This window comes from Paramormyrops kingsleyae, chromosome 9 (genome assembly GCF_048594095.1).
Source record: "Paramormyrops kingsleyae isolate MSU_618 chromosome 9, PKINGS_0.4, whole genome shotgun sequence".
In the NCBI taxonomy this organism is placed as follows: Eukaryota; Metazoa; Chordata; class Actinopteri; order Osteoglossiformes; family Mormyridae; genus Paramormyrops; species Paramormyrops kingsleyae.
The window spans coordinates 23,907,279-23,979,367 of NC_132805.1; the positions used below are offsets into that span (position 1 = coordinate 23,907,279).

Below are 72,089 nucleotides of genomic sequence, written 5' to 3' on the forward strand. Positions count from 1 at the left end.
TGATGATGATCACAAGCTGTGTGCTACAATGTCCCAGCGGAGGAACCATCCCGCCATGCTGACTGACGACCCAGAGTTTGAAAAGATTAACAAGCCAGAGGAACTACTTGAACCTTGCAAGTAACCCAATGTTATGACCTTGGCTCAAAAGAAAACATAAACCTGGATATATGACATCCAGACCCAAAAGATCTTCACTTCCTTTTCCTTATATCTTCTAGCACCCCCCCCCCCTGTACAGGCAGATAGGGCAATAGCACCATCCACAGGCCCTGGGGGGGGGAGAGAGAGAGAGACGGCATACAAGGTGCATACACAGAAGCTGTCACAGCCAACATAACATAAAAATTTGAAATCATTTTACTACCCTACATAGATGTACTTTGGAGTCAAGTTCACTGTTTTAGTTTTGTTTCACACTCTCCACTCTCCATGCACCTTGGCCTTAATATCTCTGGCAGGCTGAGTTTGACATGAAGCCCTTTACTTATCCTCATGAAAGTCTGCAAGCAGCTTCACTTCCTGAGATGGCTAAGGAAGTGAGAGATGAGGGGACAACACTTTTGGAGATCTCCACACTAACAATATTACAGTACATATGGTGGAGCCAGTAAAGGAGACCCATACAGAGAATTGTGAGGTCAGCTCAAAAGATCGTAGCAATCTAACTACACTATTTGGACAAAAGTATAGAGACACAATTCCTAATCACTGATTTCAAGTGTTTTATTCAGTCCCACGCCACAGGTATATAAAATCAAGCAACTAGCCATGCAGTCAGGTTTACAAATATTTGTGAAAGAATAGGTCGATCTGAAGAGCTCGGTGAATTCAAGCGTGGTACTGTCATAGGGTGCAACCTTTGCAATATGCCAATTTATAAAATTTCTTCCCTGGGCAACTGTAAGTGGTGGAAGACCACGTAAAGTAATAGAGAGGGTTACAGAGCAGCATAGCGTTCTGCCAACAGAATCACAATTAAACCAGGATTTATTTTATATGCAATTTTGTTTTAAAATATAGAGTGGTCTCTTAATTTTTTGCTTAGCCCGACAACTTGTCAGATTTAAGGTACCTCGATCAGTTTAAATGGTCTTTATCTTCTTTCACTTGCAATTAGCCCAAACTACCGTAAATCCGACAAATAATCCGACTAATCATAAAATCCAATTTTAGCCTGGTTAATTGCCATTGTTAGCAATATCACTTGATAACACATTACGCGCGGTGCTTTACGTATAAAACTCCGTAGCAACACGTCCACAGATAAGTTGGACGGTATAGTGTTTGCGACCGATTTAATGAGCCACAAATGAGAAGTAGTGCTTAAACAGTATAAAACTACAACTTTCCCTTCTGTTGATAAAGGGCGCAGCCATCTTGGATTCTGAACTTGGGATCTTCTGTGCTGCTCCAAGATATTTCTCGGATCTCCGAGAAACGGGAGCGCGCATGTCGTCACCTCTGGCTTCAAAACTCGGAATCTGACTTGGAATACGAGTTCCGAGGGCAAATGGAACGCACCAAAAGTGCCCGAAATGGGTTGACAGAGACATTTCAGGGATTTTAAGTCATTCTACGCTGCAGATGGGTTAATTGCGTAAATTTTTTTAATCAGATTAATCATGATGATGGATTAATCCACGTTAACCCGTTAATTTTGACACCCCTAATATATATATTTATATATATTGTAAAGGTGGGTTGCTGAGCCATGTTGTTCTCAATAATCATACAAGACAGGTTTGGCTATTAACTACAAGGTGGCTTTTATTGCATGCGTATCAATCATACTGACAACACACTCACACAGCCCACAGTGCCTGTCACCTGCTTACTCCTAACACACACGGTGGGCATACACACACACACACACACTATGACACCAATTAACATTTAACACTATACATGACATTACAATACAGCACAGTGACATATAAAGTATGGTGATTATACAGCACTATTTACAAAGTTGGCACCAGTCCAACCTAGAGTTTAGATTCTCTGCCCGAGCCCGAGCCCAGACCCGACCCGACCCGACCCGTGGGCCGGGTCGGGCCGATATTTCCTGCCACTATCTTCGGGCCGGGCCGGGCCGGGCCGGCCTGGGCGGGGCCATGATCAAGCATTTGTGTGTGTTTTTTTTTTTTTTTAAATCATTACTTAATTAGCCTAATTGGGTGGAGAGCTATGCCATAATTATAAATGTAGCTCCCTCCCGTAAGACACGAGCACAAGAGTCCTTTGCATTTAACTGAGCCGACGGTTTATTCGAAAGACAGTGGCTTCGTTATTATCACCATCATGGCAGACGTGAGAACTAAATACAGATACGGAAACACAAAATCAAGCACATTTACTTACAATATTAGCTAACAAACATTGAAATTCAAATGAAATATAAACATAAATAACAATAAAGACAGCTTAGAGAATTCATATACAGTTAACACGAACCTCAGTTAGCATTTACATTTACATGGCTAAATACAACAAACTTAACTAAAACTTAATTAACACATACCTCGTTGGCTGCTTACGGAAGGATTTAACCTTTTTCTTAACCCTTTACTTAAAGTTCGATGCCGAGCACACAAACTGGTTCCAGCAGCAAGCGAACTGGATAAGTGAAAACGTGCTTTTCTTCTAAACGTGTCTCAAAAATCCATTCTGAATAAACAAACAATGCAGTTTACATGCTTCGTCCTTGTTGCATTTTTCATTAAGATAAATCTAAACTAATTTCTGTAGTTCAAACAACTTAGAATTGTAGTTGAGAACGTCTGTTACAACGGCTCACGTATTAAAAAATAGTCGGGTTTAAATCGGGCTCGGGCTCATAATTACAGTTAATGTGTCGGACCGGGTCGGGCTCGGACACAAGGTGCACGGGCTCGGGTAGGGTCGGGTTTAATTTTTTGGGCCCGATCTAAGCTCTAGTCCAACCCACCGCACTGCCTGACAGTACCTCCAGCATTACATTGCCCCCCTCCTAGGCAACCACACGCTGTACACCACTTTGGAGATTGACTCCAGGACCTCCCCAGGACCCCTCCAATGGCTGTTGAGCTTGGGTGACTAACCCTTCTTCTGGATGAGGCAGGACACCCAAACAGGGTCCCTGAGCTGCAAGGCTTGTTCCCGACAGCAGGTGTCATCTGTCTGGCCGTGGCCACATCCAGATGATCCCTGGTCAGCTCTTGCATGGTGCGTACATGCTCCTGGAGCTGGAGCAGGTAGTCCAGTCCCGGCATCGCTGCCAGCTCCCACTCAGGGTCAAGCCAAAGACCAGCTCCATTGGGGTCCACAGCTCACGACCAAACATGAGGGCGGTGGGGGTGCAGCCAGTATTTTCCTGTACCATGGTACAGCACAGTGCCCAGTCCCTCATTACTAGTGTCAGTGTCCAGAATTAAAGGAAGGCATGGATCTGGGTAAATTAGTATGGGGGCATCGGCGAGCGCTGGCTAAAACTGATTAAAAGCACAGACATCTATCCAAGCAAAACCATTTCCCTTCTCTGTAACATTAATACACCAGTCTTCTAAAGAGGCCTTAATAATATGAAATTAACAATGCAAAAATGATTGAACTCACTATTCTACATTAATAAATCAGATTTACTGATGCAAATACAGTAGTTCATCTCAAATTGTATCCGGTACCCACTTTTTAATTGGGTCAGGTGCATCATCTACTTTTGTACTGGTGCACCGATGTGAACCGGTGAATTTTATCATCCCTAGTGTAGATTGTGTCAGTCAATATAGACCAGGGGTGGGGAATCTTATCCAGAAATGGCTGCTGTGTATGCGGTTTTCGCTGCAACTCCCAAATTAAATCACTAATTAGAGGACTTATTGGATATTATATAATAACAAGCAGTTCATACTTTTTATTGATCCCCATGGGGAAATTCTCTTTACACCTCCCCTCACTTGTTCTCTGTAGGTGAGAGCAAGCTGGCTGTTAAGGGCAGCCACCCATAGCAGCGCCCAGGGAGCTGAGGGTTAAGGGTCTTGGGCAAGGACCCGCAGATGTGCTGAGGCTGGGCTTGACCCGGTGACCTTCTGACAGGCATAGAGGTTGAGCCACATACTGCCCCCAAGAGTCCTCACACCTGGCTTTGAACAGCTGACCTAAATGTTATCCCAAAAACCTGCATACATACTGACCCTTTGCGGATAAGATTGACCACCCCTGGTATAGACCATACTATAGATCACAGTCTCATCAATTAGCATGATCCAGTTCCTTGATATTGAGTGCACAATCGAATACTGAGCACTAGTTGAAAGTCTGTTATGGAGATTCTTTGATTTAACTTTTTTTCTACTTTTCACAGCATGCCGTACCACTGTTTTCCACCAGAGGGAAGAGTTTTACGTGTCAATAACAGAAACGATAATTATATTAATTCTCTTAGATATAGGATTTCAGAAAAAAACTCAGTAGCGCAGCCTCACTATTATTTATTATAGTTTAGCAACTCTAACAAAAGACTGGGGAAAGTTGAGATTAAAGTGAAATAAAGATTAAACATAGAATGATTAGCCTATATTTGCATTAAGATTTGGTTTCCTTAATTCCGTGCATATACTGTGCATTTACCTGAAAGTTCACCTTTTAATACACTAAGGGAAACACAAAAAAGAAATCGGCTCAAAACCATTATGTGTGAGATGGTAACCCCAGATTTAAAGATGCATATTTTTGGCGCATTCCTTTAATTTTAGTTACTTTATTCATTTTTAATGGATAGACACCTGAATTAAGTTACGAATAATGACGTCATAATTTTTATTTCAATTTTTTTAATTCGTACGAAATTATTAGCTCTGTGGGGAAGAGCTTTATTTAAAAAAAAAAAACAAAAAAAAACGCTGTTGGTATTGTTGGGGTGTTTTGGGGAATTAAACAGTTAGTCTTACCTTATGTTTATCGTTGTAGATCTCAATACATATGTGGAAAGTCCCAAATTCACCCAGGTAACTAAAGCCCCCAGGGGGGAAGGCGGGGGGGTTGAGTAATACAGCTGCACAGAGAGTTAAGTGGATGTGTACAGTGAGTGATAAATTACAGTATGACCTCAGATCTCCGCTGATAACACTGCAGAAACATCTCCTCCTTGTCCGTGTGCTTGGTCGGTGCCCCGCATCCCTAACACAGAGACATGCCCTGCAGCAGACGGATTTTGGAGTCGCCTGTACATCAAGTATGAGGCATGAGTGATGATAAGATCAGTTGACCTATAAACACAGGCAAAGACGTAAGAAAAACTTGGATGCCGCTATGCCAAAAAAGGAAACGAGGGTGTGAGGGTCTCCCAGCTGAGAGACTGTTATGCCACAGAAATACTTGATTGTCACAAACGTAGACGAACTTATCTGATGACGCAGATATCTGACTGAGTGCCCCAATCTGTACAAAGAGAAGTCACCCAAAAGAAATGAGAACAATCAAACTGTAACTCTAGGTGCAGTGACACTCGTCGAACAGTAGGTGATGATAGGAGAGAATGAGTTGCGGGGCGTGTTTTATGTAAACTTTAACCAGATTAAGTGGTAGCGTCTACCGAAAACCAATAAAGTACGTTTTGCAACAAATGGCTGGGCATGCTATTGACATTTGCTCCTGCGCAAATCATCAGGGGGAGAATCAAGGTATTATATCAACGTTTCGTCATATTAGTAAATATGTAGCTCGATTCGACACGCAAGGCCAATTTAAAATGTCCAAGTATTGTAACGCTTTGACATTTACAAATTATGTGTGAAGAAATTCAGGGTTGCCAACTGTCACGCATCTGGCTTGACAGTCACGCTTTCAGACTCATGCAAGAAATCTTACAGCAAAACTATATTATTGCATTATGAACCTAAAATTAGCTACATTAAAAGTGCTGGGGCAGTTTGCAAACCCTACAGGTATTAAACTGTTACGTACACATATGGGCGTGTGCAGACTTGTCTCGAATTGAATATCTCACTCCAGCCAGCTGACCGAAGTTGGCGAACATGGAAATTACGTGTGTGAAGAAGTGCAGGAAGCAGTACACTACTACAAGCATTATTAATTCAGCAAAGTTTGGTAATTTGGCAATTCATGTTGACTAAAACTGTGTATTGGGTTCAGTTGCAGATGCACATATACTTTGTCTGCCATACAACCAGAGAGAAAAAAATGAATCATGAACTATTATTCAATATGACTGACCAGCAGAATAGTTTCCGCTTTCTCTCAACTTAAAAAATCCAACAAATAAGGATCGTTGTGGGAATTAGGATGACATGCTTTGTTCCCGATAAGAGCTCAAGGGGGATCCCCGTATTTCAACAGCCTTCTTACTTCAGACTTCGACTTGTAGAACAGAGATTAACCTATTTCACAACACAAAACAAACCATATCCACAAATACCCGATATAATGCAGTTTAAGAGGCATATAGGCTAGCGCAGATCCCATATGTAACACTGGTTTTCACACATTTTCGTTCGATTCGCTGTGAAAAGTTATTGAGAAGAACATGAAATCGAGACGACTTTTTAAAAAGTGTAATCTTATTATCACAATCTGTTATTAAAGGTGTAACGTAGACGCTGCACTACCAATACGTCAGCATACGACGCTTGAGGGAAAACCCCAGCGCAAACGTCGTCTGTGTGTGAATGAAGAGAGAGAGAGAGAGAGAGAGAGAGAGAGAGAGAGACTGTTTTAGACGTTTTCATTACACAGTATGAAAAAGCGATGGTCATTATCTCACACTTGCTGATGTGTATGGACTGATTATACCTGCTTGCAGTCACCGCATATCTGAAACGGCTAAATCGCAACGCATGCCAAAACGCTATTTTGATAGTATTCTGGGTTGAGTGAGAACTATGGAAGATTGTCGTTTAGTCTATTCTGCCTGCTTAAGGTTCAACTGATCTAAATTTTTATTTTGTATGTCTTTAACGGCTGGGGATTTTATTTGCAGTGCTAATGTGCATATTGCATTGGATGACACTATTTGCGATATTTACAGGTAGGTCAAGGCAATATAGGCCTAACTACAATTTTTTACTAATTATTGATGGGTGAATAAGTGGTAGAAAACAATTGTTGTTGAAAATAACTACTGGTTGCACTTAAACGGAATTGTGCTTAGTATATCTGAAAGTATGCTTTCCACGACTATTATGTATATTATGTATATTTCAGGTATGTTTGCCCTTCGAGTCACCCCCATGTCTATTATAAAACGATCGATGCTCAGCAAGCTCATTTGCTATTTATATTGTAATTTACTCTTGCTTTTATTTAACAGTCGGGTGATAACATCTCTGAAACGGCGACTATGACTATGAATGGGTCGCAGCCTCAGGTTATGCCAGCACCGCTGGACCTCACAATTAAAGACAGAGATCGCAAATGCAGGCTGGAAGATGGCCTCTCTGGTCCAGAAGGTGACGCTGCACGCCATACAGACTCAAAACAAACTGTGAAAATTAATCAAACAGACTCAAAGCCACTGGCAAGAGGGCATGCCTGTAATGATGCGGACTACTCAAGCTCAGTGCCTGGCGAGTCTCCTTGTACTGAACAAACAAGGGTAGTCATTTATCATTTTGTAAATAGACATACTCTTCCTGATCCCCCAAGTGATTCCTGCAGATCCTCCAGTGGGGAGTATTCAGTGAAATCTGAAGCTGAACCTTCGGAGGTCAATGCAATGGACAATGACCCCAAGTCCTCGAATGCCCAGCCTGTGTCCAGACTTCCCTTACGAAAACGGCCGTTTCCCGCTCCCGATAATAAAAAGGAAGCCCCGGCAAAGCGGACGAAGATCATTGCGAACCTACAGAACGACCCGCAACAAGGATCACCGCCTCCAAGCGCCGCCTCCAGTGAGCATCCGGATAAGATGCCTAGTGACTCTCGTCACACATTAGCAGACCTTGCACCCCCCTGTAAGTGAAGGAAGAAATCGCAAAATGCTCTGATTGATGTAACTGCTGTATAACCTAAAAATAAACTGTAGGCCTATTATAATATTATTTTTGCATATATGCAGGCGCGTGGGGCAGAACCAATATATGTGAAAATGCATAAGAATAATATAAGAAGTTCAGCCTGGGGGGTGAAAAATGACACCATTTTAATAATGGGAGAAGGATTCAGATGCTGCATGGCTTTGTGAAGTCTTCAGGCCCTGGTCTGTTGGAAATTGCACAGTCAGGGATAGTCCTGACTTTTGAACTTTTTAGTCATTGTGTAATGGTCCAAACATTGTATTACAAGCATGGGAATAAAGTCTGAGTTCAGTGGTTTATGCATGTTGCAACATGTTTAACGGTAAAAGTCCAGTTAGAGTCCAGTTACCGTTATTTTATTTTCGCTTCCTATAAAATTGTTATAAAACAACACGCCAGAGAGTGAAGGTTGCCTAAAATCATGCTCACTGCACTGTACGATTCGGCATGGGCGTAAAATACAGGGGAGATGGGGAGGTTGTAACCCCCCAACCCCCCCCCCCCCCAATAATCAAACCGGGCTAATACAACCCCAATAATCATGTCTCCCCCTAAATGGTAGGAAACCTCAACCCCCCCCAATGTTCAAACCAAAGTTACATCCTTGCGATTTGGTAAGGTCCATCATGCCCATCCAAGGCATTGGATAGTTTGTCTTATATGAACTCCATTTTAGTGAATAAGTGCACTTTTGTTTCACACTGAATAAATGATGACTTTATGGACTTTTACCTGATGCTTTTCCCCATATTCCATCTTCAGGTAGGCCTAATAGAATGGACTGTTGCCAGCTTGTCAATCTGCCCTTGGCCCCATTTCCTCTTCTTCCAGTGGAACGGATGGAGCCGTCACAGGTTACTATGGCGACCTGGCAGGACGATGATGGGGACACGTAAGTTGGTGATTCTCTTCCATGTACTGCCTTTATAACTTTTTATATACTTTATGTTTAATTCTGCTTTTGCTATCCAAAAAGGTAGAGATTTGAAGCACTGTAGAGCCACCATGATAACTTTAGCAATACATCATTTAGTAATTCATATAGAAAATCATAAACTTACTATACTTAATTTACCCCTTAAACTTCAGCTGAATCCACCCCCTTACCATTCAAAACATTGATTTAATTAGAACATCAAGTAAACTTGAATTTTAATACCTTTACTTATACCTGTCACATGATCCTGGTCACTATAAAGATGGATGTCTCATGGGGAGCAGCAACATGAGATTATGGGGTATCCAAGAGTATAGTCAACAAGAGAGCATAAAAAATACCTTAAAAAATAATGTATGTGACAGAATAAGGGATATTAAATAGCATGCTGGAGTAAAAACATTAGACTGTATCCCTTTGTTAAAATACCAGACTTCATAAACTGCTAAAACCACTAGCTGTTTTGTCCAAAAGTGGCATCTTGTATTTCTGGATATAATTTGGATGTTCAATTAAACTGTGAAAGAATCCAGCAAAATGTGCAAATTAATATGTTGGGTGGCACTAGGCCAGCATAACATTTTGGCTATTCATTAGGAGCCTGTTTCATTAGGAGCCTGTTCCATTTAATTTGGTCTCTTTGTTCAATGCTGACCTTTAACTCCATAGCAGATAGCTGTGGTTTCAAGGCCCTTGCTCATTTGTTTTGAAACTTAGGGACACTGGACTCACACGTCCCTCCTGAAGGCAAAAACAAGACAGTGGGTTCTTTTTAAGGTCCTATAGTAAGGCATTGTGATTGACATGTGTGTGTGTGTGTGTGTGTGTGGGGTGGGGGGTGGGGGGGGGGTTGGCGGGGGGTGGCTGATGTTTCCGTTTCTTTGTTGTTGTTTCACTTTTTTTTCTGTTTTGTTGTTCTCTTCATGAGTAAACAATTCTCTGGGTATGCATGTATTCATGTATGCACTATGTATTTGGAAACTGAAAAGATTCAACTAACAGGGTACACATTTCAAACTTATTTACTGGTTTACCTATATCTGACTGCAGCATGGTAATGTCCATTTTTATGTTCCTGTTAGGTCAGCAGCCATACACTAAACAATCTGGGGTTACCAGCCCTTGTGTCTCCTTCATCACCTCTGTCTTCTTGTATGTGATTTTCCTTAGAGAAGAAAGATAGAAATTTCCTCACTGTATTCTACCCAAGATCTTCCACATACAAATTCTTCAGGAGTCCGCCTAAATTTAAGTGTTTAAACAGTTGCATGAAGTCATCGTCAAGTTTGTTGGTCTCTGTGTGGTTACGAGTATCAGAATTATGCATAATTTTTGCATAATTACAATCAAAAACTACGCAGGTGTTCTTTTAATTACAGTACAAATTTCTGTTTGTTTCATGATGATTGCACAGACCTAAGAGAGCTTAGCTATTAGCAGTTAGCATTAATAGATGCTTCCTAAAGCTCTGAATACTTAATTTGTTGGGCTGTAAGTTGGTGAAGGTTCAAAATAACAGTTCTAGAGACTGAAAACAGGGTAGTAACTAGCCATCTTGGATGACTAAATTTGTTATAATTGCAATTCCACATCTGATTTATTTATATAAATGCATTCTGGTTGCACTCTCATGGTAAAGCCATCATGCGCATAAATCCAGGATAGAGTCTACAAAGGCTGTGTGGTTCCTTGTCTCTAAGACACCCATGGTTATTTGCAAATGTAACTTAAAAAAATTCCTCTACAGCTGATGATAATGAGAGAGACTAGGGACTTTTATATTAAAAACTGATAAATTAAATCTCCAGTTACCACTGGGACGACCCAAAATGCGGTTACAGTGCAGAACAGCGAGATGTCCATCGCCCTGCACCCCACCTCTTTCCGGCACTTCCTGTGTGTTGGCTCTTACGTCAAAGGAACGCCGGCAATGCCGGCCCGTCTCGTTCTCAGCGCCTCTAGCCCCTCAGTTTCGGGAAAACCTGCGAGAAAGCGCAATCGGAAGTGGGCCGGTGGTTTCCTCAGGTGCTTCTGTCTTCTCATTCTCTCCCTCTGCCTGAAGAACCGTCTTAGATGAATGAACTCATAAACCCAAACATCCGCCGCTCACTTCCTGGCTGAGCACTCCTCCAGCGAGCCTCTCGCCTGCCTCGGCATCCTCCCTTTGCTGCTTTCCTGCCAAGTCGGGTGGCACAGTAATCACTGCAGACAGACAGGTGAGCGCCAGAGGTGGGGGGGAGTGACACTGTCACATGTCCTGTTGACTGGCTGACTTCTGGTAAGCTCTCTTTAGGCTCTCATTACCATAGCAAGCAGGACTGTTTACATCATCTTCTCGCTGCTCAGCTCTGACCACATGGGATATCAGCCCCCTGCCCCAAAACAAAATATGCCATTTAATGGCATCATTGCGGTCTCCTCTCTCTCTCTCTCCTTCTCTCTCTGTAAACCTTGTCTGTGTCTACACCCGGGTTTCTGCGTCAGTCAGCTGAGGTTATCTGGGGCTGTGGTCAGCCCCTCTTCCAGGAACAGAAGAGCTAGGTGCAGTTTCGTCTTGAGAGCTGCAGCCGACAAAAAGGCAGCACTTACTTGGAGCACTATCAGATTTAACTTTGCTGTGTCTCGATCCGAGTTAAAGAATGTGTTTGTGGTGACATTAGGTGTACTCACCGGATATTTTCATGCTTCCATAACGAAGGTGAGCATCCTCTGTGTTCACCAGGTTTACTGCACACAGCAATTGTGTGGCACTTTTTTGTCACAGACTCTTATGCTCCCTAATTCATTTGATATGACTCTTTTGCTGTATTTAATTGGCAATTCCTGGTTCACCTTTACCCCAGAGTTTAAAATGAAATTGGGTTTCCGGGCAAATTAATATAGTAAATGATTACCAGGAATGGCTTCATATACTTCGTATGAAGGGTATAACCTCACTGTAAAGGCAGCTGTGAGAAAAAAATGTGAACAAGCACCACTTCTCTTTTTCAGAACCAACTTCTGACTTCATCCATTATTGTCATAACGATGTCACAGGTGCTCAGTGTTGGGGGGGAGGTCTTTCATTTCTATTTTTCATTTTTGTTAAGTCATTGTGTATATCTCCCATCTCCTATGCATTTTATATTTGTTTTATGCTTCATATTTATGTGCATACAGAAAGTGTCTGTTTAGAGCACTGAAAGCTTCCTACCCTATTTACAGCAAGCAAATTTTGGCTCAAAACAGCAATACAATCTCAATCCCGGTGTGAGCTATCAGCAGGACTGCATTTGCCTTTTTATTTAGGAGAAAGATCTGCTCTTTCACCTGGAATTACATTTACCATTCAAATATTTATGTGAATCTTGTCGTCTTTCTTTATAATAATTTTTTTGATTACTTCTGTTTGCATCGCTACTTTTGGTCTCTCATTCCCGAGTTTTCATTAAAAAAAAGAACAGTGAAAGACACTGAAACAACCCGCAGAAAGCCCCTGTAGAAGCAGTAATAATTATTATTCAAAAGAACCATCCGTTGTTCCTGAACACAGGAAATGACATCAAACAGGCTTTGCTGTTACTGGAAGAAGGTTAAGAAAAAAACTATTATGGTTTCTCAAGGGCCCCTCTTTTATCCCCTGTTCCTGCTAGAGCTGTGAAAAAAGAACTGTGAGATGCAGTGATAATGATTTCCCTTTACCATGTACTTTTTGCAAACATGATTGGTGAGTCATGTGGGAGTCAATCAGCTGAATAGGTCAGTCAGAGTCTTAATCAATCATTGTAAACCTTACACGTCAGATGGTGAGTCAGTGAGTTATCCGGTTTTAGGGGCCGCTCTAGCGGCATTCAATCTAATGAGCTTAAGTGCCTGTCTCTTGTGGACACGTGACATTTCCATGAAGGCAGCCTTTAACAGTGTGCCACACGCTGTCATTCTAGGGCTCTGCACATTGCAGTGGTGCAGGGGCTGGAAAGCCTGGTCCGGAGGCTGATTCAGATCCTGCTGCAGGCTGGCAAGGGCCTGGACATCTACAACAACCTGCTTCAGGTGAGGGGCAGGTCGGCAGCTCGGACTCGTGCAGCAGAGGATGCCAAGGTGACGCAGGGACAGCAACAGAGTGGCGGGGGGTGGCGTGATGTGAAGTTCACAGATGGGAGGGGGAATCTGTAGATGGTTAAAACGACTTTGTGATGACATCCTGAACATTCAGTCATTTTCAACATGCTTATCCTAGTATGTATACACACTCAGGCACAGTTTGGGGACGTCAGCAAGACATATATACACAGACACACGCAGTTTGGCGACGTCAGCAGGGCATATAGACACACTCAGGTGCAGTTTGGGGACGTCAGCAGGACATATATACACACACACACGCAGTTTGGCGACGTCAGCAGGGCATATACACTCACCTAAAGGATTATTAGGAACACCATAATAATACGGTGTTTGACCCCCTTTCGCCTTCAGAACTGCCTTAATTCTACGTGGCATTGATTCAACAAGGTGCTGAAAGCATTCTTTAGAAATGTTGGCCCATATTGATAGGATAGCATCTTGCAGTTGATGGAGATTTGTGGGATGCACATCCAGGGCACGAAGCTCCCGTTCCACCACATCCCAAAGATGCTCTATTGGGTTGAGATCTGGTGACTGTTGGGGCCATTTTAGTACAGTGAACTCATTGTCATATTCAAGAAACCAATTTGAAATGATTCGAGCTTTGTGACATGGTGCATTATCCTGCTGGAAGTAGCCATCAGAAGATGGGTACATGGTGGTCATAAAGGGATGGACATGGTCAGAAACAATGCTCAGGTAGGCCGTGGCATTTAAACGATGCCCAAAGCGATCTAAAGTGTGCCAGGAAAACATCCCCCACACCATTACACCACCACCACCAGCCTGCACAGTGGTAACAAGGCATGATGGATCCATGTTCTCATTCTGTTTACGCCAAATTCTGACTCTACCATTTGAATGTCTCAACATAAATCGAGACTCATTAGACCAGGCAACATTTTTCCAGTCTTCAACTGTCCAATTTTGGTGAGCTCGTGCAAATTGTAGCCTCTTTTTCCTATTTGTAGTGGAGATGAGTGGTACCCGGTGGGGTCTTCTGCTGTTGTAGCCCATCCGCCTCAAGGTTGTGCGTGTTGTGGCTTCACAAATGCTTTGCTGCCAACCTCGGTTGTAAAGAGTGGTTATTTTAGTCAAAGTTGCTCTTCTATCAGCTTGAATCAGTCGGCCCATTCTCCTCTGACCTCTAGCATCAACAAGGCATTTTCGCCCACAGGACTGCCGCATACTGGATGTTTTTCCCTTTGCACACCATTCTTTGTAAACCCTAGAAATGGTTGTGCGTGAAAATCCCAGTAACTGAGCAGATTGTGAAATACTCAGACCGGCCCGTCTGGCACCAACAACCATGCCACGCTCAAAATTGCTTAAATCACCTTTCTTTCCCATTCTGACATTCAGTTTGGAGTTCAGGAGATTGTCTTGACCAGGACCACACCCCTAAATGCATTGAAGCAACTGCCATGTGATTGGTTGATTAGATAATTGCATTAATGAGAAATTGAACAGGTGTTCCTAATAATCCTTTAGGTGAGTGTATACACACACTCAGGCGCAGTTTGGGTACCTCAGCAGGACATATAGACACACACTCAGGTGCAGTTTGGGTACCTCAGCAGGACATATAGACACACACTCAGGTGCAGTTTGGGTACCTCAGCAGGACATATAGACACACACTCAGGTGCAGTTTGGGGATGTCAGCAGGACATATAGACACACACTCAGGTGCAGTTTGGGTACCTCAGCAGGACATATAGACACACACTCAGGTGCAGTTTGGGTACCTCAGCAGGACATATAGACACACACACAGGTGTAGTTCGGGGAGGTCAGCAGGACATATAGACACACACTAAGGTGCAGTTTGGGGACGTCAGCAGGACATATAGACACACACTCAGGCGCAGTTTGGGGACGTCGGGAGGACATATAGACACACACTCAGGTGCAGCTTGGGTTCCTCAGCAGAACATATAGACACACTCAGGCGCAGTTTGATGATGTCAGCAGGTCATATATACACACATTCAGGCGCAGTTTTGGGACCTCAGCAGGACATATAGACACACACCCAGGCGCAGTTTGGGGACGTCAACAGGACATACACACACTCAGGTGCAGTTTGGGGATGTCAGCAGGACATATAGACACACACTCAGGCGCAGTTTGGGGACGTCGGCAGGACATATAGACACACACTCAGGTGCAGCTTGGGTTCCTCAGCAGAACATATAGACACACACTCAGGCGCAGTTTGATGATGTCAGCAGGTCATATATACACACATTCAGGCGCAGTTTGGGGACGTCAGCAGGGCATATATACACACACACTCAGGTGAAGTTTGGGGATGTCAGCAGGACATATAGACACACACCCAGGCGCAGTTTGGGGACGTCAACAGGACATACACACACTCAGGTGCAGTTTGAGGATGTCAGCAGGACATATAGACACACACCCAGGTGCAGTTTGGGGACGTCAACAGGACATATAGACACACACTCAGGTGCAGTTTGGGTACCTCAGCAGGACATATAGACACACACTCAGGTGCAGTTTGGGTACCTCAGCAGGACATATAGACACACACTCAGGTGCAGTTTGGGGATGTCAGCAGGACATATAGACACACACTCAGGTGCAGTTTGGGTACCTCAGCAGGACATATAGACACACACTCAGGTGCAGTTTGGGTACCTCAGCAGGACATATAGACACACACACAGGTGTAGTTCGGGGAGGTCAGCAGGACATATAGACACACACTAAGGTGCAGTTTGGGGACGTCGGGAGGACATATAGACACACACTCAGGTGCAGCTTGGGTTCCTCAGCAGAACATATAGACACACTCAGGCGCAGTTTGATGATGTCAGCAGGTCATATATACACACATTCAGGCGCAGTTTTGGGACCTCAGCAGGACATATAGACACACACCCAGGCGCAGTTTGGGGACGTCAACAGGACATACACACACTCAGGTGCAGTTTGGGGAATGTCAGCAGGACATATAGACACACACTCAGGCGCAGTTTGGGGACGTCGGCAGGACATATAGACACACACTCAGGTGCAGCTTGGGTTCCTCAGCAGAACATATAGACACACACTCAGGCGCAGTTTGATGATGTCAGCAGGTCATATATACACACATTCAGGCGCAGTTTGGGGACGTCAGCAGGGCATATATACACACACACTCAGGTGAAGTTTGGGGATGTCAGCAGGACATATAGACACACACCCAGGCGCAGTTTGGGGACGTCAACAGGACATATAGACACACACTCAGGTGCAGTTTGGGTACCTCAGCAGGACATATTGACACACACTCAGGCGCAGTTTGGGGACGTCAGCAGGTCATATATACACACACTCAGGCGCAGTTTGGGGACATCAGCAGGACATATAGGGAGGGAGAATGAAGAGCAGAGAGGTCGAGAGAGCTGGGTGACCGTAGGTCGTAGACGCAGGAAAAGGCGTACACACGTTACAGAGGCGGCATCACCTGAGGTGTCTGTGTCTAACAGGTTTCAGGTGCTTCCAGCTTTAGAGCCGGAAGGGACTGGGGAAGCAGGTGGGCCCTTGGGCACTGAGGAGCCCCCTCCCCCCAGAAAGAGGGAGGTTGTGGTAGTGGGGGATTCAATTATTAGGGGAGTAGACAGTTATGTGTGCACGCGTGATAGAGGGTCCCGTACGGTGTCTTGCCTGCCTGGTGCCCAGGTAGGAGACCTTCCAGATCGTGTGGACAAGCTTTTGGCCCCAGCTGGGGTGGATCCAGTTGTCGTGGTGCATGTTGGCACCAACGACATAGGCAAGGGTAGAAGGGCTGTTCTGCAGGATAAATTTATAGAAGTCGCCAATAAGCTTAGAAGCAGAACGTCCATGGTGGTATTTTCCGAAATACTCCCCGTGCCACGCGCAAGTGAGGCTAAGTTAGCTGAGATAAGGAGATTAAATGCGTGGCTAAAAGGATGGTGTAGGAAAGAGGGGTTTAGGTTTATGGGGCACTGGAGGACCTTCTGGAACAGGTGGGACCTGTTCAAGCCGGATGGGTTGCATCTGAACCGGAGGGGAACCAGTGTACTGGGAAGGCGTATTTGTAGAGTAGTTGAGGAATGTTTAAACTAGGGACTGGGGGGGCAGGGAGGTTAGTTAAGTATGTAACTGGGGGGAAACGGAAAGCCCAAAAAAATCATATTATAAGTAGGCACTGTAATAAGCCTACCCTTTGTTGTCTGTATTTAAACGCCAGGAGTATTAGGAATAAAATTCATGATTTAGAGGCTCTTATCTCATCGGACTCTTATGATATTATAGCAATAACTGAAACGTGGTTGAGTGATAAGGATGGACAAGAATATAATATGGATGGTTACACATTGTTCCGTAAAGACCGTATAGGTAAGAAGGGAGGTGGTGTTGCAGTATATGTAAAGGAAATCTTGCAGGCAAGGGAGCTTACTGATATAAGTAAAAGTACGGAAGCTATATGGGTAAAATTAGATGCTACAAACTCAAATAGCCTAATTGTCGGTGTTTGTTACAGAGCACCCAATGTAGCTGCTGAGGAAAGCAGATTGTTATACAGTGATATTAGGATTATGAGCAATAAAAATGATGTGGTAGTTATGGGTGATTTTAATCTACCGGGGATACAGTGGGACATTGTTGCTGGCTCTTCTGAAAATGAACTTGAGATGGTGGAATTAGTACAGGATTGTTTTTTTACTCAGTTTGTTAACACCCCTACCAGGGGAGATGCCATTCTTGATCTTGTTTTGTCTAATAACCAGGACAGGATTGGTAAATTAGATGTTTTAGAACCACTTGACAGTAGCGATCATAACATGGTTAAATTTGAGGTTAAGTTTAGTGCCCGAAGAGCAAAGTCCAAATCAAAAATATATAATGTTAGGAAGGCTAACTTCAATTGTATGAGATTAAAACTAGAAACCGTGAACTGGATGGAGTTAAATAACAAAACTGTTGAAGAGGCATGGGAATTTTTTAAAAGCACGTTATTGCAAGTACAAGAGGACTTCATACCTGTTTCTAGCAAAAATAAATCTAGGAAATTGCAACCTAGGTGGTTTAATAGGGACATAAAGTATAAAGTAAGGAGGAAAAGGGCTTTGTTCCAGAGATGGAAAATAACTGATGATGACATAATAAAGCAAGAGTATCTAAATCTACAGGCTGAATTAAAAAATGACATTAGACGAGCTAAAAGGAATGTCGAAAGGAAGATCGCATTGGAGGCTAAGGATGACGTTAAAAGTTTCTTCCAGTATTTTAACTCTAAAAGAGCTCTAAAAGCTGAAATTACTAATCTGCAGGATAGTAAGGGTCTTATAATTGAAAACGACATTGACATAGTAAATGAGTTCAATGATAGTTTTGCACGGGTATTCACTGTCGAGGACACTAGTAACTTACCAGTTCTTATTACTAATTCAACATCGTCTATAACTAATATATATATAACTGAAGCTGATGTTTTGCAAAGCCTAGCTAAGCTCAAAATAAATAAATCACAGGGCCCTGATGGCATCTTACCTATAGTGTTAAAAGAGATGAGGGATATTATTTGCCGACCCTTAACATTACTGTTTCAAAAATCCTTATCTGAAGGTGTGGTACCTTCTGATTGGAAGCATGCCAACATAACGCCCATTTTCAAAAAAGGGGATAGAAGTAATTTGTCAAACTATAGGCCAATCAGTCTAACTTGTATAACTGGTAAAGTTATGGAGGCTATAATCAAAGAGAAAATGGTAGATTACCTGGACTCAAATAACATTTTGAGGGATAGCCAGCATGGATTTAGGAGAGGTAGATCCTGTTTAACAAATCTGTTGGAGTTTTTTGAGGAAGCTACTCAGGAAGTTGATGATAAGAAGGCCTATGATGTCATCTATTTAGATTTCCAAAAGGCTTTTGATGTTGTTCCCCACAAGAGGCTCTCACTTAAACTCAAAGCGACAGGTATTTTAGGAACTGTAGCGACTTGGATTGATAACTGGTTAACGGATAGGAAGCAGCGAGTAGTTATAAGAGGCTCGATGTCACAGTGGGCCTGCGTTCATAGTGGGGTACCGCAGGGTTCAATTTTAGGACCACTTTTGTTCCTAATTTACATAAATGATATAGACACCAATATATACAGTAAACTGGTGAAATTTGCAGATGACACCAAGGTGGGTGGTGTAGCAGATACTGAACTAGCGGCTCAGCAGCTACAGCGGGATCTTAATTTAATTAGTGACTGGGCTGACACCTGGCAGATGAAATTTAACATAGACAAATGTAAGGTACTCCATGTAGGGAGCAGAAATATAAAGTACAGGTATTTTATGGGACCTACTGAAATAAAGGTAGCTGATTATGAGAAAGACCTTGGTGTGTATGTTGATGCTTCCATGTCTCATTCTCGCCAGTGTGGGGAAGCAATAAAAAAGGCCAATAGGATGTTGGGGTACATCTCCAGGTGTGTGGAGTTTAAGTCAAGGGAGGTAATGCTAAGATTATACAATTCCTTGGTGAGACCTCACCTAGAATATTGTGTACAGGTTTGGTCACCATATCTTAAAAAGGACATAGCGGCCTTAGAAAAGGTGCAGCGTAGGGCCACAAGAATGATTCCTGGTCTTAGAGGAATGTCATACGAGGAAAGGTTATTTGAGCTAAATCTGTTCAGCCTCAAGCAAAGGAGACTGAGGGGGGACATGATCCAGGTCTATAAGATTCTAACAGGTTTGGATGCTGTTCAACCGAATAGTTACTTCAGCATTAGTTCAAATACAAGAACTCGTGGCCATAGGTGGAAATTAGCGGGAGAACATTTCAAACTGGATTTAAGGAAGCACTTCTTTACACAGCGTGTAGTCAGAGTATGGAATAGTCTTCCTGATAACGTAGTGCAAGCTGAATCCTTGGGTTCCTTTAAATCAGGGCTAGATAAGATTTTAACAACTCTGAGCTATTAGTTAAGTTCTCCCCAAGCGAGCTCGATGGGCCGAATGGCCTCCTCTCGTTTGTATAGTTCTTATGTTCTTATGTTCTTATGTTCTTATATAGACACACACTCAGGCGCAGTTTGGGGACGTCAGCAGGTCATATATACACACACTCAGGTGCAGTTTGGGGACATCAGCAGGACATATAGACACACACTCAGGCGCAGTTTGGGGACGTCAGCAGGTCATATATACACACATTAAGGCACAGTTTGGGGATGTCAGCAGGGCATATAGACACACACTCAGGCGCAGTTTGGGGACGTCAACAGGACATACACACACCCAGGTGCAGTTTGGGGACGTCAACAGGACATATAGACACACACTCAGGCGCAGTTTGGGGATGTCAGCAGGACATATTGACACACACTCAGGCGCAGTTTGGGGACGTCAGCAGGACATATAGACACACACTCAGGCGCAGTTTGGGGACATCAGCAGGACATATAGACACACACTCAGGCGCAGTTTACTGACATCAGCAGGACATATAGACACACACTCAGGTGCAGCTTGGGTACCTCAGCAGAACATATAGACACACACCCAGGCGCAGTTTGGGGACGTCAACAGGACATACACACACCCAGGTGCAGTTTGGGGACGTCAACAGGACATATAGACACACACTCAGGTGCAGTTTGGGTACCTCAGCAGGACATATTGACACACACTCAGGCGCAGTTTGGGGACGTCAGCAGGTCATATATACACACATTAAGGCACAGTTTGGGGATGTCAGCAGGGCATATATACACACACTCAGGTGCAGTTTGGGGACATCAGCAGGACATATAGACACACTCAGGCGCAGTTTGGGGACGTCAGCACGACATATATACACACTCAGGCGCAGTTTGCTGACATCAGCAGGACATATAGACACACACTCAGGTGCAGTTTGGGTACCTCAGCAGGACATATAGACACACACTCAGGCACACTTTTGGGATGTCAGCACAACATATAGACATATAGCGCAGTTTGGGGATGTCAGCAGGACATATATACACACAGTCAGGCACAGTTTTGGGACACCAATCAGCCAGACTGCTTGTCATTTGACTAGCCCTGGGGGTGAGGGCCGGCAGTGCCATGCCACTCTCTGCAACTTTTCGGTCTTTTTTGCCATGGGAGTCAATGAAGCAGGCAAACTCCTTGTGACATGAATTGCTCTGTCAAAACAAAAGCAGAACGTGCCATATGACACTGGAATGAGGAACATGGGATGGATCTGGACCAGCATCAATCACATGACTGAGCAGTACAGACCACGGCCCCAGCCCTGACCTTAATCGGCCCCCCAGCCACCCATAGGACACCTAACCAGAGCCCAGAAATCACCCAGCTTCTTTGCACGCGCCTGGGACCTGCCCAATTACCAGAAGCTTGCTCTCGTTTTGTTTTTTTTGTTTTTTACTGGGGAGGTTTTTCTTGTGCGATATCCTGTCTTTGGCAGTTTTTTTTCTGTGTTGAACTCTGTTTTCTGAGCGGATTTCTAAAGAATCTTCCCTCATATCACCCATCTTTGCCCCTTGGCCTGTATGTCGGCATATCTGGGGGTGAACGAGCATCTGCTCCCCCCCACCGAGGCTCATATAGCCCCTAATTCATCACAGGCTTTCTCAAAACTTCAGGAGAAATATAATCAATAGAAAAAATCCACCTGTAACAGGAAGCCACAGTTTCACCTGCTTCCTGCTGTGTTTACTTATGTGATGGTAAAGCAAGATCTGTTTGCATTGAATTGTGCCGGGGTTAAAAATACCGTAATGCCGTAGGATGCACCTGAAGCGGAACAGCATAGCTGGCTCTTGCTACATTCCAGCTTGTCCTCCCTCGAAAAGAGTATCTGTTGTGTCCCTAGATTGCCCACCCTAGAAAGAGCATCTGCTTGTGTCTCCAGCCTGCCCTCCTCTGAAAAGAGCCTCTGTCATGTTCCCAGATTGTCCTCACCCGAAAAGAGCCTCTGTCGTGTCCCCAGATTGTCCTCCCCTGAAAAGAGGGTCTGTCGTGTCCCCAGCTTGTCCTCCCCCAAAAAGAGCATCTGTTGTGTCCCCAGATTGCCCTCCCTGAAAAGAGCGTCTGCTCGTTTCTCCAGCTTGCCCTCCCCTGAAAAGAACCTCTGTCGTGTCCCCAGATTGTCCTCACCCAAAGAGAGCCTCTGTCGTGTCCCCAGATTTTCCTCACCCGAAGACTGTTTGCCATGTCCCCAGAATGCCTTCACCCAAAAAGCGCCTCTGTCATGTCCCCAGATTGTCCTCACCCACAAAGAGCCTCTGTCGTGTCCCCAGATTGTCCTCCCCTGAAAAGTGCCTCTGTCGTGTCCCCAGATTGTCCTCACCCAAAAAGAACCTCTGTCGTGTCCCCAGATTGTCCTCCCCTGAAAAGAACCTCTGTCGTGTCTCCAGATTGTCCTCCCCTGAAAAGAGCCTCTGTCGTGTCCCCAGATTGTCCTCACCCAAAAAGAGCCCCTGTCGTGTCCTCAGATTGTCCTCACCCAAAAAGAGCCCCTGTTGTGTCCCCAGATTGTCCTCACCCGAAAAGAACCTCTGTCGTGTCCCCAGATTGTCCTCCCCTGAAAAGAACCTCTGTCGTGTCCCCAGATTGTCCTCCCCTGAAAAGAGCCTCTGTCGTGTCTCCAGATTGTTCTCCCCCGAAAAGAGCCTCTGTCGTGTCTCCAGATTGTCCTCATCCGAAAAGAGCCTCTGTCGTGTCTCCAGATTGTCCTCACCCGAAAAGAGTATTTACAGTTTCTACAATTGCAGTCTACAGCTCAACTGCTGCAATTTTTACTTTGCATAAATAATATAAAATAATATGTTAGTCCATTGCATGTCACGTATGGTAGCATGAGGCCCTGTATGTGCACATGCGTATTAGGCGTGTTTTTTTCCTGAGCGTTCGACACTTGTTGTGTGAACTGTTACAGTGGATCCTCATTCCGAGAAGTCACATGACCCCCCCCCCCCCCCCCCTCCGTTTCTGTGCTGTTTTCCTAGCACGCCTTTTCACTGAGGTTTTGCAGGGTAGAATCAGGGACTTTCCCTTCAGCTGCTAAAGTGCCCCCCCCCCTTGCTCTCGCTCTATCGCTCTCTCTCTTTCTCTGTCTCTCTCGACCTCTCCTGCTTGATCGTTATCACCGCTTCTGCGTCATGTGGCTGCTATTGTTGCACCCATAATCTCCCTTTCATGGCTGAGGGATGGTTATGATCATTATAGGTCAATTATGTACATGCAGATTTTACCCCCATGATCTTTACTTTCTTGTTTTTGTATCTGTTTATCTTGGCATACTTGAATGTAATTCCTAGGACAGCTCTCCACGGGAGAGGAATGGGGTTTTCCCTCTCTGTCCCACCCTGAGTCTATCACCCCCAGGCACCAGAACTCCCCTGCCTGCCTGCCTTCCTTCCCGGTTCATCTCTGGTCTCTCCCAGGCATATCTCTACTATATGTCAGCATTTTTTTCCTTTCTCACCATAGAGTGATTAACAGGAACCTACAGGATGCAGTATACATTCCTGAGAGATTATTATGCGGCTGATGACCTTTGTGATTACCGAAATGTCCCTGACTTATCCCTGCAATCATATTCCAATTTATTGTTTATGAGTACAGTTAAAGACTATGGATTTTCTTAAGTTAACAAAGAGATATATGTCATTTTATAAAAGGTCATTTTAGTGTGATAAGCTTTGCCAAGACTGAAATATGAGACAGCACCAGGATTCATAGGATTCCAGGGGATTCACCATGAAAATACCCACAGCAGCATTCTTAGCCTGCGTTGATATGTACTCGGAACGTGTGTGTGCCGGTATGTGTGAGTAGGAGTGAGTCAGAGTGGATTCAGGGAAATAGGAGTGTTGATTTCACAAGAAGGGAGGGAGGATAGTATTTGGTGTGACATGGAAGGAATTTTTCTTTTTGATCTTTTTGCTCTCTGACCTTGTGGGGAGGGTAATATTCCTGCGTGGTCACTGGAAGGTGAATAGATACGTAAAATAGATGAACACCGTTCTGTCTCCTTGAAAAAGGCACCAGTTTGATTCCTTTGCACATACTGAATAACCAGCATTATCCTTCTGTGTGCTTTCATGTAACAAGGTGTGTTATTGGTCCACATTGTGATGCCAATGCATTTGCATATGGGCTTCAGTTCACCAGGGTGATGTCTGCCTCTAATTCTGTCTTTTAACCCTCTGAGGCTGCTTGGCAGGCTGTTGTTTTCTCATGCTCTCGGTGTGGCAGGCAGCACCCTGGATGGGCATGTTGCAGCCGTGGCACTGGTGTTTTGATTATGTAAGTCGTGTGGAGATTTACCCGAAGAACAGGTTCCAGCTGACAGTGACTTGTAAGAAAATTCTGAATATTACTAAATCTGTAGGGTTAAATTGGACGTGGTGATGCGTTTATTGTGTGGTGAAGTGCTGAGGATTTGACCCAAACGCACCCATTCATCGATTCCACGCTCATCCACTGTAGCTAGAAGGCTGTCCCAAAAAAACATGGCAGGGGACACATGTATACTATGGGCAGTTTAGAGATAACTGCTTGCAAACTGCGCCCAGTCAGAATGGGGGTGAAATTCGAATCCCCATCCCTGGAGGTGCAAAGCAGCAGAGCTACCGCACCACCAACCACATTTTAGAGTTAGATTTACAGAACAAAACCAAAGCTAAATAATAACAGCTAAAAATCTTGATATAATGCATCAAAACTATTAACATGTCATCTTAAAACTGAGACTGTTGCTGTTGACATAATGCCTCAAAACTGAGGCAACTACTGTTGACATAATGCCTCAAAACTGAGGCTATTACTTTTCACATAATGCCTTAAAACTGTTTACATAATCCCTGAACAATTAACCAAAACACCATTTGGCCATGCTCAGTTTAGCGGTGAGTAGGATATATATCGATTGGTACTTCCGTCTCACTGATGGCACCTTGTTAAACAAAAGGTTTAATTGATCTTGTAATGCTCATGGTGAATGATTTTGAGTAACACAATCAGGATTCATACTCTGTGGTTTATGCAGCTTGAATGGACTTCCTGCCTCTAGGTCTGGGGTTGGATACATTTGCGGGTTCAGTGTGTATGCCATACAGAGGGCTGTCCGTGACTCTGGCCCCGTGACAAGGGGAAGAATTGATTTGTAGAGTCACTGTTTTTCTTTGCCTGCAGGCTGAATTTGTGTGGGTACAGTTCATGAGAAGACACGTGACAATGACCCAGCCATTGTTTTTCACTTTCTGTGTCCCTTTTGGGTTACCCATCCCCCTTTACAGACACCTCTACACCTGGCTGTGATTACTCATCAGGCTCTGCTGGTGCAGCTCCTGCTCAGCGCTGGGGCTGACCCCACTATGCTGGACCGGCATGGCCAGACTGCGGCCCACCTGTGCTGTGAGCATGGCCTCAGCTCCTGTCTGGGCCTGCTCCTCCGCCACCCTGCATCCCAGACCTGCCTTAAAGTTCGCAACTATGAAGGTGAGTCCTGCCACTTGTCTTCCCAGCCTCCCCTCACCTAACCAACGGCTGGGCTTCATTGTACTTTGTAGTGTCCCTACCCCTCTGCTCTTCCATATGGTAACCCCCCCCCCCCCACCAACTGGCTAGCACCGGTTTCTGGTAGCTGATCTTTGAAGAGTCCCTTTTCTGGGTTTCGGTCGCACGGAGAAACAAAGTCTGATTGACTCATTCCAGCAATGCTGCAGCTTAAAGCCCAACGTGGCAACCCACAGGCACTGGCCTCATCCTGTCATCTACAACCGGCCTGCCCCCTGGCGTGTATGGTTTCAAAATCCCAGCAGGTCCTTATCTATTGTTAATAATATGGTTCAGTTTAATCACTGTATGGAGTGGGGTAAGATAAATCATTACATTTTACGCTCGATTTTAATTACCTTATGGTATCACCTGGTTTAATCCTGGCTCACTATGGTCCAGTTCAATCACAGCTCAGTACGGTCCAGTTTAATCATTGTATGTTATGGTCCAGTTTAATCACTGCATCCTTCAGTTGTGTTAAGTCCCTGCATTGCTTCAGTCTGTACACTATACCTCATGTACCTGGACAGCCTGAAGCAGGCAGGCCTCTGTGCTGTATGTGCAGTGAGTATATAGTCTGTCTCGTTGCTCAGCATACTCTGGCACAAAAGAAACTTTCCTGACTGTTAAGTACAGAAAGCCCCTAAAAATACAGAGAGGGCGAGCCAGCGCTTCTGAATGGGAGGCCAGTGAAGCGTATGTGTCCACTTTCCCTGTATAGCATGACATGTGCTACCTGTCTTGCAACACAATGGTACAACCGTGTACCACAGGAATGGTATGTCACAGTGAAACACAGATATGCTTCTGTGCTCTAGTGGTTCACTCAGCATCTTTGCCTGCAGGTCTCACGATGCTCCACTTGGCTGTCCAGAACTCAAACAAGGAGCTTGTCAAGATGATCCTGGACAGTGGGGCTGACATCAATGCTGTGGTCAGTCTTCCCTCTTACCCTTTCTGTGTTTCTGACTGCCATGCCGTTAATTTTTTTTGTCTCCATTCATGTGCCTCATGGTAGCCTTGAGTTCACCCAGTTTGTGGACATCTTTGCTGTCGTCTACAACAATTTACTCTGAAAATAGACAGCAGAACTGTGCAGATAGAGGAACTGGAGAAATATATGTTCAGCTGAAGCGCCCCCTTGCTTCCCCTTCTGTGGAGGATCATTGATTTCATTTGCACTTCATTGTTAGGCCTGAGTGTCCACTGCTGCATGGGTCTTTGTTCTGCTGCTGGACCTTTAAGGCCGAAACCCTGAAACCCTGACTCTGTGCATGTTAAGTCCTAAATGAGAAGTTCATCTGTCAGAATGTCCACCATGTCCATGAGCCTCCTCCATGTTCCTTCAGGATTTCAAAAGCGGGCGGAGTCCCCTCATTCATGCTGTGGAGAATAACAGCATGGAGATGATCAATTTCCTCATCGAGGTGGGTCTTCTATGTGAATCACTCATTCTTTTGGGTCCTCATCTCTATACTTGACTTTCTTCTCACCAACCCATGTTTCCTCATATTCCATGATTTCAGTGCATATTGAATGCTATGACTGATGTACGTCAGTAGGAGGCACTCTTGTGACATCACTGTTTCCCATTGCCTTTGACGCGTGTCCCTCCTCCAGCACACAACTGACCCTGCCCTCCTTCCTTGCCCCCCCCGCCCCCCCCAGAGCGGCAGCAATGTGAACATGCAGTCCTACAGTGGCAACACAGCCCTGCACAGCGCCTGTGGCCGGGGGCAGGTGGAGGCCGTCCGTGTGCTGCTGAAGAATGGTGCTGACAGCAGCCTGAAGAACTACCACAATGACACCGCCCTGATGGTGGCCAAGAATAAGAAGGTGGATAATGAGTTTGGCAGTAGGGGGTGTAGGCAGGTTATAGTGAAAGCTCAGCAGGAAATGCAGAGACACTGATAGCAATCTAAGGTCTCCCACTAAGGTCATCTTAATGGGAGTCAGCAGAAGATTCATTGTTTTTGCTACAACAATAATACTGTAAGTACACTGTTCTTTATACAAGTGTTTCTCAAATCCCAATTCCCTGTGAGTTGTGAGGGAGAAAAAGCATGGACCGTTTTGGGGTCCCCAAGGACTGGTTTGAGAAACACTGCTATATAAGCATGCACATGTGTATTTTGTACATTCTTTGGAAACACTCCCCTCTAGTGGTCATTATATGTAAATGCATGATACCTTAGCATAACATAGGTTAGGATTTACATATTTCTTTTTAAGATTTAAAATTTTCTTCTTGTCGTTGTAATAATACATCTGTAATTTTGCAGTAATTCAGTTTGAATTATTCTGAGCATTACCATTGTCTTTGTGCTGTGCCATTTGGTATATTTCTAGTGTACATTCATCCTCATAACCACTTTTTACACCAGGTAACAGATGTGTTGCGTGGTAAGGGGTCACGCAACCAAACTACAAAAACGGCAGAGCCCTCTGATTCCATTTCGCCTCCTCGGTGCACACCACAGTCCCACCCGCATAGCACCAATGGTGAGAAGAGCATTTTTACAAACATGCATTCATGTACATTGCATGCAAACACACACATTCGTGCTGCAGGTGGTGACAGAATATGTAATGAAATAACATCTCCCTATACCTATGGAATTTGCTAATCATCCATCTTTTCATCCACCCATTTTCCATACTGAATATCCAGTATAGGGTCACGCCATAGCTGTACCTTCTTTCTACACCTCTCTCTCCCCCAGGGACCCCAGTGCAATCTCCAAGCCAGAGCCTCTGTCCCTCCCCGCTGGCCACACCAACACAGCTAGCTCCATCTCTGTCTCGGAATAACCCTGGTTCTCCGATTGCTCCTCCTTCTCACTCTCCGGGCACCCAATCAGTTGAGGACCACTCAGGTAGTCAACCCATGATGGCAAAACAAGAGAGCAAAGACCAGCACCTGCAGTGCACGCAGCCCTCCATGACAGTGAACTGTGAAACAACACCGAGAATGCACGTCCAACCACGCCTGTATTTACCAGCAGACTGTGCCACCTACCAATCTTACTTCAGAGACAGCACTTTGGGTCCCATAATTCCCTATCCTGTGTATCACAACATTTTACAAACTGTCTGCCCAGAGCAAGCATACATCTTCCTCCCACATGGCTTCTCGCATCAGCTCAATTATGCCCAGCCGCCCTGTTACCATCCGGTCCAATCACGGCCATCCAGCCGAAGTAGTGACCAATCGGATGCCTCTACAATGAGCATAAGCAGTGGAGGAAAAGGAGAAAGTTGACACTTGCTCACCACCCCTGTAACTCTTTGAGTCTGTATTTCCTAAAACCGGATCAGCTGAATCTGTGCTGAACAGCAAAAAAATCCAGTAGCAGAAGGACACATGTGAACTGTGAAAATAGTGAAACTGTAAAAATATTATTTATATGACCATATTTATACTATCAAACTGGCAATATGTAAAGCAGTTTTTTTGGCAGTCTGCATTAACATATTCACAAAATGATTTTATTATGGGTGACAAGGTGGTGCAGTGGTTAGCACTGTTGCCTCACAGTGAGAAAGTCCTGGGTTCAATCCCATCTGTGTGGAGTTTGCATGTTCTCCCCATGCATGTGTGGGTTTCCTCCCACAGTCCAAAGCCATGCAGGATAGGTCAACTGGCTACTCTAAATTGCCCATAGGTGTGAATGCGAGTGTGTTTGTCTGTGTTGGCCCTGTGGTGGACTGGCACCCTGCCCTGGGTGTACCCCACCTCTAATCTGATGATGCTGGGATTGGCTCCAGCTTCCCTGTGACCCAGATGGATAAAGCGGTATAGATAATGGAAGGATGGTTTTATTACTTGGGTTTTTTTTTATAACCACTTTAACAACAGAGATTTTTAAATAAAGAACTGACTGTTGTCATCAGGTGTTAAAACTGACCTTTGAGAGGGTCGTCGCCAGCGGTGTGTGGTTTAGAAAGGATGTCATAACGTCCTTTGTATGTGGTTATGAGGTCTTTCTAGGTATTGACACACACCAAATGGGTCACAAACAGCTTTCTCTATCAGAGGAAAAAAACTGCATGGATTACTTGCATGGTGCAGACAGAAGAATGTACATATAATTTTTTTCAGTCCAGAGCATTCAATTGAACTGTATTATATAAGCAAATGAGTAATGTGAGGCATGTAAAATGCTGTCCTGTTGGTCTTAAAAACTCACTGACTGCAAGTGACAGTCAAATGCAGATTCTTCTTCGTGGGTAAATAAGGAAAGTCTTATTATTCCAGCATTACTGCAACTGCTAAGAAAGGCTTTTTATCTCTTAGATAAGTTCAATGACCAGTTTACATATATATGACCAGAAATCAGCTCTTCATCAAGAATTCTTCTCTTCTTAAGATATACCTGATTTGTTACTTGAATTAATCACAGGTACAGACATGAATCTGAAACCTGGGTGTTTTTGCCTTACTGGATAGCCTGGTACCAGTTGAGTCAGTGTAATCTCATTGATAGTTTAATAAACCTAAAAGGTAAGACTGCACTTTCTACACGAAGCATTGAGGGCTAGTAGAACATTCCTTAAAATTACAGCAGGAAATGTACTTATTTGCCAAAATCCACCATGATTTTATATCTGTCATTTTTTTACGATCACTGTATTCCGACAATGTAATATTCTCTACATTCATAAACTGCAACAATGTTAATGTTGTTTTTTTAAGTAAAAATAGCATTTTTAGGAGCAGCACTTTAGCGAAATCTGTGCTGGTTTAATATTTACTTGCAAAACTTGTTCATTTCTACTGTTTACCTGTACATGTGTATAAATTCAATAATAATACATTCCAGTACTAAATACAAGATCTTATTCATTATGTTCCATTTTATTGTCCCCTATTTTGTGTACTTGTCCTTATAATAGATGTGGATCCACAAATTTTTTCTGTTTTAGAACACCATCAGTTCTTGAAATGTGACTATGAAAACCAGATCTATATACGTATGATATGTGGTGGCTGCTGTTATTCTATCCGCACTTTTTTGCACAATTGATTTTAATTGTGTGAGTGCTGTCAGATATCACATCGCATGGTTTTCAAATTTTTATTTTGCTTTTTCTTCTGAATGACAACACAAATGCACATCGGTCTATACTAAATTTTAGATTCCTATTTGCAGCAAGACAAATCTTAAATCTTGAGTAAAATACCTCACAGATCCAGTCTTCTAAGTTTGAATTAGTTTCCAGAGGTTGGAACATTATAATTTTAATATTGGTCTAGGCTGAGGACCCAATATGATAGGCTTTCATGGGGTCCAAAATGTCTAGCGGTACCGCTGTCTATTCTAGCAACTTAATGCCGATGAGCTAACGCAAACAACTAAACGAGGAACAATCAAACACTTTTGAGGTGGTAACTAAATTTCCGCAGCTATTTTGTGAGTTCATGATGTACAATTCCCGTGTTCATTTTTTCTGTTTCCGTTTTTGTATAATTGTACATATATTTTTAAATGAATTAATAAATATCCCCCGCGACACAGTATTGGATATGCTGCTACACTACAGAAAATCGACAGATGGATTAATAATCATATTCATATAAAAGTCAGTCTAACATACAGTATTCAGTTACATAGCATAATCTCATGAGAAAATGGAGAATTCAACAAATTTGATTAAAAAAATATTGTTTAATATTTTAATGCAATATATTAGAGCGTTAGACGTATGACAATAACTGACGGGTTCTTTAGTTAGAGAACTACATTACCCATCCGGCACCGTGTACCGGCGCCTTTGTAACGTCATGCTTCGGCTTCAGCGCAAAAAAACAGCGAACGAGAGAGAAAGAGGACGGCCATGTTGAATTTCCAAATTTCACATAGAAGAGACAACAATAGAGAAAGACGACTTGATCGTAGTGAATTTCCCGAGAGATCAAATGTTTCAATAGAGCAAATGAAAGAGTCTGTTTTAAACGACTAAAGAAAACCCCATCACCAGGAAAAGGTAGTTGATTCTACGTGCTCTTTTCACTTGATTAAGAAGGTATAACAAACTAAAGAGTCCGATCATGCCAACAACAGCGAAATGTGTGTTCGTAAACCTTAGCTAGCCAGCTAGCTACCCACTATAGTTAAAACAGCACTTTCAGTAGATGAGTTATTGTTTCAAGCAGTATGAGCATTGTCGCCGATATTTGATTTTCGGGGCTCGCGAGTATTTGTATTTAAAAATTTGTAATCAGTTGTGTATAGTAATCCGAGCACTCGTCCGCTCCCGGTAGCCGGATCGTTAGCACAGATTTGCCGCTTTGTTGTCGTCCTCCAATTCGTTGACGAAAAGTTGCTCCGACTTATAGGTTGAAGTTGGGCGCGTGTCGGTGGCTGACAGCTCGCTTGTGCGCCAGCGCGCCCGAGTCGGCTGCACGCGGCTCATCTTTCTCCGGCTCGTGCAGGACTTTTTTGAACGTTTGAAGCATAGCGTGTGACTGGTCCCCCTCTCGCGCCGGCCCGCCGTTACCGCGGGGCTCCGTGTAAATGGCCCGTCTGAATTTTAAAAAGACCTCTTAAAGACCAACTCACCCATTTTGTTACCGGCGGCACAAACTAGTGTTACGCGTCTAGTCTGCCAGCAAAACTTAGCGCGGCGTATTATTGGCTTAACAGAGAGAGTGTTTGTAAATTGCAGCGTGTGCTGTCCTATGGTGTCGTGCCGTGGGTTTTTTTTTATCCTGCTTGACATCGGTTTTTTATGTTTGTAATTCAAGCTCAGTGAGAAAAAAGTCGCTGGCGGTCTAATTGTTTGCAAATCGGTCATTGCTACGGTCTGTTCTAGTTTCAGGCGAATTAACAGTATTTACAAACATATATTTAGCTTTTAGAGTTAATAACTGTAGTAAGGTGAAGAGTTGGTATTGTTTCCGTTAGCTTAATTGAACGACGCTGCCCAAACCGTGAACACCGTACACATTGCGATGTTTTGATATACTTAATTTAAATTTGGCATGCGATTCGCATTTAAAATCGGAATCCTCTTATTAATGTCGTAATTATCAGGCACGGACGTTTAGCTGAAACTCCCAGGATCTGGTTGTCGGGGACGCGGGCTGTGTGCCCAGTGGGAGCCGGAGAATTAGCTACGATCAGCAGATACATGCTGCTCTTTTCCTGCAATAAACAAGGGGTCTGTGTACAATTCGCTTTTAACTAAAGGCATTGCTAACACAGTGCGATACAAGAATACATCTTTATGGAAATAACAGCTGAAAGTCCCGTAGATGAGTACCTACAGGTGTCTTTGGGGTTGGGGCAAAAATCTTCGTGCACTTTATGTGGGAATATTGTTGCGTATTTATGTGTGTATTTTAAGTAACGGGTTATATGTAACGTTTTCTAAAGTTTAAAGTATTCTCTGTGATATTTGTATTGCATTGCATACTATGTCTAATATGTATGTTAAGGGAAAACAAGTAGTGTTTTAAAGGTAAATGATCCGGTCATTTTTACACGAGTGGACTTTAAAGCTGTTCATGCATGGTCTCTCTACAGTTCATGTGTTAATAATGCCCTGACAATGCTCCACATCCTGACAGGTCTGAGAACCGGGACGCTGGCTTGTTTCGCAGAGGAGCCCAGAAGCTGAGACCACCTCTCCTACAGGACACAGAGTAGCCACCTTTTTAGCTGAGGCAGAAAGCAAGAGCCAAACACTGTGAAAGAACCCTACAGAAACTCTACACCATATTTCATTTCGGACTAAAAGCCCCATTGGTGCATTTGCTGCAATTTTCTGTTTTCATCAGGAATACTATTGGTGACATACCTACAAAGCAAGAAGGATAAGACTAAACATCTTATGTGAATTTGAGGGCCATTAAGTGCAAGATTATAAACAGAGAACATCTAAGAGTTCGCGAGTAGGCCCAGTGGGAGGAAAAAACACAAGAAAAAACAGACTTTTGAACTGAAACACCACAAAACTCTGGAAGACTTTGGTCTGTTGAAATTGCCTTAGCTGTTCTTACCCAGAACTTGTATTTCATGATACACGTTTACATATAATTTTCTATACTGTGTGCGTGTATGTAACTTATTTATTCTCATAAATGCTTACTTCTCTTCATATGGAAGAGTATTTGTGTATATAAACTTTTGTACGGCAGATGCTCTTTATTTTGAAGAGTTAATGTGTGTATATAGAATTATATAAGTACAAAAATAAGTTATAAAATCTCAAAAGAACAGTTGTCAGTCTTGCATCTTTAAACTGTTAAGTGATAAGTGAAGGAGCATTTTGAAGACGAGCTTGTGATTTGAACAAATCCGGAGCTTTCTTGGCAATGGCAACTGCAAGAACAGAAAATCCAGCCACTGTGGTCATGGGATTGAACAAGCAAAACGGGCAGATGAGGGGGCAGCCCAAACCTGCCCCTGTTTCTTCAGGACCCCTAGCTGTTGGCTCTCAGCCAGGGAAGACCTCCAGTGCACCTCAGAAAGGAGCTAGTGTCCCGCAGTCTGGCAGTGGCATCAAGTATGTTGTCATGTATAACATTCATCGACTTTGTTCAGTTGTCCTTCTGTCTTGGTTGTCCAATCCCTTTCCCCCCACCTTAAATGTTGCTAAACTTGTTTAAGGTTTGGTGATGATTGGAAGAAGTGCCTGCAGCTTCCCCCGAAAGACCTGCGTGTTAAAACATCTGTAAGTCAGCGTGCTTCTGCTACCACCCAATCAACATTATGCTTCTTTGAGAGTGCACAGTTCGGTACAGGTGCATGTAAAGGTGGAAAAGGCTGACATTCTTGCTTAGATGGACATGACTGCTGTAAATTCTGCTAAAGGTTTTTGCTGCTGCTATGTCCCATCAATACTGATGTACCCCCCCCCCCCCCCCCCACCACCACCACCACCAGGATGTGACAGCAACAAAGGGAAATGAGTTTGAGGATTACTGTCTGAAGCGGGAGCTACTGATGGGCATCTTTGAGATGGGATGGGAGAAGCCTTCCCCCATTCAGGTAGGCTGGTTGCTTTCCTCAGTTGCTTCGAGAACTGTGATATTTAAGCATACTACAAAATGTACCCATACTCTGCCTGACTTGAGACATGCAACCTGATTGTGGTCTCTGTCTTTCTTAGGAGGAGAGCATTCCCATTGCTTTGTCTGGCAGAGACATACTGGCCCGGGCCAAAAATGGCACGGGCAAGAGTGGCGCCTACCTCATTCCTCTCCTAGAGAGGGTTGACCTAAAGAAAGACTACATACAGGGTGAGCCAGTCATCCCCTCCCGTTTTACATGTACATGCTTTCAACCAACCTTTATGATAAAAGACAAGAAGGTTAAGCTTGCACTTCAAGCATGCAGTAATATTTACATGTGGATATTCACTCTTCACGTGTCTGGTTACTGCACACGCTGTACTTCCAGAAGGCTTGTGTACAAGGCACTGACATATGGACAGAGCCCTTGGTAATCACACACGCTCCACCTCCCCGGCCGTCAGCACAGCATGTGCCCTTCAGGGAACAGTTGTGCCTAACCCTGGCCTCCTCCTTCAGCTCTGGTGATGGTGCCCACCCGAGAGCTGGCCCTGCAAGTCAGCCAGATCAGCATCCAGATTAGCAAGCACCTGGGAGGGGTCAAAATCATGGCCACCACAGGGGGCACCAACCTTAGGGATGATATCATGAGGCTCGATGAAACCGGTAGGTTTTGGCTTGGGTATTTGACAGACTCCTTGACTAAATCACTTCTTTACCTTGTATAATTCTTGCTGTTATCTGCTTCTTATTTGGAAAAAAGAAAGAAAAAAAATATATATATATACACACACACACACACACACCTGTATGATAATATATCTGTGTATGTGGGAATGTGCATATTTGTACTTGTGATTTATTAATGTTTAATAACCTAAGATGGCATTCTCTTCAAGTCTGTGTTACTGCAAAATTTGTTCAGATTGAGTAGTTGGGGCACCTGATTTGAATTGCATAGTTTTACACAGGTGGTCCTTTATGTGCATGCTCAGTTTAGTGGCACATCACATACAGTTTAACTTAATATGTTGCTACTGCATTGATTAATGAATTTATAGTTGTCTTTCTTACTGGAATTAATTTCCAGATTTAGTTTTCTGACCTTGTCTCTCTTGCCAGTTCATGTGGTGATAGCCACCCCAGGTAGGATCCTGGACCTGATCAAGAAGGGGGTGGCCAAAGTGGACAGAGTCCAGATGATGGTGATGGATGAGGTGAGATGATATTTTGAAGGCTCTGTTGGGCTGTTGAAGTTTTCCCCAGCAAATCTGAAAATAGGCTGTATATTATGCTGTTGTGGATATGCTAATTTTGCTTGCTACTGTGTTGGTTAGGCTGAGCAGTAAAGCAAAATTGATTGAATTCCCAATGGTGATTTGTTTTGGGAGACGTAGAGTGGTTTTGCATTTACATTTCTCATAATTCCTCCTTTCACATGACTTTGTATGCATGTTGTTTGTCTTGTGGTTATGATTTAGGGTTTATCTGTGTGAGAAACACAAATGCTCAGTAGACATGTTATCCCAAAAAGAGAATTGCAGTGACAAGGGAAGTCAGTCTTGAAGGCTGAAATTGTTTATAGAGAAGGTGGATCTTTGTGAGATATAAGGATAAGCAGCTTTTGCTATATAATTTTCCCATGTTTTTACTGTACTACATCCTAATCAAAAACTTTTCCACAAATCTTTTTGTGCATTTTCTGTAATGCTTTAAAAATCATAATTTTTGTATTTCTGTATTGATAGTCCTTTTTAATGGTTCCCTAAGTTCATTCTAGTTAGTTAAAGATGTCAGTGATATGCTGATTGAATATTGTTGGCCACTTAATATAAGTGTGCGTGGTGTGCGGTTAACCATATGAAAATAATCAATTACAATTTGGTGTAATGCTGTCCATAACCAAGTTTGAGTTGATTTGTTTTGTGTAGTTGCACACCACGAAGTGGTTTATCCGGCTAATACCATGCTTTTAATTAATTAAAATTAAATTTTCAGTTAGAATTTAATAATTTTCCAGTGTGCTCTTAAAAATATAGTGTCCTGTTAGGCTACTCATTGGAAGCAGCAAGTCTATTAAGATACCACAGAATCTGTCAACAGACAGGTGCGTGTGTTTGGAAATCAAGGAAAATTATGCAGATAGTGACTGATTTATGAGTTAGTTGCTTAGGTTTTTATGTCAACATGTTAGTAAAACATTAAAACAATTGAAACGTCAGACTGCCAGAACTAGCTGTTACATGGAAATAATCAACACCCACGTGACATCTCTGGACCAATAAGAAAATAGTATTTACTAGGTCTGTGCTCAGTTATTTATTTCATTGTGTTGCAAATAACACTCTTTATGGCAATATTTTACATCATTTCGACAACGGGGGTGCCAATACCTGATCCATCCCACTTGCCTGATTTGTACCTCACAGCTGTGCATGTGCAGCCTTTTCAAGCATTACCTTTTCTGGCATGGACTGATCCATTTGTTCTGTCATTTTACAGCAAACCTTATTTTTAGTAGATTACAGTGGTCACTTTACTGTTTAGTGAGAATGAGTGTTAATGATTCCGCTGACTGAAAAAATCAGTTTTTGCTTGTCATTTTAAGTGTTCATTTCAAGTGTTTTTCCAGTTTTTGGATCAACACTAACCAAAATATCCCATATCTGAAATACTAATTTATATCAGCTTCAGGTGAAATTCCTGCTATCCAGCCCCATGGTATTTTAGTATACTTATAGCTTTGGATCTCTCTGAACTGAAATATGAAATTTGGTGTATTTTGCGTTCGTTGCAGTTAGAGCTGGGCGATATGGCAAAAAAAATGATCACAATTTTTCCTGTATTGACCGATATCGATAATTATCAATTTTATAGTTTTCCAATGCTGTTCCATGTAATAATGTAATAATCAAAATAATAAAAATAACCCAATTCTGACAAATAGAATGAATACATTGAAATAAACAATATTGGTAAACAAATACTTATTTTCCAACAAATTTTACTGTTTACATACAAAATTCCCTTAAAATTATAAAAGGTTATTGATTTTCAAGTATTCAAAGAAACATAGCTCAAATGAACAAAACCATATAATAATGTAACAATGTGCAAAACTGTATAACATTGCAAATATGTTAAAGGGCAAACATAAAATAAAGCAGGAGAGAACTGACTGCAACAAGTATCTTCCTCTATTCTTGGTCTCTTAAAAACTTTAAAATTCTGTGGTTGAAAAGTATCTAAACCGAACAAATAACACATATTCAAAAAAATGAAAATCATAGTTAGATTTTTTTGTCCGGCGGCGCAAAACGTCACCACGCATCACCATGTCACATGGTACAAAATCCTTGCGAGAGCAAGACGACTTGAGACCGACCGTGTAGCACAAACAGGAACCGCCTCTGTGACGACACAACTTTGCCCTTATTGGCTGAAGATTTTAGTCACACGCATGACGTTTGTATCCCACGAAGTTCCAATGCGTTATCTGCTATTTCTCCCGTAAAGCAGTGAGAACTGGTTTTCAGTTCATTTACCTGGTAAAATAAAGTTTAAATAAATTACATAAATGCTCTAACAGTACACGTAAGTTAGTGGTTTATTTATTGTTAGTTACTGTAATGTTGTGATGCTTTATTTGTTTAATTGTCCATTATGTGAAGAAGGCATTCAAGTAAAGATTGCATTGTACTCTGTACATGACAATAAAAACTTTGAATCCTTGAAATACATGCATTTGATCTTTTTCCTGGCAGCTATCCTTTTACACCGAGCCACCATACACAATAGTTTAATTCACTGCTAATAGTTTATCAGGAGTTGGTTATTGTAAAACAAGTAATGTGCATGCAGGTGATATTTGTATAGATTTATCTACACCCTTCTGGCAGTGCTGCCATTGCAGTCAGGTCTTGCAGACTATGAGGAGTAGAAGTTGTCTGACTTGGCTGCAGTCAGTTTATACTCCACCCCTGCAGCTGCCGGCAGATCTCGCTCCACGTCGCGTCAGCTGCAGACAGACCTAAGCCCAAGTCGAACGCACCCATTGCTTCTTTAAGGGAGGATGGGCAAAATTACAATTTGTAGGTGATTGGCTGTTGTGCTGGCGTTCAGTAAACCTCTGCTCGATAAGCCATGCTGAAGTGACTCAAATCAGATTTTTTGCCTTAATGTGACACAGATCTGATCTTTTCAGGGCTGTGTGGACACGCAAATCTGATCTTTTCAAATCAGATTTGTGTCACTTTCATATGTGGTACTAAGTCTCATACGTATCCGATTCCCGGCCATGCTACCTGAACGCTCAGATCGGAATTCGTGTGGCTTTTTGCTTATACGCATGCGCTGACAGAGGTACTCAAATGTAGCCCTCGACATTCTGAAGTTCTCTACAAACTGCTCATCTGTCTATCCATCCACATCACGGTCCCACCATTGCTGGCTCCTTTCTCGTACCCACACATCTCTCACGTTCCAGCAATAACTGCGAAAACAGAAAAAGCTAGCCGCCTGACTTTTTCTCCTTTTCGACCTGCTCATGTACCGCTGATTCACTGTTTGTTGTCCACCAGAGAAAAGTGCAATACATGCGTGAGCTACTAACGCCTCCATTTTTAATGCCATTAGTCGTCCCACAGATATGACGTTTTTTGTTGTTGGTGACGCAGTTGACCCGTATAAAAACGTATCAGTGTGCGCATGTGTAACGTTTCGGAGGACCGATGCGTTCACATTACAGTCAGATACAGGTCACTTGTAGTTATGAATGTGAACTGTCAAGATAGACAAATCCGATCTGAGCAAAAAAACGGAATTGAACGATGTGGCTGGCGGTGTGAATGTAGCCAAAGTGGTACAAATCAGACATTGTAAAATATGCCGTAAAGTGTAATGCTGCACGTGTACAGACGTGTGAGGTACATATCAGGCAGGTAGTACAGACCGTACTTTACAAATTATTCCGCAAATTTGGTCCCCACATTTCAAACACTAGTAATTTGAAAAACGTTTCCTATTTACCCTTTAATATTTTATACATTACCATTTTATATTTTGTTACATGCTTAATTGAAAATTGTAAATTAAAGGAGAAAAATAATTACATCTGCCTTTTATTTGTCGAGCATATACAGTGGTACCTCAGAACTCAAATTTAATCCGTTCAGAACTCCGGATCGAATCCTAAGAAGTTCGAGTTGTGATCGAATTTTCCCCATAAGAGATAGCATTTAAACACAAAATGAACCGGATAAAACAAGAAGAGCATATACTGTACTAAACACATCTAAGCACATTTATCAAAAAGTTACAAGTTATTTGTAAAGTAAGAAAATAAATGTATCCAAACAATGTGTCCTACCCCGATCGTCCAATACTTCCGTGTGCCACGCCCCCTCATTAACCCCGTGTGGAATCCCCGTGTGATCAGCTGTTTCTGGTTGTTGTCATTAGTCCTCTGTATTTCGTCTACGTTTCAGTTTGTTTCCCCAGTCCGGTCATTGTATTGTCCGTCTGCGTTTTGTCTGCCTTACCTGTAATTAAACTCCATATTCCCCGATACCCTGACATCTGCGCCTTTGTCTCTGTTCCGTCCCTGCTCCGCACAACAGTATTATTATAATTGAACGTATTAATGGTTTATTATTAATATTAAAACAATGAATAAGAAATCTATATTTTAAAATGTATTTTATTATATAATAATAATTACTGTTACTGTCTTGTCTAAATGTATTTTTACTGTCCAAATATATGTATTCAGTTAGTGTAAACATGCACAGCTATCACAGCTAATGCAAGGCTGAGACTGAGCAGCCTTTCTTTCCATTGAGAGACGAGCCACATGACTCATTTCCCGCCCGTACAAGTTATCTTAGGTCGGCATTCACGGTTTGAATTCTGAGATTCAGATCGATCTCTAGGTAATTTTTTTTCGAACTGGTTGGTTCGACTTTTAAGAAATTCGAGTTCTAATGAGTTTGAGAACTGAGGTACCACTGTAATTAAAAATGTAGTGAGAAATGCCTTTCCATCTGGTCATTTTATATAAACTATTAATTGAATTTACAAAAAAGTGCTATATTGAGATATGTATCTTTATTGGAATATGAAATGACAACTTTATATATGTGAGATTTTGGTCATATCACACAGCCCTAGTATTTACCAAAGCGAATAAATAAACAAGTATATAATTTATTTCTGCTTATTAATGGTCTGTCATGTTAGCTTTCTTATCTTAACAGGTTATTGTACTAGCTAGGCTAATTGACTGGAGGTTGGGAGACCTTAAATCTGCATGCAGTGTGGTCTAGCAGAACCAAGTTTGACTACTTATTTCTTGATAAAGAAAATCATCTTTTCAGTAAGGCTGGGAAATTTATCACATTGACGCGTTGTTAATTTAAAAATCATGATGCATTATTTCTTTGATCATGTTAACGCAAGCAATGTTTTGTTACCCAAATGGGAGGAGAATATGCGCACAGCTTGTAATAGAGATCTATAGTATTACTTTCTGGTTGTAAACAATGTGAAAATTTAGGTCGCAATGTTGCACATAACTCCGAGCAAAAATCAAAACATTCAGTTAGCGTCTTATATGAAGCTGATGTTACCTGATTTTGTTTCATTTAAAAAAAAATTATCAGATGAGGCATTCATAGGATTGAAGGCTTATGTCTTAAAATCATAAGATGTTTCACCTTATGAAGTGCACATTAAATGATTTAGACTTCTCTTTTTAGAGCCATTTGCCAAATAGATTCAAGATTTTAGGTTGATTACTTGATCTGGGTTAATTAGTGTTTAGTACCTGTGTTTTGTAGGAATGGCACGGTTCATGAAAAAAAACCGTACCGTTCGGTCCGCTTGTCTCGGTTCGGAGCATGCATGCGTCGCATGGTTCGACGGTTCATGACATGCGCAATGTAGCCTCGTGCCCCGTATGTGACATCAGTGTGTTTCCCTTTCGCGCGAAAGAATAGGCTATATGCACAGAGCGGTGTGACGTAGTTCCGGTAAAAGTTCAGCCAGCTAAGTAATTTCTGGTAGCCTTTCGTTTGCTGCGTTTAGCTCGTGTTTTCGGCGTTTCCACCCTGTCTCTGAAGAAAACGTTTAAATTTCAGCCAACCGATAGCACAACATCTGAACACTGTTGTACGCCTTTTGTTGTGTGACTTTATTTAATGTGCGGTTAGGCACTTTGTTAAAGAAAATTAAGTTATCTGTGACAAAGCACTCCAGTGAGTGTCATGCCTCGATCGTCCGCTCCTTCCGTGTGGCACGCCCCCTCGTTAACCCTGTGTGGATTCCCCGTGTTTACCAGCTGTTCCCGATTGTTGTCAAATTTGTCATTACTCCATTGTATTTAGTCCGCATTTCTGTTTCTTTCTCCAGTCCGGTCATTATATTGTAATTCTGCTTTACCGCTCGTCTGTGTTCCTTTTGCTCATTAAACCCCGCATTCCCCCAATCCTAGGTCTCCTCGCCTCTGCTTCCCCAGTCAGCGTTGTAACAGTGAGCCTGCTTCCATGCTGCAATGTGAACATTTGCCATGTTCCTAAAAATTCTGTTTATTGCACAGTGTCTGACCACACTGACCTACAGGCTATTGCCAGATGATCATACTAGACATATCAACTGGACATATTTTGCACTATTACAGATTGATGTCTTGTCTTGTACATACACAGAAACTGATTTTATCGATTACTCAAGAACATTCAATATAATTAATACAATTTTTTTCACGTTTGCTTTAAGTCAAGTCAAATTCAGTTTATGCATGATTACATGATATAACTTTTTTAATACTGTATCCTAAATTGTGGATAATTAAGCTATATATCATATGCTGAAGTACATTTCTGGAGTGTTAAAGATTAAAAGAAAAAATAACAAGAACCGTACAGAACCGAAAACCGTGACCCTAAAACCGTGATACAAACCGAACCGTGGGTTTTGTGAACCGTGCCACCCCTAGTGCTTTGATGTTTATGTACCAGTCAAGTTTGAATACATCTGCCCATAGAAGTTTATTTGTACTAGTGTTGGGCGGTATACCAGTTCATACCGAAAACCGGTTTTTATTATTGTTAGGATATGAATTTTTCTTATGCCACAATACTGGTTTAAATAGCCTGCACAACGTTCGGAAAGTGGCACAGCTGGAAACTGTTTAAGGGGGGGGACCTTTTTCACTGCTGCACCGCTAAAAATGTACCGCGAAAGATCAGAAACTGAAGATATAGCCAACGCTGGAGTTGAAAATAATGAGACACTGGGGTTGTCAAAAAATCGATTCTCAGATACTAATTTTTAATATCGATTAGTATCTGATTTTCACCATTATTGATACCAACAGTGCAGCTTTCACCACAATTCACACAGCATCACTGCAGTGCAGGCGCACGTGCATGCACACACTCGCGCAGCCCCTACCCTCCTCTCAATAACCGCTGAATGCATTCACGCTGGTTAACACACACATACCGAGTTGGGCAAACATGGCATATGCTGCAGTTGAAGGCCCTACGCAAGCTGCTTTAGTGAAAAAAACAAAACGCAAAAGTGCCGTTCAGAAGTATTTTGCCGACGAGCATGGAAAGGCTAAGGATGTCGATAAGCCTCTATGCAAACAGTGCTACAAAGTTGTGGCGACGAAGTCAAGTAGCATGTCAAACTTGGCGACGCATATTAAAGCTCATTTTCCAGCAACACTGAAATATTAAACACTTATCAAAAATTTTTACTTGGCCGGTGCACACCTTAACATTAGCCTTTTATCTTTAAGCACATTAGCCATATGTTATCATTAGGGGTGCAACGATTTTTCAACATTGTCGACAAAAATCAACAATAAAAATAGTCGCTGACGAATTTGATTGTCGATAATTGTCGTCAGATGTATTTTTAAATGGAGTGACACGTTTTCCTTCCTTTCTACCTGTGCAATACTACCGCTTTCCAATAGACTGCACCAATACACCACACTGGTGAGATTCGCTCTTGCGCAATAGCATTCAGCGACAGGTAGAAGAATGGCGGCCACAAATCAGGCATCATCTTGTATTAAACGCTCTAAAGTCTGGGACACATGGATTAAGGTTTTCCGTTGCTATGACGGATTTCTGTCAACTGAGTGCACTAAAGGTTAATAATGAGATTTATGTAGATCCGAAGGAAAAAATGGGAAGGCTGGAAAGGCTGTATTTCTTTTGTTTAATTACGATTTAATTATTCTTCCTAAAAATAAACATCATGGTTTTGGCAGTTCACTTAAACATTGACGGCTGCGGAGTAGCCTACAGGCTGCAAGCTATTTCCCGACGCATGTTTAAGATGCCAAACTTCATAGTAAGGAGAAAATAATTCCCCAGCATTTAGTGCCACATCAGTCTCAAAGGCTTTTAATGTCCCAAAACAAAGACGAGATCTGCAAAAGGGTGAATGGCATGGGCTTCTTGTTGCCTGGCGTATCCAATAATAATAATAATAATAATAATAATAATAGGGCATAATATTAGGCTAGTAGTAGTATATTTTACATTTTCAAAAAAGATTGGAATAGAGCGTATTTATGTTTGGAAGTCAGTGGTGTGTCTCATTCACTAATAGTAGCTAACAAAGGTCAGAAAACAGTGGAGAAAACCCATTTGCTTAAATAGATAAAGAAGCCAAAACTCCAAAGCTCAAGATTCAGGAGAGTGGCTCCGATGTCGCAAGTGCTGTGAGAGCTTATGCTTCATTAAAAATAAATAAATAACAGCAGTTTTGAAGTCCGTTTTCTTGCTGTTAACAGAGGAATGGCAGTGGGAAGCTGCTCTAAATTTCCCGTATTTTGGGTCGGGATCTTGGGATTTTTCAGCCTGCTTTAAAATTAGTTTTTATTTGTAATCATAGGCTATATAAATAGCTGATATGACAAGAAATTACCGTGCATCTTAACCTCTATACCGCAAATGAAGTAGGAATTAGCATATACAGGTTAAAATGCATGATAATTTCTTGTCATATCAGCGCAAATGCACATAAAATACGTACACATTTGCACTGTCACAGCAATGGATTGCCGCACGTATCGCTTTTAAAGGTGAATGTGTACTTGCGTACCAGTTATATGCAGCCCTGATTATAACAAAGATTGTATCAGAAATTCGGATCGGTATCGGCGCCAATCCAGACCTATTTGACAGATCGGGTATCAGCCATGTGTGACCAATCTACGTCCTATACGTACTTATTTAGTTTTTGAGAAATCTCTAAAAAGATAGCTTCTATTTCGTGTTAAATCTATTTGCACAATCAATCCCACGACAGCTCTTTCCCATTTTACATGTGTTTTTTGCGGCATTCAAGTCGAACAATAACCTCATGCTAAATGTAAAAGCTGGTAGCTAAATAGGAGCCATTTTATAATTATGCAATTTATAATCAGATTAGTCGACTAATCGTTTTAATAGTCGATGACTATTTGACTATGAAAATAGTTGTACGTTGCAGCCCTAGTTATCATTAAGGTTAGTGGATAGGCGCAATGGCTAATAAAATAATACGGTTAATGTGGGAACAATGCAAAAACGTAAAACAAAAATGTGTCCTGTAAAATGTGGTAAACGCTCAGTCATAGTTAAAAAAAATAAATAAAATAAAATACCATTGTATACCGTGAAATCGATATAACTTTGAAAAATACCGTGATATAAATTTTTGGTCATATTGCCCAGCTCTAATTTGTGCAATCCTCTACATTTAAGAACGATTATAAACAAATAACAACTATAAAATTATTATGCACTGACTAAAGTTTTTTTTTAAATTATTATTATTAACTTGTTTGGGAGGGGTACTCAGAAAATATGCCGGTTCAAATCCCTGGGTCGGCAGAGTGATGTCACCATTGGGCCTTTGAACCCCAATTTTTCCAAGGACTGGCTGACCCTACTGTCTCCTCTATGGCAGTTTCGTGAGGTGGCTTCCTGGGATGCTTTTCCAGCTGTCCCGAAGGAGGTCCCCCATATGCTAAGCATTCATTTGCAGCTTTTCCTTAACTGTCTGGTCAGACTCCTCAAAAACCATCTGATGCGACACTCTATCACCCTCCTTTGTAGGCAGCTTGGTGTGTCCAAACTTTTGGTGTACTCTATTAATTGCCAAGGTGTGTGATTTTAAAAAAAGTTTAACATCCCTATTTGTAGTACAATGTCCTGTCCTATCACATTCTGTTCATCAGGCCTTTTTGAAAGCACTAAAATTCAGCATGTACTTGTAGTGTTTTTATTGGAAAAGAATTATCTGTATATAACAAGTTAAATCATTGAAGAAATATTAAAATATGGGTCACTCTCATGAACTTGAGAATTCTTCAGAATAAAAATTGTGATGGTGAAATACAGGGTTTGTTTTTTGTGTAGAGCAATTACCTAGCCTTTTTAGTTATATTCATTGTCATTTATTGCTCTGATTTGATGATTTTCCTCACATAGCTAGCCAAAAATTAGTAACACAAAAATACATAAACTTTTTAAATTTTTCAATTTTTAAGGTAGCCCACAATAAACAATTTGTATGTTTCTTCAGTTTCTTTTGTTAATTTTGTTGATTGATGAAATATTTTTACACAAAAAAAACTAATTGCCTGAGGCAAAATTGAATGTTTTAACGATGACATTGTATAATTTCAGTTTGTCTTCAAACTAATTTTAAAAATAAGCCAAAATCAATATATTTTGATAATGAGTTTATGAAAATGACCTGCGTTCTACATTCTACATTAATTTGGCCATCCAATGTATAAATACATATGATTATAAGTTTTAATATTAGGTGTAATTAAGAGATTGATCACAGAAAATGGTGCATTTTAATTCTTAATGGATTCCCAGCCCTACATTTAACCTTTTTAAATGTCTGACATATTTTGAAGTATTCAAATATATCAGGTTAAGAGAACTGCACTTTTATGTACCTGTTACGCCTTTTCAAAGTAGTGGATGAATCATGTGTGAATCTCCAGTTTTGCATCCTGAGAGCAGTGGGCAGTTCCATCCATGCATTAGTGCTGTCTCTTGATGTTTTAATTTCAGGCATGAAAGTTGTAGGAAACCATAAAGGAAACCATTGACCTATATAAGTGGAAAAATGTCAGGGAAAAAATACTTTCATATTCTCAGTGAGCATCTTACTAGAGATGTTTCTGCTGTGAGCAGAAATTGCGTTGGGAGTGAGATTTAATGATACAGGCATCTGGGGGGAAACTTGTCCTCCAAAATCAGGACAGATTATCTCTTATGCTGGGATTTGTGTGCATGCTGCCAGGATAGGCTTTGTTTTCTGACTACCGACACCCTTTTTTTAGGCGGACAAATTGCTGTCGCAAGATTTTGTGGTACTAATCGAGGACATCATTGGCTTCTTGTCCAAGAACCGGCAGATCCTGCTGTACTCTGCGACCTTTCCCATCAGTGTCCAGAAATTCATGGTAACAACACTGTGTTATATTTTGTACTAATCTTCCTGGTTTGGAATCGGCCCCCGATTCTGTTTTAAACTCTAATTGTGTTAAGCATCAGTAATCTATCTGACTCTGTCACCCTTTTCCTGAAAAGCTTATCGATTCCCCCATTTTTGCCTGAACAGGAATAACATGTTCTGTGTGAGTGAGAAGTATTATGGGCTATGTTTTGTTACTGGGAATTCTGGCCTATGTAGTCTGTTTAACTCTTTGTCCATCTGTTTGTCCACTCCTCTGTAGGCAAAGCACCTGCAGAAACCCTATGAGATTAACCTGATGGATGAGCTGACTCTGAAGGGCATCACCCAGTACTATGCGTATGTGACTGAGAGGCAGAAAGTGCACTGTCTCAACACACTCTTCTCCAGGGTGAGGAATACCTGCGTGTTCTCCTGTACACTTATACCCCATTATCTGGCTGGAATTTATTACTGGAAACAGCTTGAATATGAATAGCAGGAAGATATTTCCATTATTTCTTATGGGGAAAATGAGTTTGTTCCAGGTTAATCAAAGAAACATCAGAAATATACGTTTCTTAAAAGTACCATTTTCAACATGATTGAGGTCTTTTACCTAACCACTACACAGTTTCCTATTTATATCATATATAGTATTTTTTTGCAGTACCATACATTATGCTTTGTAATAACAGACATTTAAAAGTAAATGAAAGCAATGTGTAATGGGCTGTTCCCTTAATAGTTTACTTTATTTATTGCTGTCCCAAACGATTATTCTTTAAATGATTAATCTAGCTGTTGTTATTATTATTATTATTATTTCGATTATTCAACTAATTAACAACTAATTTTTCAATTGATCTGATGATAAATTTATTGATAAATTATTTTCAAGTTAGTCATTTAATACAACAATTCACACTCTCCCCCACACAGGCAAATCTGAAATTCTCATTAACATTTCAATTTATGAAAACATTTCTTAAATATTAGAGCATTATTAACAAAAAAGGCAAATCTTAAGAAATTCAATAGGATTTCTGTTAGACTGAAGTTAATAATCACTGCAATAGTCTTTACTTATTTCAGTACTCCAATTTGACTTTAATGTTGAAATAGATGCTAAAACATGGAATGATTTCATAACTAGGGAAACATGTTAACAAACACTAGCAAAGGTAGCTTATAGTTAAGCTTACTTCAGTGAGCAAGGAACAATTTAGGCTACAGTGTGTAAGAGTAGTCGTAAACGATAATTTGTCTCACTCTTACATGACAGAATAAACAAACAGAAAATATAAAACTGCTGAAACGCAGCCATGTTGCCTCATGCGTTGGGGAGGGGGGGGGGAGCGGCAAATTTCCTTTTTGCAGGGTGGTAGGAAATGTCTCATTAATAATTATGAGAGAAGTGCTACATGATTGGCCAGTGCATGTCTTACAAAATAGTGCAGCACTGCTGGCCCCGGCAATATTAGACAAAACTATATCGTAATTCAATATATAATTAATATAGTTTTAAGTGCGAGCAGTGAAACAACTAGCCCGCTTATTAGCAGAATAACTTTGTATTGTAAAAGAAAACATGCCACAGATCCAATAAATAAAATATTGTAGCTCTTAAGTGACGAAGAGATCATTAGGTGTACAGTAAAGTTCAGTTATTAGCAGACTTTTTTTGTGCAATTCTTAAAATGAATTGCTCCCGAGGGGATAAAGTACTTTCCCTTACAATATGTTTAGCTTATCACTTGCATTGCAGTTAGAAAACATTTACATAGTTTTACACAATTTGTCGACAGTAAAATTCCATGTTGACGCATTTTTATAATCAACATCGATTACATCAAATAATCATCCCAGCCCTAGTTTACTTACCAACTGAGCAGAGTTGAGTGGCTCTTATGAATGTACGGTGTCGCTTGTACTATTTCTGATATATTTTTGCTGCGCTTCAATGCGACTCAAACCAAACATCTTACTTGATGTTCACACCAAACAATACTTGATAAGGTTATTATTTATGGCTCCTTTACTCAGGAATTCAAACACTGGGAGTTAGAATACAGCTTTCATCCACCTCTAACAATTGCTGACTTCTGCACCCCACAGCTGCAAATAAACCAGTCCATCATTTTCTGCAACTCCACTCAAAGAGTGGAGCTGCTGGCCAAGAAGATCACCCAGCTGGGTTACTCCTGCTTCTACATCCATGCCAAGATGATGCAGGTTAGTTTTGCGGCCATCAGACTGCGAGCGTGGTGGGTATAAGAATTCACCGGTGAGTGGCTCTGTGGGCTAATCCTATGATTACAAGGTCGACCGTTTTGAGTAGCCACGTGCCCTTGAGAAAAGCCCTTAAGCTCCAGCTCCAGGGGTCCTGCATGCTGGCTGACCCTGTGCTGTGAGCCCAAGCTTGCTCTCAACTGTATGTGTCTATGTATCTCATGGAGAATATGATTGGGTAGGTGAAGAGAAGCATAGGAATTACCTGTACTTGTGCAAATGGCAAATGAACCAATTGACCGACTGACTGACTGTACTCCCCATGGGATCTGCAGGAGTACAGGAACCGTGTGTTCCATGACTTCAGAAATGGGCTGTGCAGGAACCTGGTCTGCACAGGTGGGTGTCATGTTGCTTTTTCTGCCTATTAGTTACTTTTGTTGGCTCATGTTTGTCAGTGTAGCTCCAAAATAAAATGTAATTTTAGTCTGTTGTAATTATAACTTTGCTTTTACACGGGCATAATTTTAGTGGTAGCTGCAAATTGTATGTAAAGTCACACTTGGCCATCTTTCTCAGTTCACAGTTGAATGTTGACAAAGATTTTAATGGCTTTGGTTTAAGCTATAATTTATATTAATATTAATTTATATTAAATTATTTAAAATGAAGGTTTATATGTTATATAAATTGTGTAAATGTAATGTTCATGCAGTATTTGACCAGTATGCTGGACTAAAGAAAGAGAAATGTTACCCATATTTGCATTTGCCATGAAGCCGCAGTGGATCACTGGAACATAACTTCTGTTAAGGGATGAAATGCTTTTTGCTGCCAGACTTGTTTTCTTTCTGATATAACTGTAACTTGAAGTCTGTCATGGCAGTGGATTTATGCTTTATCTGTCTTTCCACAAACCAGATCTTTTCACCAGAGGAATTGACATCCAGGCTGTGAATGTTGTCATCAATTTTGACTTCCCAAAAAATGCTGAAACTTACCTTCATCGTATTGGCAGATCAGGTAAGGTGGCTGCAGGGGGGCTGTCAAGCATAGTGGTATTCCAGCAGCTCCTGTGTCAGAATGATACAGCAGTCTAATTTCTATTCTCTTGATCATGTTAGATTTTCTTGTTTTATGATCCTTCAGTTTTTTTTTGAACAGGGAACATAAACTAGTCTGGTTTTTTGCTTGTGTCTTATTTTAGGTGTTAACATTTAAGGGGTGCTGTCATACCACAGAACTTTTTTTCTGGAACCAAAAACTTTCTCCAGAACTAGCAACTTTTGTCACATTCTCACTGTAGGAGCTGGGCCCGATTGTAGTTCCTCGGAGGCAATTCCAGAACCCTTTTTTTGGTACCTTCTCCAGACTAGGTTTCATTCAAACACATAGTACTGGGGAGGCACTTGCAGCTATAGCTTGCTGATTGTTTGACCACAAGTACCACAGCTAACTTGAAAGTTACATGGAAGCTCAGGAAAAGTGATATAATTAGTGGATCAAACATTAATCAGATGGAATTATTATTGTACTTCAGTTACATTTAACAAATACATTTTTTGCTTGTCTCCATATTTCTACATTGGAAAATTCGATCCATAACCTATACTTTTCTGTAATGTTGTTGGTGCCAGCAGTGAAACTTGCCAGTACTTATTAATGGGATAACGTTACATTGTTTGTTATTCTCTGGAGATCGATCTGATGGCCAGATTTAATAATGAAATATAAACATGTCACAGATCATATGAATAAAATATAAATATAAGGCAGTGTCCCAGTTTTGATCTCAATCACCCCCCCCCCCCCCCCCCCGGTAATTAACAAATAATATAACAAAACAACTTGCTCATTCTCCATTGTTTTGGAGTGTCGGTGTAGTTTTTAATTGATAAACCATTGATCCCGGTTGGGAAATTCTCTTTACACCTCTCCCAACTTGCTCTCTGTTCATGAGAAGGGGCTGGCCACCGGTTGCGGCGCTAATGGAGCGGGAGGTTAAGGGCCTGCAGATGAGCCAAGGCTGGGCTTGAACCGGTTATGGTCTGATCACAGGCACAGAAGCTTAGCCCATTCACTTTATGTATGAAGCTTAACCTCTGAGCATTTTACAACTTCCATACTTATTTAGCATCAAAGTAACTGTTCCTGTTGCGCAGTGTGAAAGTGCCACAAAAGTAGCTAGGAGCTTCGACAGTCCCCAGTCGAGACAGCCCAGGAATTTGTGGCCAGGGACCAGCTCTGCTATGTGAAAGTACCTATTGTAGTCTTGGTTCATTCAGTCACCTAAATTTTAATCGAAATTCTGAGTTTTGTACTACTGGAGCATTCGGCTAAGGTGAAATAATGACTTTGTTCCGTTGACCTTGGAGGTTGGAAGTCAGAGCTGGGAATGCCGTCACAACAGAGTTAACTATATTGCAGTATAACAAGTCAGAAACCCATTTAGTAATACCAATACTAGCCAGGTTCCTTGTTAGCCATTGTTAGCAATGCCAGTTGATAATGCATTACGTAGTATTTGGCGCATACAAACAACACAGCAACATGTAACATATAGCAGTTGGACAGTGCTGTGTATATGTACGACCAATTTAATGAGACAAGTAATACATAAGTGTTAATAATATGACATTTGAAATGTCAGGTCATAAAATCACTGTAGTTTTGACAATGACTATGGTGCAAAAGTTTAAGACTTTACCTTTCTTGTTTGTGACTAATTGTGGCCCTCCTTCAGGGAGATTTGGTCACCTGGGCCTCGCCATCAACCTGATTACATCCGAGGACCGCTTCAACCTGAAAAGTATCGAGGACCAGCTAGTGACTGACATCAAGCCCATTCCCAGCAGCATCGACAAAAGCCTCTACGTGGCTGAGTTCCACTCTGCCAACCCAGACCGCGAGGGAGAGGAAGGGGCTGGCGAGGCTGGCAACAAACCCTGAGAGCTGCATGGCCCCACCGGTACGAGACAGCCCTTCTATGGCATGTTGCTGTGGCATGTTGCTTCCGTTGAGTGCTGAATATTGCTCACTGCTTCTGCAAGCTGAAGCTTCTAGCTCCTCATGCACTAAATATTTTTTTCTGCTAAAATATGACGAGGCGGCTTTCAAAGTTTTTAAAAATTTCCTTCATTTGCCGACATTTACTATAAAAATAAAAATAAAATGTTTGATGCAACAAAGTTTTTATTTTTTTAAATGCTTTAACTAATTTCTGTTTCCTTTTCTAGGGGAATAGGACATACCTGGCTTTTGCACAAAATCTGCTTCTGCACAAAGACATCAGACTTTTTTTCTTTTTTTTGTCCCACCACCCCCAACTGGTCAAAGCTTTCCTTTCATTCTGATCAAATTGCCAGCAGAATTGTCTGTTGTGCTATTTTGTGTCCAAACTAAAAAATCCCTCCAAGTGAACATCATTCCCTTCCAGCCAAGTTAACTTCCTGGAGAGAGTCTCTCTGCGGTCACATTGTTTTGCTGTGCCATCAGCACATATTGGAATTTACTATTGCAATACATAACCAAAGCTGCGTGGGCTGTATGTGCGATTGCTGTGCTTTAAGAAGTGAAATAAACCGACCCGCCCTAATAGTGTGATGTAAACATGTCCAATAAGAAAGGCAGCTAGATATGTGTCAGTGATTTTTCCAAAAGCTTAGAAAACCCTGCTGCATTCCGGGCCAGATTAACACTGAATCCCCTTCATTTGGCTTTCAGGATTTGCAGTTTGTCTTGCACACGCACTCACACGCACGCTCACACTCACACACACACACACACACACACACACACACACACACTAAGTGCCTTAATCCTTCCTGTAGACACTTCCACATTCACAGAGAACCTAGCAGTTTGGCATGAGGCGACATCGCCTTGGCTTGCATCCTTCCCACTTGTGGCATCAGTATAGTGCAGCATACTATTTGCCTGAGTCTGGTTTCACTTTCCGTATGGAAGATGAGCATATGGTACCTAGAGAACTCCCAAACATGTAGCAGAATGAGATGATGTGGAAGAGGTGTAGTCGTCGTCTTCATCACAGTTATTGGGCAGCTCTGAATTTCTTATAACCACAGACTTTATCCAGACTTTTGTCATAATGAAAAGATTGTTTTCTAGGATGAAGCATTGTGGGCTTGTCATTCTTCTCTGAAAGCGTCATGGAAGGTGTTTTATGCAATATAAACATACACACATCAGCACAAAGGCTTTTTCACTTGTTCATTTTGTTTGTAGACCAAGGTGAGCAGACTGCATATGGTGCAAGCCATGTGTTCCAAAGCTTCATGAAACATACAAATTTACACCTTTCACAGTGATATGTTGGACGCTGGAACCAATATGGCTGGTTCGGTTTACAGTGCTATATATTTTTAATGATCAGAGAATTTTGGGGACAGTAGCTATCAAATTGTCGTCGTGGACCAGTAGTGTTTTTTTCTTTTTGTGACCTCAAGATGAATATTGGAGACAGTTGGACTTTTTCTTCCTGTGTTATTTTTAGTTTACCTTGTCACGTGGAAGTGCAGCTTGTTTAACTGGAAAATGTAACGGGCAGATAAGCCAAAGCTTTTTGCTCCAAATGTTCCTGCCAGGTCTTGTCATACCCCCCAGGCGCAAAATAAAGTCTCCCTCATACTCCAAACCTGTTTTGTTTTGTCCTTCTCTTCCCCCCATCGCCCCCCTTCAGTTCATTTCTGTGTGTGGTTGAAATTGTAGAAAATGGTGCCTGTAAAGTATTGCACATTGGAAACTTTGATAAAAGGATTTATATATTTGAGAGTAAGTTAAAGCACTGCCGAAGCTTATTTCTTATATATAATTTTGTTCCAGGGAGTGTCATGCATACCACCAGTACCATTACATCCGAATACCCAATACATAGATTAAAATTTCTATGGAGCAAAAATCTTTGGCACACTTTTAAATGTTTTTTTGGTCAGTTTTCTAGCATGAAAGTACTTGTTTTCTACATATTTTTTCACAATGTAAATTGATTTATGGCATCTGAGGAAAAAATATTTTCATGTTAAAGTTATAACATTTTAATCCTAGGCAGCTGTTTTTATTTGTTTGAGGAATGTTGGGTTGAAAAGGGAAAATTGAGTTGTCAGTGAACTTAATCCTAAATATTATGCTGTTATACATATGATTAATATTGTGGTTGAGATTTTAGTCAGATGTTAAAATGTCCACCCTATGATTGTAAAATGTATTTGACCCATTTGAAACCTTAGGTATAGGGCTTTAATTGAAATGCATGCAGTTTTGTATGGTTTTGAAATGCTTGTTCGGTTAATTTTAACCTATGTGACCCCAGATTTTAGAAGTGTTGACTTCCTTCCAAAATAGTGTTAAGTACATTTAAATGCGAAGTCCAAGATAAAAGGGGAAAAAAGTGGACCTTGAGATTAATATTAGGTACATAATGTATATATCCAACTTTAAGTAGCGTGGAACAGTGGCGATTTCGCGTTATTTTTGCTTTGGTTTTAGGGATCAAATGGAAACTAAAAATAGCTGTAATACTGATAATGTGAGTGTGTTGGCCTGAGTGGATGGATCTTGAAACTATGTATGAGTATGTCCGCACAGCTATTTGGCAGTCTAAATGGTTATATTCGCCAGAGCAGTTTCAATATGAAATTATCTGTAGCATCTGTAATAGGAGCACTTGCACTATTTTGGCAGCTACAAAGCATAATGAATAATTAAGGATAACTATTAGGAAACAAACGGATTCAAGGAAAATTGACCATCACTCCAGAACTTCGAATTATGTAGCATTTCAAGTAAAGCTGATGCATAGAGAAGTTTAGCGTGCAAAGAAGTTTAGGACAGGCCTTAAGGACAAGTTTATCAGAAGCGAAAATACCGTATTAAATTGTTAAATCAAAAGGGGGAAAGGGATGCATTGTTGATTTAAAAGCAACTCAATATAGTAACTGTCTTCGTTTGAGTATATTTAAATACATACATGACATCTCTCTGGGTGTCTGGAAGGATGCATTTTATCGTATTTTTCGGAGTACGCACACATATACACTGCCACATATTTTTTCTTCTTTTTTTTAAATGTCCCTGGTTCTCTTTTTGTTACAGTGGCACATGGTAATGTACAAATCGTGACTGTGCATTTTACGTTGCCACTGTACCTTACCTTCTTAACTCATGCAGCTCAAATACAGAGAGGTAGTCAATGAGAAAAGTAATATTTTTCTGAGGTTAGTTATTGTTTACTCCATGATTGTATAAATTCATGTTTGAACCACAATCTTCCATAGACATACGGAGACACCCTTCAAGCAACATTCGTTACCTCTTTCTCCATCCTAATCTGCATTTCCGAAGAAATGTTATTACTAAGCAGGGAATTGTTGAACGTAATTAAAAGAATATGAATTCAGCAGTTTGATTTTGTGTGTGTGTTTTATTTCGTATATATTATGAAATGTAACCGACTGCAGTCGCGTTTGAATATCTCACATTTCGAAGTAACCTATTTTCAGTTGAGGAAGGCGTTAAGTGCTTGAGAAGTCTTGATATATATTTTTCTGGTTAAGAGTTACTGAACTTCCGAGATCGCTACACCGGGAGAGCTTATTTGGGATTTTGAGAAGACGTATACAGCCCAACAGCGGAACAGACAAAACAGGGTTATAAATGAGAATAAAGTCGACCTTTTGTGTAGTTTGCAATGTAACCAATCAGATGTTAGGTTTTGTTTATAGCTCGCCCACTGAATTTGAAGGGTGACTGATGGATCATTTTCATAGTTGCTAGTATCATTTAAATAGCAATTTAAATTAATGTTTAAATAATTATTTAAATAACAATTAATAGTTTATTGGTCCCCGTTGGGAAAGTCTCTTTACGCCTCCCCCAACTTGCTCTCTGTATGTGAGAGTAACCTGGCGGCGAAGGGTAGCCACCTATCGCAGCACACAGGAAGCTGGGGATGGCCTTGCTCAAAGACCCGCAGAGGTGCTGGGCTTGAACGTGAAACTCTCCAATCACAAGCACAGAGGCTTAGCCCACTGAGCTACACGCTAAATAACCTAGTGATGAATAATTGTTTAAATGACAATTTCAATTATAATTTAAATATTCATCTAAATGGCATTTATTTATTGAATAAAAAAACCTCCATATATAGTGAAAGATTGTATTACCTTTATACATATAGCTATACCGTTTCAACTTTAATACCAGTATAGCGGCTTAATTTATCATAACAGAAAAATCAAATAAACCTCTCAGATTGAAGGGACCTTTTCCAAGCTCCCTTTCGATTGCGGATTGGATGTATTGCTTTAGAAGCGAGGTCAAAGCGTACTGGCGCATGCGCCTCCTTGCCCGCATGAGCATTAGTCATAATTTAAACGAATCGGAGGACGTACGCAGCCTAAATTAGCCAATCTAATAGCGTTTCTTTAAACATGGTAGGCGGATCTAAGGCGGGCAGTTAGGTTGTCCCATTGCCGATATTGCACTACTGTCCTCTGGAAATTTCAACGTGAGTATTACACGAGGTTTCATATAATGTATATATAATTATTGTGTACAACATCAGATGTTGAACATTGGTATTTCGTGTTATAACCCACATTGTGGCAGTTGTTATCCCGACGTTAGCTCTTGTATTTTGCGAGAAACAATGATATTGTTGAATCAATAGTTTCAGTATATTAAGCCTTTACTTAATTGTGTAGGTATATGATTTTATTAAAATAAATAGATTGTGTTAGATAGTTATATATGCTTTAAAATGTAGTTTAAATACTCTATCTTACTTTATTATTGCTATGGCTAGAAACTCTAGCTTGCTTCCTATCATTCCCTTCGCTAGAAAGTGCGGTTTAGCACACTGAGTTGCATCGATCTTATTTGGTTTCTATCTTGATTGTACATAATATAATTTATAGTGTTAAATGTTGTCTGGCGATAAGCTAACTATCACCTGTTTAGGGGACCAGTATCAAGGATGTTTTAGCTAGCTAAAGATGGTGAAGGCCACTGAAGAATGGGATGGAAAGAAAGAACCATGCGGCGGCTGCTTGATCCTGTAGCTCCGTGTGTGACTTGTTATGTAGTCTTTACTATAAAGTTATGGAGCAGTGGGTATTTGTGGTCTAATTCGTACTAAGTCATCAGTTATGATTATTGTACTAGAATCACAAATTTCAAATGCAAGACCTAGAACTGTTAGATTTTGAAAATTGGGTATTGTTTACCGAGACAATTTTAGAGCTTTTCAGTCTGCTCTTTGGCTGATGCTTGATCGCATGCCACATAAGCTGAAAGTGTTTTCTGTCGTAGAAGTCTGCACATTAGGGTGGGGTGGAAAAAAAACAAAATTTCCAATAGCAATTTCCAATAGTGCGGAAAAGTTGTCACTGGACCTCGTTATTAAACGTGCAAAATATCTTTGAAATAGGTTAATATTTTCAGGTTCCGCAACGCGATCGAAGTTTTCACCTGTCACATCAATGGGCAATATACACTATCCATTATCTATACTCATCGGTGTTGTTTTTGTGCACTTTCACAACATGATAATCACTATATAAAATACCAATGTTCAGGTAACGCAGATTTTTTACTGGGTATCAGCCATACACATACATTACATCGCTCTGCGGCTCTACGTGCATTACGATTAATCACCTGTCACATCAATGTGCAGATCCACGCTACATGTCATCCATATCATAACGCAATGTAAAATTGTTCCTCAGTGACACCAAAAAGAAAAGTATTAAGCATGACAGTCAAAATGGTTAGATCTACTTTTTTCAAAAAAGGGGATAGAAGTAATTTGTCAAACTATAGGCCAATCAGTCTAACTTGTATAACTGGTAAAGTTATGGAGGCTATAATCAAAGAGAAAATGGTAGATTACCTGGACTCAAATAACATTTTGAGGGATAGCCAGCATGGATTTAGGAGAGGTAGATCCTGTTTAACAAATCTGTTGGAGTTTTTTGAGGAAGCTACTCAGGAAGTTGATGATAAGAAGGCCTATGATGTCATCTATTTAGATTTCCAAAAGGCTTTTGATGTTGTTCCCCACAAGAGGCTCTCACTTAAACTCAAAGCGACAGGTATTTTAGGAACTGTAGCGACTTGGATTGATAACTGGTTAACGGATAGGAAGCAGCGAGTAGTTATAAGAGGCTCGATGTCACAGTGGGCCTGCGTTCATAGTGGGGTACCGCAGGGTTCAATTTTAGGACCACTTTTGTTCCTAATTTACATAAATGATATAGACACCAATATATACAGTAAACTGGTGAAATTTGCAGATGACACCAAGGTGGGTGGTGTAGCAGATACTGAACTAGCGGCTCAGCAGCTACAGCGGGATCTTAATTTAATTAGTGACTGGGCTGACACCTGGCAGATGAAATTTAACATAGACAAATGTAAGGTACTCCATGTAGGGAGCAGAAATATAAAGTACAGGTATTTTATGGGACCTACTGAAATAAAGGTAGCTGATTATGAGAAAGACCTTGGTGTGTATGTTGATGCTTCCATGTCTCATTCTCGCCAGTGTGGGGAAGCAATAAAAAAGGCCAATAGGATGTTGGGGTACATCTCCAGGTGTGTGGAGTTTAAGTCAAGGGAGGTAATGCTAAGATTATACAATTCCTTGGTGAGACCTCACCTAGAATATTGTGTACAGGTTTGGTCACCATATCTTAAAAAGGACATAGCGGCCTTAGAAAAGGTGCAGCGTAGGGCCACAAGAATGATTCCTGGTCTTAGAGGAATGTCATACGAGGAAAGGTTATTTGAGCTAAATCTGTTCAGCCTCAAGCAAAGGAGACTGAGGGGGGACATGATCCAGGTCTATAAGATTCTAACAGGTTTGGATGCTGTTCAACCGAATAGTTACTTCAGCATTAGTTCAAATACAAGAACTCGTGGCCATAGGTGGAAATTAGCGGGAGAACATTTCAAACTGGATTTAAGGAAGCACTTCTTTACACAGCGTGTAGTCAGAGTATGGAATAGTCTTCCTGATAACGTAGTGCAAGCTGAATCCTTGGGTTCCTTTAAATCAGAGCTAGATAAGATTTTAACAACTCTGAGCTATTAGTTAAGTTCTCCCCAAGCGAGCTCGATGGGCCGAATGGCCTCCTCTCGTTTGTATAGTTCTTATGTTCTTATGTTCTTATGTTCTTATGTTCTTATTACCAAAAATATTGGGACACCTGAATTCAGTGATTTGGAGGGGTGTCTCAATATTTTTGGTAAGACCCAAATGGATAAAGCGGTATAGATAATGGATAGTGTATATTGCCAGTTAGGGGTGCAACGATTGTTCGACATTGTCGACAAAAATCGACAATAAAAATAGTCGCCGACGAATTTGTCGATAATTGTCGCCAGACGTATTTTTAAACGGAGTGAGACGTTTTCCTTCCTTTATACTTGTGCAATACTACCGCTTTCCAATAGACTGCACCAATACACCACACAGGTGAGATTCGCTCTTGCGCAATAGCATTCAGCAACAGGTAGAAGAATGGTGGCCACAAATCAGGCATTGTCGCATATTAAACGCTCTAAAGTCTCAAAGGCTTTTATGTCCGAAAACAAAGACGAGATCTACAAAAGGGTGAATAGCACGGACTTCTTGTTGTCTGGCGTATCTAATAATAATAATAATAATAAATAATTACAACAACAACAACAATAATGGGGCATAATAATAGGCTAGTAGTAGTATATTTTACATTTATAAAAAAGATCAGAATAGAACGTATTTTTGTTTGGAAGTCGGTGGTGTGTCATGAAGTGTCTCTCTGAAGCTCAAGGTTCAGGACGGTGGCTCCGATGTCGCAAGTGCTTCGAGAGCTTATGCTCCCTTAAAAATAAATAACAGCAGTTTAAGTCCGTTTTCTTGCTGTTAACAGAGGAATGGCAATGGGAAGCTGCTCTAAATTTCCCGTATTTTGGGTCAGGATCTTGGGATTTTTCAGCCTGCTTTAAAATGAGTTTTTATTTGTAAACATAGGCTATATAAATAGCTGATATGACAAGAAATTACCGTGCATTTTAACCCCTATACCGCAAATGAAGTACGAATTAGCATATACAGGTTAAAATGCATGATAATTTCTTGTCATATCAGCACAAATGCACATAAAATACGTATTTGCACTGTCACAGCAAAAGATTGCCGCACGTATCGCTTATTAAAGGTGAATGCGTACTTGCGTACCAGTTATATGCAGCCCTGATTATAACAAATATTGTATCAGAAATTCGGATCGGTGCCGATCCAGACCTATTTGACGGATCGGGTATCAGCCATGTGTGACCAATTCACATCCTATACTTACTTATTTAGTTTTTGGCAATCTCTAAAAAGAAACCTCCCATTTCGTGTTAAATCTATTTGCACAATCAATCGCACTACAGCTCTTTCCCATTTGCGGCATTGTTTGCGGCATTGATGTCGAACAATAACCTCATGCTAAATGTAAAAGCTGGTAGCTAAATAAGAGCCATTTTATAATTATGCAATTTATAATCCGATTAGTCGACTAATCTTTTTAATAGTCGAGTCGACTATCAAAATAGTCGTTAGTTGCAGCCCTATTGCCAGTATGTCAGTGTAAGCATGCTCCTGAGCGCCAAATTTCTGAATGAGTCATTTCCCACGTACTCATTGTCACTGACCGATTGTTAGGTTCTTGTAATTGGAACAATTTTAGATTGCGTTATGATATGGATGATACGTAGCATGGATCTGCGCATTGATGTGACAGGTGAAAACTTCAATCGCTTTGCGGATCCTGAAAATATTAACCTATTTCAAAGATATTTTACACGTTTAATAACGAGGTCCAGTGACAACTTTTCCGCACTATTGGAAATTGCTATTGATTTGATAGCTATAAATTTTTATTTTTCTCACCCCACCCTACTGCACATGTTATTCACCCACTGTGAAATGAATGCTATCAAAGTTGTAAATATTTCTTTAATAAAGGTGTCCATTTCCTGAAAAGGTAGTGCAACTGTTACCTCTATGTTCAGGGCAAAACACTTTCAAAGTTTCTGTCATTTATTCATTCTTCTCATTCTGTTCTCCTCAGAATGGGCAGTGTGTTAGCTGCAAGTCCCCAGAATGCCCCCCCTGCTACAAGCAGCAGTGGTTCAGGGGGACTGGTGTCAGTACCTCCAGGGTTCACCATGCCCCCAGTCTCCTCCCTCTCACCCTCTGGCATTGGCAGCACAACCTCTGGCCAGCAGAGCGGCGACACTGAAGGTTCTTTACCCAACCCAGGCACCTTTGAAGAATGTCATCGCAAGTGTAAAGGTAGGATAGCTGTGTGTGTGTGGATTAAATGCTGTTTGCCTGCAAATAATGTTGTGAACAGAAGTTCATTTCAGAGTGTTTCCCAGCATAGTACTGTGGATTTCCGCTTCCACGGTTTCAGGGTTGGTGGTTTGACCAAAGATTGATTGACTTTGTGTATTCGGATGTGTATCTCATGTTGTGTGAATTTTCTCTGGCTAGCTTTCTCTGTTGGAAAAACATGGCTTTAGGTAAATTGGTCTTCCTGAATTTTCCTGACATTGCATCCAGTGGGTCCCCTGCCTAATGTCCTGGGTTTCCTGAGATAGGCTACATAATCACTGGACAATTGTCTGTGTAAACCATCCATCCATCGTGCAACTAATTATCCTGTTTGGGGGGTGCTGTCACCTGTCCCAGGCAGCGCAGGACACAGGGCTGGGGGCACCCTGGATGGTCTGCCAGTCTATCACAGGGCACACAAACGCTCATACACTATGGGCAATTTTGACAGGCAGATTAACCAAACTGCCTGGAAAAACAGAGTAAACCCACACAGCACCTGGAAAACATGCCAACTGAACACAGGGTTGAGGCAGGATTGAACCCCTGCCCCACCCCACACCACTGTTCTGTTTGTTATGCAGCTCGGTAATGGTTAGCTGATAATTTATAATGTTGTAATGGGATGTGTTACGGGTGTTTCAGAAATTTTCCCTTTGCAAATGGATGGAGTGAAGCTGGTGGTGAACAAGGGCTTGAGCAATCATTTCCAGGTCAGTAAAGCAGCGAGGAATGTTTTTTATTCTCAGTTTAGTAATTTGTATTATATGCTGAACTTTGTTTTTTTTAAAAGGTAAACCTTCAGATAAACATTGGGGTGATGTCAAGTAAGGCATGTAGGCATGTTATGTTACATCCATATAGTAAGTGTATATACAGTACTACACAAAAGCCTTAGACTGCCAACAGGAGTGTACATATCAGAATTGAGTTGTGATTGGCCCTGAAATAATATAATGCTATGAAATAATATGAAATAATGCTAAATTGTGTTTTGTTTCTGAGCACATACACATTTATTAAGAACATAAGAACTATACAAACGAGAGGAGGCCATTCGGCCCATCGAGCTCGCTTGGGGAGAACTTAACTAATAGCTCAGAGTTGTTAAAATCTTATCTAGCTCTGATTTAAAGGAACCCAAGGATTCAGCTTGCACTACGTTATTACTGAAATAGTTTTAAGCTTTGTTTTGACTAAGACTTCAGCACAGTGCTGTATATACATGTCAGTGTACTAGAGATTAATCAGTGTGAAAATGATCATGTTTATCAGTATTGTTGCGGTATTGTTAAAATGTGCTGAAAAAGTTTAGAATGTACGGATACACAAACTGAAATAATTTCTCCAAGTATTATATTGAAAACCACAAATCAGATTAGCTTTGTATGAACATTGAAATAATAGCCAATACCTTATGTAAACATTTGAAACCCATATCAGATGTGCATAAACATTAAAGATCTCCAGAGCACTGTCACTGACACAAAACAAACCCATGATGCATGCTGCGTCTGTGCGTCTGCGCCTGGGAGACTGTCGCTAACTTTGGTTGATGATAGACAATATTTAATGTGGGTTTTTCAAAGCGCAGTTATCACAGTTTTAATTAATTAAAATTTGGAATGGTAATAATGACCGTCAGGAATTTTGCCGTGGTTTACGAACCAGTAATTGTTTCATCCCTACAGTCTAGCATGATGCTAATGATGTTTACCTTTGATATCTGTGACCCAATCAGGTCTGCCACACCATTGCACTCAGCACTTTGGGAGACTCCAGCTACCGGTTTGGTGCCACCTATGTTGGGACCAAGCAGACTGGACCTGCTGAGGTTAGGCTTCACTTTCAGAATTACGTTTAACTCTGTTCACACATTTACCTTCTTCTTGTATTCCCTCTGCGAATTGCGGATGAATGTTAAAAGGATGCGAAACTTCATCATTTGAGTCATTGTCTTTGAAAATGTTGTGGATGTTTTACCTTTTTTCCCGTTAGTTCTTCCCGGTCTTGGTGGGAGACATGGACAACAGTGGAAGTCTGAATGCCCAGGTCATTCATCAGCTCACCAGCAGGATTCGTTCTAAGATGGTCTTCCAGGTGAGGAGCGACCAAATGAGTGAACAGATTTAGGATAATTGGGACGTAGTGTGCAAAATTCGTATTACTGCAATGCACCTAGAAATATTGAAATTTGAGAACAGCTGTGTAACAGGTTACGATGCTATGCTCATGATCAGAAAGTTGCCATTTCAAATCCCTGGGTCAGCAGAGTGATTTCACCATTGGGCCCTTGAGCAAGGTCCTTAACGCTAATTACTTCAGGGCCCGACTGAACTTGCTCCCTGTTGTATATCACTTTGGATAAAAGTGTCTAGCAGATATAAGTAGATGAAGAGGGGTAGCACGGTGGCATAGTGATTAATACTGTTGCTTCACTCCTCTGGGACCAGAGTTCAAGTCTGCACTCCATGTGTATAACGGTACATAGTATATTATCGAAGTGTTCAATATGCACATGAACCACGGCATTATGATATGCCTGTCATTTTCCTATATGTATTGGATCGAATATAAGATCATGTTTTCCCCCACAAAAAATATCTGTAAAAAAACTGGTTGTCTTACTTTCAAGGGATAGAATTTTATTGTTACCACACAGCAGCAGATGACGTAAATTATTTGCCTCCAGGCTAAGGGTGCTTTTCCACCACACCAGGTATTGTTCTTTTGGTACTTCAAGGTGTTGGTTTTCCACTAGTGTAAAAGCTGGTACCAGCGCTGAATGACAACACAACGTGCGGTATTTTGTAATGAATTCTAAAAATGACTGTAATACATTATAGAGCTCTACGAGTTTGCATGTTCTTCCCGTGTCGTCATGGGATGGCAGTCCAAATACAGGCTTAGTTGGAGTTGCCAAATAGGTGTGCCTGTGTGAGTGAATGGTGTGTGAGTGTGCCGTGCGATGTGTTGGTGACCCATCCTGGGTTGTTCCCTGCCTTGCAGCCGTAGCCTCCGGGATAGGCTCTGGACCTCCCGCAACCCTGGATAGGATAAGTGGTCATGGATGCATGGATGGATGGATATGAAGACACATTTTCAGTGGGCATAAATACTGAATGACATTGTATGACCCAACTTATATCCCAACTCCTCCAGTAAAAATACCTGGACAACTGTAAAATGTTGTCAGAGTCTAGTCCTGAATTGCGCAGAAAGAGCTCTGAATTTTTGCGGTGACTTTTTTTTCTTGTTTCAGACACAACAGCAAAAGTTCATGAACTGGCAGTGTGATGCTGAGTACAAGGGAGACGATTTCACAGCTACTGTTACACTTGGGAACCCAGATGCCCTCGCAGGCTCTGGTGAGAAATACTTCAGCTGGCCAATGTCCTGCCCTGGAACCCATCTCACTGCTGTCTGCTCTGTCTCTCTTCTCTCCATTCTGCGCACTATTCAGGCTTTCTGTAATTCGGAGGCTGTGAGGACACCATAGCTATGTGACTGTGATTAAGGGCACAGATCAGATTCTGCCCTTTTTCCATGTTAAAGTTTCTGTACTTGTTACTTAATATTGTTTTACATGTCAGCTGCCTCAGCTGAGTCATTCCTTAGGACTCCTAGTAAATACAAAACCATGACTATTTATAGCTTTACCATTATGGTGATGTTTTATGATGGGATTGACAAAAAAATTCTGGTATTTGCTTTGACAGTCAACTTCCTTTAAGGCATAAATAACATTATTTAGATTAAAATCAAGCTAAACTTCAAAACATCCTTGAATTAAAAGTATGATGTCATTGTACTGTCTATATTGTTTATTAAAGTGTTACTCTTGGTTACCATAAATGGAAAATTGGGGTGGTTGAAATTTGTTGGGGATTTAATCAGAATAAAGTTGAATAATAGGATTATATGCGGATACATATTTCCTTAGGTATATAAGCAAAAAAACAGGATTAGCTTGGGAAGGTTGACAGAATTCACATGAAAAATAAAAATAAATAGCTAGACATAAGCTCCAGAAGTTTGGGGAAAATGTGGGATTGTCTGTTGGGTTGTTTGTGTGATCACTAAAGTAATAAACAGATACTCAAAATAACACTCAATTTAATTCTGCCTTTAGCAATAGAAACATAATAAAACAGCAGTATGAAAGGTTACTCCTATTTGTTTGTGTGATGTCGTGGTGGGGACCATTTTTTTTCAGTTCTCTCAAGGGGAAACTCAGTTTTATAAAAATCTGTGAATGCAGTAAAAACCAAAAGTCTTGTATTTTGTTTGACTACTTATGTTTTAGGTTAGGTCTGGGTCGGGGTTAAGGTTATCATTTTTATAAATTTGAGTTTTACACATAGAAATGAATGGATGGTCCCCACGAAGATAAGAATACAAACATGTCTTAGTGTGTGTATTTATGGAAAATTGTGTATATACACACACCGTTTTTTTTTTTTTTGTGCTCCCCAGGGATATTGGTTACACATTACCTCCAGTCCATCACCCCGTCCCTGGCTCTGGGTGGAGAGCTGGTCTATCACAGGAGGCCAGGAGAAGAGGGCGCGGTGCTGTCCCTGGCAGGAAGGTACACAGGTGAGGCCGAATGACTCCCACCTGTTATGACTGCACTCGAAAAGCACATGAGTGCCTACAAGGATCACAGGTCAGTTTTTTTTTTTGGGGGGGGGGGGGGCGGGGGGATTCCATAAGCAAGCTGCCAGACAGCTTGATTCACTTATGAATTGATCAGAGGATGACAGTGGAGCTTCTTGGGGACTGCCCAGGAGCTGTGCTCTGTAAGCAAGGTGCTGAAGAGCATGATTCTAGGACTTCGATTATATCAATAGAGTAATCTACCAATTAATCTGACGATCTGTAGAATCATACAATACGATTCGCATTGCACTCACCTAAAGGATTATTAGGAACACCTGTTCAATTTCTCATTAATGCAATTATCTAATCAACCAATCACATGGTAGTTGCTTCAATGCATTTAGGGGTGTGGTCCTGGTCAAGACAATCTCCTGAACTCCAAACTGAATGTCAGAATGGGAAAGAAAGGTGATTTAAGCAATTTTGAGCGTGGCATGGTTGTTGGTGCCAGACGGGCCGGTCTGAGTATTTCACAATCTGCTCAGTTACTGGGATTTTCACGCACAACCATTTCTAGGGTTTACAAAGAATGGTGTGCAAAGGGAAAAACATCCAGTATGCGGCAGTCCTGTGGGCGAAAATGCCTTGTTGATGCTAGAGGTCAGAGGAGAATGGGCCGACTGATTCAAGCTGACAGAAGAGCAACTTTGACTGAAATAACCACTCGTTACAACCGAGGTATGCAGCAAAGCATTTGTGAAGCCACAACACGCACAACCTTGAGGCGGATGGGCTACAACAACAGAAGACCCCACCGGGTACCACTCATCTCCACTACAAATAGGAAAAAGAGGCTACAATTTGCACGAGCTCACCAAAATTGGACAGTTGAAGACTGGAAAAATGTTGCCTGGTCTGATGAGTCTCGATTTCTGTTGAGACATTCAAATGGTAGAGTCAGAATTTGGCGTAAACAGAATGAGAACATGGATCCATCATGCCTTGTTACCACTGTGCAGGCTGGTGGTGGTGGTGGTGTAATGGTGTGGGGGATGTTTTCTTGGCACACTTTAGGCCCCTTAGTGCCAATTGGGCATCGTTTAAATGCCACGGCCTACCTGAGCATTGTTTCTGACCATGTCCATCCCTTTATGACCACCATGTACAGTACCCATCCTCTGATGGCTACTTCCAGCAGGATAATGCACCATGTCACAAAGCTCGAATCATTTCAAATTGGTTTCTTGAACATGACAATGAGTTCACTGTACTTAAATGGCCCCCACAGTCACCAGATCTCAACCCAATAGAGCAATTTTAATGATGGCTCCTTTTCAAAATAAACTAGTATATGTAAAAAAAAAAAAAAAAACAATTACATATTTTGTATTCCGAAGAAACAATATTGAACAAAATTAAGTTATTTGTTGCCGTTGCTTTGCGTCTTGGCACAACTCACGGCAAGACAACCAACTTATTAGACAGACAGTCGGTAGATGTCATTTGGCTGTATAATTAATTAATTAATTTCAAAATATTGGAAAAACTTCAGATATTGCAATATGAACTGTTCCCAGTATCGTTCAGCCCTAAAACACAAAATACGTAAAAAAAAAAAACAACAAAAAAAATAACAATAATTAATAGCATATGTTTATGTATAATAGCATATTTTTATGTACTGTATTATGTAAAAAGATTCAACTGAGTCACGGGACTTAACTTTGTTTTAGCAGCAATTATTCTGACATACAGGAATCATAGAAAGTAAATAATAAGTGAACGCAATGACAAAAAGACTAGGCTTCTCCACGTGGCTAAATGGCGCATATCCGACAAACACAAAATGTCAGTGTATCTGCATTGCAATCATACTGTGGTGATATTTCAGTTCTGCGCTGCAATAATGACAGACGACTGCATTTTCATTCACTTTTAAAGTAGAGTGTTTCGACACAAATGATGCTTTTGCTCTTTAATTAGACCCTCATCCTTTCGCCATATTGCTGAGGAATTGAGAAGAAAAATTGCAATCGATGCTTTTCAGTAATCATGTAATCAAGTTTGAGTAATCGTGATGGCTCTACTTGATTTATGAAATGATCCAGAGTATCATTCAAAGCCCAGTAAAAACAAATTGTTTAGCTGATTTGTAGCTATGTTTCACATTCAGAATAAAATGAAACTTGTTACACTCATAGCAGTTTTTATTCAGCTGCATTCAGCTGCATCAACCATGTTAGTTATTTCATATTTCTGTACTTATGATTAGGGATGGGCCGGTTTTTCAGTTCTGATTTGATTCTGATACACAGCTGCCGATACAGATACATATTCCAATAAAAGAGCTCTTTTTACTATATGAATAATATATAAATTAGGGCTGTCAAAATTAACGGGTTAATGCAGATTAATCCATCATCATGATTTTTTACGCAATTAACCCATCTGCAGCACAGAATGATTCAAAATCACTGAAATGTCTCTGTCAACCCATTTCGGGTAGTTTTAGTGCGTTCCATTTCCCCTCGGAACTTGTATTCCGAGTCGGATTCCGGAGTTTTGAAGCCGGAAGTGACTACATGCGCTCCCGTTTCTCAGACATCCGAGAAATATCTCGGAGCAGCACAGAGGATCCCAAGTTCAGAATCCAAGATGGCTGCGCCCTTTATCAACAGAAGGGAAAGTTGTAGCCTTATACTGTTTAAGCACTACTTCTCATTTGTGGCTCATTAAATCGGTCGCACACGCTATACCGTCCAACTTATCTGTGGATGTGTTGCTATGGAGTTTTATATGTAAAGCACCGCACGTAATGTGTTATCAACTGATATTGCTAACAATGGCAATTAACCGGGCTAGAATTGGACTTCATGATTAGTTGGATTATTTGTCGGATTTACGGTAGTTCGTGCTAATTATAAGCGAACGAAGATAAAGACCATTTAAACTGAGGTACCTTAAATCCGACAAGTTGTCCGGTTAAGCAAAAAATCTTGCTTTTTGATATGGGTCCATGGTATTGCACTTCTGTGGCAGATGGAATGCATCCGACTCATGTTCAAGATGTTCAATAAACATGTTAAGTGCATATATATTCCCTTTTTTCTTGAGTCTGTTTGCTCATGCAAAATTAAATGTGATTAATATAGATTAAAAATGAATGATATTTAATCATGATTAATCAAAATTAATCCACAGGAACCCTGTGATTAATCTGATTAAAAAATGTAATCATTTGACAGCACTAATATAAATATAAAAAAATGTATGGGAAAAAATCTTTAATTGGGATAATAGAAACATACGTAACGTACTGTTCCTCCTCGTTTGTACATCTTGTTTTAAGCATTTTTGAGGCATTCACAGTTCAGTTTGAATATAATATTAGTATAGTTTACGCAAGCGACAAAATGTTTAAAATGCCCCACAATTTTTCTCCCACTGGCATCAGTGTCTTGTTCCACTGCAATCACAGCCCCTCGTGTATCACAAGCTGTAGCGAGTGCACAAACAGCCCAAGCTAGCAACTATCAAATCATCCATTTCTTTTTTCATATAACTCGCGTTGTCTCGCACAATTGCGTGCTCTTTGTTTAGTGGGATTTTCCATTAAATGCTACACCCACCTCTCAAAACTTTGTTTTTACAAAGATTGCAAATTGATGCGCTACTAGTTGCTGTTAAAAGCGTAAAATACTTTCAGATCGTCACCCTCCTTTTTTTTTAGGCTCCCACTGCAAAGGGTATGCATATGACGCCACATCAGGCGGAAGTCACTACGCTGACACCCACTGAGTGCCAAAAACCTTGAGTGGCAGTGTTAACATCTAAAATGGGAAAGAGCTGTCATGCAATTAACTGTATAAATAGATTTAACACAAAATAGGAGCTATCTTTGAGAGACTGCCAAAAATGAAATAAGTATCGGACGTGGATCGGTCACGTATGGCTCATACCCGATCCGTGAAATAGGTCTGGATCAGCCCCGATACCAATTCAGATATCGGATCGGTGCATCTCTACTTATGATAGCAGCAAGAATTAATGTTTTGCAATGAGTAAGAGATATTTAATGTGTGACAGGTATCAAAAAAATTTGGAAGACACCTGAAGATGAAATGTTAATTAGTTGCGTATTGATAGATTGGCTTGCTGCTTATCTTTTTGTGAATGTGTTAATAATGTGATTATAAAAAGCAAAATTAGCAAAATCACTCCCTCTAGAATAGTCCATCATGGGCATTTAGTGAAAATCTTCAAAAAAAAAATGTATACCCTATCAGACAGTGATTCCTGCTTTTTAAATGGATAATCTTAATTATAAATGCATTAGCATAATGACATGGAATCCAGCAGTATGTGAAATTTGATATAAATGTAATTTTAATCCATTAATGCTGGTAATTACGGCTTCACCATGATGTCTTTTCTCTGCTGGTATCTTTCTGGCAGGCAGTAATTACATTGCCACGCTGACTGTGGGTGGAGCCGGTGCCCATGCCTCATACTACCATAAAGCAAACGATCAGGTACCTGTCCATTTCCCTCTTGATTCCCTATTCGTTTGTCTGTGTTAGAGACAGGGGGGGGCGGACCTCATTTACTGTAGGGGAACCTGACCTATTAGTACCTGGTCGCTGTTTGTTTGGCACCAATCCACTTGGAGCGAATAGTACCCAGAGCTGTTCGCACAGCTTCGTTCTCTTGGTGTCACCCAGAGCGCTAACCTCTCTGTACAAAACTGGGTCTGCAACTTGATGTGATGAATGCCCTTTTGCGCAAAGTACTTGTGTTTTTCTCATTTTGAGAACACAAGTAAGTGTACCATGGCTCTGCTGTGTCCTCCTCAGCTGCAGGTGGGGGTGGAGTTCGAGGCAAGCACGCGGATGCAGGACACAAGTGTCTCATTTGGCTACCAGCTGGACCTCCCCAAAGCCAACCTTCTCTTTAAAGGTAAAGAGCATAACCCTAACACCAAACTTTGTCATGTTCCTTCTTGGAAATGGGCCCTTTTCTTTATCTTTACACAAGTACACATCTGTTTTTCACTTGTCAGCTAAATATAAATGCCTTGATTACTTGGCTCATTTCCGCACGCATGGGCACGGGCATGTACCAGGGGCTGCTTGTTTTGTCCTATGAATGACCCCCTACTTCCAATTTGCTAGGTTCTTTGGACAGTAACTGGGTGATTGGTGCCACCCTGGAGAAGAAGCTGGTTCCCCTGCCGCTCTCACTGGCTTTGGGTGCCTTTCTCAACCACCGAAAGAACAAGTTTCAGTGTGGCTTTGGTGTCACCATTGGATAGAGACACAGCCATGGGTGCTGGGGGGCGAGGTGGGGGGGGGGGGGTGAAGCCTGCGCATGAACTGACGCAGAGAGGCAGGGACGGACTTTACTCCGCAGAAGGAACGCCGAAACCTTAAGGACAGCGACGTGTTAAAGGATGGACTTCGGCTGTGACTCTCCAGAAGCGGGCACATGACCGGCATGGATATCAGTCCTCCCTCCTGATTAAATCTGTCATTGCAGCTCCGTGCAGAATTCACACTCACCTCGAGTTGCATCAAGGAAAAGCCTTGCATCATTTGTTTAAAAATTAAGTTTTACATATTTGCATAAAATATATTTTGAGTCACTATAATTTGAGATTTGTGAATGCAGCAGAGTATGCCTGTTGTATTTGGGTAGGTAAACCAACCAGTGTGGCACCACCATTTATGTTTTATAATTGAATGTGAGAAGTTGCGGGTCA

General features: G+C 41.4%; 3 protein-coding genes across 7 annotated transcripts in view; all 3 read left to right on the top strand.

The window, feature by feature from the left end:
• The first annotated feature begins 5,605 nt into the window (after positions 1–5,605).
• bcl3 (BCL3 transcription coactivator) lies at positions 5,606–30,466 on the top strand. 2 transcript variants are annotated; one of them, XM_023833240.2, is made up of 10 exons: positions 5,606–5,663; positions 7,310–7,952; positions 8,778–8,907; positions 12,876–12,984; positions 25,349–25,550; positions 26,456–26,544; positions 26,960–27,037; positions 27,279–27,446; positions 27,995–28,112; positions 28,334–30,466. In XM_023833240.2, exons 1-10 carry the CDS (start codon positions 5,616–5,618, stop codon positions 28,870–28,872), a joined length of 2,124 nt encoding a protein of 707 aa, XP_023689008.2. In that variant the 5' UTR covers positions 5,606–5,615; the 3' UTR covers positions 28,873–30,466. The 2 variants fall into 2 exon arrangements, with proteins under 2 accessions (XP_023689008.2, XP_023689009.2); XM_023833241.2 differs by lacking the exon at positions 5,606–5,663 and adding an exon at positions 6,296–7,027.
• A 948-nt stretch (positions 30,467–31,414) lies between these two features.
• On the top strand, positions 31,415–53,995 carry ddx61 (DEAD (Asp-Glu-Ala-Asp) box helicase 61). Of its 4 annotated transcripts, none has more exons than XM_023833223.2 (14): positions 31,415–31,637; positions 33,184–34,121; positions 34,226–34,289; positions 34,502–34,606; positions 34,728–34,857; positions 35,149–35,295; positions 35,752–35,846; positions 46,997–47,119; positions 47,393–47,521; positions 49,228–49,344; positions 49,677–49,740; positions 50,263–50,364; positions 52,085–52,309; positions 52,578–53,995. In XM_023833223.2, exons 2-13 carry the CDS (start codon positions 33,931–33,933, stop codon positions 52,288–52,290), a joined length of 1,473 nt encoding a protein of 490 aa, XP_023688991.1. In that variant the 5' UTR covers positions 31,415–31,637; positions 33,184–33,930; the 3' UTR covers positions 52,291–52,309; positions 52,578–53,995. The 4 variants fall into 4 exon arrangements, with proteins under 4 accessions (XP_023688991.1, XP_023688989.1, XP_023688990.1 ...); XM_023833221.2 differs by having other exon boundaries at positions 31,415–31,598; XM_023833222.2 differs by lacking the exon at positions 31,415–31,637 and adding an exon at positions 31,699–32,882.
• A 2,726-nt stretch (positions 53,996–56,721) lies between these two features.
• Positions 56,722–72,089, top strand: part of tomm40 (translocase of outer mitochondrial membrane 40 homolog (yeast)) — a 16,057-nt gene continuing 689 nt past the window's right edge. Inside the window, exons 1-10 of the mRNA XM_023833310.2 lie at positions 56,722–56,866; positions 61,464–61,687; positions 62,375–62,442; positions 63,471–63,563; positions 63,728–63,829; positions 64,992–65,097; positions 66,206–66,328; positions 70,787–70,863; positions 71,185–71,287; positions 71,503–72,089. The exon at positions 71,503–72,089 is cut by the window's right edge and continues 689 nt beyond it. Of these exons, the coding sequence (XP_023689078.2) occupies positions 61,465–61,687; positions 62,375–62,442; positions 63,471–63,563; positions 63,728–63,829; positions 64,992–65,097; positions 66,206–66,328; positions 70,787–70,863; positions 71,185–71,287; positions 71,503–71,642 (1,035 nt within the window). The 5' untranslated portion in view covers positions 56,722–56,866; position 61,464 and the 3' untranslated portion in view covers positions 71,643–72,089. The remainder of the gene's footprint in view (positions 56,867–61,463; positions 61,688–62,374; positions 62,443–63,470; positions 63,564–63,727; positions 63,830–64,991; positions 65,098–66,205; positions 66,329–70,786; positions 70,864–71,184; positions 71,288–71,502) is intronic.

Excerpts from the sequence above, each read along its gene's own strand:
- bcl3 (XM_023833240.2), top strand. The coding sequence starts at position 5,616 with ATGCTATTGACATTTGCTCCTGCGCAAATCATCAGGGGGAGAATCAAG. Across the intron at positions 26,545-26,959 it reads GGGCTGACATCAATGCTGTG|GATTTCAAAAGCGGGCGGAG; the intron begins GTCAGTCTTCCC and ends ATGTTCCTTCAG. Across the intron at positions 28,113-28,333 it reads CCACCCGCATAGCACCAATG|GGACCCCAGTGCAATCTCCA; the intron begins GTGAGAAGAGCA and ends TCTCTCCCCCAG.
- ddx61 (XM_023833223.2), top strand. The coding sequence starts at position 33,931 with ATGGCAACTGCAAGAACAGAAAATCCAGCCACTGTGGTCATGGGATTG. Across the intron at positions 35,847-46,996 it reads AGATGATGGTGATGGATGAG|GCGGACAAATTGCTGTCGCA; the intron begins GTGAGATGATAT and ends CCCTTTTTTTAG. Across the intron at positions 49,345-49,676 it reads TCCATGCCAAGATGATGCAG|GAGTACAGGAACCGTGTGTT; the intron begins GTTAGTTTTGCG and ends TGGGATCTGCAG.